Source organism: Sminthopsis crassicaudata, chromosome 6 (assembly GCF_048593235.1).
Source record: "Sminthopsis crassicaudata isolate SCR6 chromosome 6, ASM4859323v1, whole genome shotgun sequence".
NCBI lineage: Eukaryota > Metazoa > Chordata > Mammalia > Dasyuromorphia > Dasyuridae > Sminthopsis > Sminthopsis crassicaudata.
Genome location: NC_133622.1, coordinates 242,925,151 through 242,997,239, shown reverse-complemented (window position 1 = coordinate 242,997,239; position 72,089 = coordinate 242,925,151). Strand labels below are relative to the sequence as shown.

General features: G+C 35.1%; 2 protein-coding genes and 1 pseudogene across 2 annotated transcripts; all 3 read left to right on the top strand.

Moving 5' to 3' along the window:
• The first annotated feature begins 26,258 nt into the window (after nt 1-26,258).
• On the top strand, nt 26,259-27,197 carry LOC141547534 (olfactory receptor 5G9-like). Its single transcript, XM_074275926.1, has one exon. The coding sequence runs from the start codon at nt 26,259-26,261 to the stop codon at nt 27,195-27,197; it is 939 nt and encodes a 312-aa protein (XP_074132027.1).
• A 7,740-nt stretch (nt 27,198-34,937) lies between these two features.
• LOC141547162 (olfactory receptor 5AK2-like) lies at nt 34,938-35,858 on the top strand (annotated as a pseudogene).
• Nucleotides 35,859-46,856: 10,998 nt separating this feature from the next.
• On the top strand, nt 46,857-47,786 carry LOC141547212 (putative olfactory receptor 5AK3). Its single transcript, XM_074275637.1, has one exon. It carries the CDS (start codon nt 46,857-46,859, stop codon nt 47,784-47,786), a length of 930 nt encoding a protein of 309 aa, XP_074131738.1.
• The last annotated feature ends 24,303 nt before the right edge of the window (nt 47,787-72,089 follow it).

Genomic DNA, 72,089 nt, shown 5'->3' with positions numbered 1-72,089 from the left:
TACATGAATATTTAAGTCAATCTGTGATGTAATGCAATTCCCTCCACCACTGCAGATCACAGTCTATTCACACCTTTCTTTCTTAATTTTGATCCATGTTTTCCCATGGGTTTACTGCAGGGGATTCATCCAACATGTTGGCAGCCTTTCTCAAGTTCTTTTACTATTCCCGGGATAACAATGGTACATACAGGTAGTTCATCCATTATTCCTTGCCTTATTACATAATCAGCCCAGTCTATTTTTGCTATCGTGTATTTATTTAATTGATGATATCATTTATAACACTTCTTCATAAAAGCATGTTTACGGGTGCTGCAGCTCTCTCAGCTCACCACTTGCCTGCTTCTCCACTGTTCCCTGATTGATGATCAACTTTAATTTCTTGGAGATTATAGTATTCTATGATGTCCAGTCATAGAATATCAGATAAACATTGGCATTAAATTTATAAACCACTATGAATGAGCAAAAGAATGAATGACTAAATGAATGAAAAAAAACTATTTATTGAGCAATAACTATGTGCTAAGAGTTGAGGATACAAATAGAACCTGCACTTGAAAAGTTCACATTCTGACTAGGGGAAGTTAACAAAGATAAGATTTCAGTTGCAAGTTGGCCATGTGGTCTTAAGGGTCCAGCAGCAAAGCAAATGCTAATATATCTTCTTGACTTATTTCTACTGATAAAACCTTATAAGTCCCTGCTATTTAGCCACTTAATAATGCTAAGGCCTGTGCTTGTGAGGAAATTCTTTTACAAATATTCAATAAATATGGCTGTAAGAACTGCAGAAGAAATTGCCTGGTTCCTTAGAGGCTTCTTCCTTATACTCTGACTTTGAAAGTCAAGCTGGACACAAGACTGCTGTTCTTTTGAAGGGCTGTTGTTCCCTATAGTTCTTAAGCCTGCCTGCCCATCACTGGCAGTTGGGTGGCAGATGATGTTGATGGTATTTCCCCAGTGATTTCTAAAAGAGCTAAAAACTTTCTTCCTTCCCTGTGTAGCATGGCCACTTTTTTGAATACACTGAGCACTACCCTAGGATCTCTTTTTTTTTATTTAAATTTATTTTTTATTGTAGTAATTTTATTTTTAATACATATTGCTTTATGAATCATGTTGGGAGAGAAAAATCAGAGAGCAAAAGGGAAAAACCATGGAAGAGAGAAAAAAAAAACAGAAAAAAGAAGTGAACATAGCATATATTAATTTACATCCAGTCTCCTTAGATCTTTTTTTTCAATGCAGATGGCATTTCCTGCCCAAAGTCTATTGGGATTACTTCGGATCACTGAACTGTTGAGAACCAAGTCTTTTCATTCTAGCTGTTAATTATGTACAATGTATTCCTGGTTCTGCTTGTTTCACTCAGCATCAGTTCATGTAAATCTTTCCAGGTTGTTCTAAAATCCACTTGTTCATCATTTTTTTTTTATAGATCAATAACATTCCTTTACTTTCATGTACCACAGCTTGTTCAGCCATTCCCCAATCGATGGGCATCCACTTCTTTTCCAATTCTTTGCTACCACAAAAAGAGCTGTTATAAACATTTTTGCACATGTGGGATCTTTTCTCTTTCCTCTCAACACTTTCTCAGTTATGATGTGCAACACTCTGTCAATGAGCATTGATTCTCCTGGGCTCAATTATCATATTTATGATCATGATTGATAATTCTATATATTAAACCCTCCTGAGCGCTAGTCTTGCATCATAACTCCTTTTCATATGGGGATTCTATCTCAGATTCAACATAGATAAAATTTTTTGCCTTCAATCTGATCCTTTTCTAAACTTTCCTATTTTTGTGTCATATCCACCATCTTCAATAGCTCACTCTTAGGTTTATCTTTAACCTTACATATTCATTCATTCACTAAGTCTTATTGATTTTACCTCCCAAACCTTTTTTTTTCCCTTGTCTTCTCATGCCATCCCAATTTAGATCTTCATGATCTTTCACTCAGACAATTGTAATATCCTCCTATTTAAACTTCCATGCTCATCCCTCTTAAATGTATAATCCCTAGAGCTGCTAAAAACAATCTAAAGTATACTTTTGGCCATGCCATCAAAAATTCTCAAGGGTCTGGCTCCTTGAATGCTTTTAGATGAAGACTTTATGGCTACTTATTTGTTTTGTGATTGATGAGATTTTTCATCAAGGATACATAGTTCCCAAAACATGTCCCATCGATAGCATGATTATCTCAACACTCTTAAATACAAACCCGATTAAAAGGTAATTGGGAAGTATTTAATAAAATAAATGAAAGGCAATAAATCATAGGTGATATTTTAATATGTGATTTTCTAAGTCAATATACGGTCCACAGGAATCCTTTTGCATGGCTTAGTGGCCTTGTTTTTATTTGAGATCAAAAGCACTAGACTACCTTCTGACTCATAGATTATGTCCTGAGATATGTCCTGTTGTGAAGAAAGAGATTTTGTTGTAGAGATGTGAGCTATTCTTCCTGTCAGCAGAGCTGGGCTTTCTTTGTAAAGACACTTTAGCAAGAGGTTTGGTCTGCATGGGTGGGTGACATCATTGGGATCAGACAGAAATTGGAAGATAAATCCATTAGCTGAAATGTTTTATAAAAATCAGAGACTCTGGAGAAATACCACGAGATAAGGTGTGGAGACAGATGGGAGTTCTGGAATTCTTATAACTTCCTTTCTGAAAGCAACACTGTCTGTGACCATCACTGATGACCCAGGGCCAAACTAAGAAACAGACCAAAATTGTCTCCCCTCTTTGTCGCCTACAATCCTCAATCTCCCTGCTCCGCCAGCCCACTGGTATCTGGGAAGGAAAACCAATAAAGCAATTTGCACCAAGTTGTTAGGAACTGACAAAAGCAGCTCTCATTTTTATAAGGACGTAACGTTTACAAATCTCCTTCCTTATTCATTAGAGAGTAGAAGTATTATTATCTCCCCTCTCCCCCCCCCTTTTTTTTTTTTGAGATGAGCCTAAAAGAAATTAAGTTTTAAACATAGTTTTATTGAAGTCTTTGGTTTTATATGCTACAGATATTCTGGCCCCCACTGTCCCCCAATATCACCACTACCACCAAAATCTTTGTTACTTCAAGGAAAGCTGTTCAGTAAAAGTCATAAGCAAGGGTAGTGTAGGGAATAGTCTGATCCTATACTCCTCCACATTTCTACTGAGGGCAAAAAAGTATGTTTTACCACGTGTTCTCTGGAATCATGACTGGTCATTGCATTTCACCTCCAGTTAGCTCCCTTTAGGCCTTTTTCATTATTTTACTGCAGCTTTATGGCTCTCATAGTTATCATTTCTTTATTCAGCATCCATTCATACAAATGTCCTCCTGTTTATCTGGATTCCTCTTGTTCATTTTTTATGGCTCAGGAAGATCCCATTTGATCACTAGTTTGCCCGGCAGGGTTTCTCTTCTTTCTCTATATCGTTTCACTTGGCCAACTCATCAGTTCTCACAGTTTCATTTATCATCTCCGTGCTTACGATTCTCAGATCTATTTATTCAAAACTTCCTTCCCTTCTGAGTTTTGGACTTCTATCTCTATTTAGTAGATATTCTAAGCTAAATGCTATCCAACATTTTTGGATTTGGGGATGATCAATTTGAAGAAGAGAAGGTTTAGGGTGGGGGTAGATATAGTAACGCTGGTTATTATTTATCCCTAGCTATCCAAAAGTCAACATGTTCCAAAATGAACTCATTACCTTTCCCTTTAAACTTTCCCCCTTCAAAATGTCCTGATTCCTACTGTAGGCAGCACCATTCTCTGAGTCCTGGGAGCTGGCAACCTACTCCACTTGTCCATATTATCAATCCTCCCCCCCCCCCAAACTCTATTGATACCAAGATCTTGCAATAGCTCTTGAACTTAACTCCTTGTCTTTGATATTTCTGCCTCCCTGCTACAGGCCCTATCACTTCATGGTAGGACTGCTCCAACAGCCTGCTAGGGGGTGTATCTGCTTCAAAACTCTCTCCACTCTCATCCATCCTCCCATCAGCCACCCAAGGGATTTTCCTAAAGCATTGCAAGTCTGCCCCAATATGGAGGGCATGTGAGACAGACACAATAACTCCAAGATCCGTGTGTGGAAGAAACAGGTACCAGTACAGATACCAGTACATAAGAAGTACACATCATAACCACGTATTCTATAGAGAGGTACCCAGAAGTACACAAATGCTACCGCCTGTATAGCATCTGGGGGCAGGAGGCCTGAGACAAATTCACGACGTGCCTTACCTGCAAACTGGGGTGAAGGCTAGGCGGGCACATCTCCTGACCTGTCCCTGCAAACCGGGATGCGGGGCCCAGCTCTCAACCATGGCCTGCTGTCCAAACACGGGGTTCTGCAAAGGGGAACCCAAGCGAGATGGCCACGACTGCCATCCTTGACTAACATCCGGACAAGGAGTGCCTACATCTGCAAACAGGGGTGCAGGGTTGCAAACCAGGGGACAGGCAAGGTGGGCACGCCTTCTGATCCTGCCTTTGATGAGGACACAGAAGGCCTGCAAAGCTGCAAACTGGGGCGTGGGAGAGATGGCTACACCTCCAGCTATCCAGCCTGCTATTCAGACCCGGGTTGCCTTTACCTGTAAATGGCTGACCCACCTGTTGTGCAGGCTCAGGGCGCTTGTACCTGCAAATCAGGGCGCTGGCGGGCACACTTCCTGATAGGTCTGCACAGACTGATTAGGAGTAAACTTCTCCTTATGAAATTTCTCTACAGTGAGGGATCTCTCGTGGCTGCCCCTAGTTTTTCAAGCCTTTATAAAGGGCAATGCAAAATTCTGTTAGTACTTTTCTTTCATTTCCTCCCTCTTTTTATTCTTTTAATTCAATTTGATTTTTTTTTCAGGTTTGCTCTCTTTCCTTCTCATTATTTTAGTTGCTCAACCAATGATTTAAGAAGAAGCAGAAAACGTGGAGGATTCTGGGAAGATGTTGGAATCAGTTGGTACATTTCAAGCTTTCTGGATTTTCTCCACAAAAAGAACAAATGTATGCCTCAGGATGAACATGGATTGATGAAAATTCCAGAAGACATGGGACGGAACTGGGGTCCTACTGACTCTACTGGAGAAGATCTGAAGGAAGACCCCAGGCTGAGGATTAAACTATCTGAAGTGGAAACATCTCTGGGCTAGCTCCCCAAAATCACCACGTGGGGAGCCCTATGGCTAGTTGGTGTGGCTGCAGCCTCAGCAGGAATCACAAAGACTTTCACCTCCCTGACTGTTGTGGAATGGGGCTGAGTGGGGGAAACTGAGGGAAACTCAGGTAATCAGGAAGACCAGGCCCAGATGTGCTGTTCAGACGCAGCCCTGGGGGAGAAGGAACTAGCACACTGGGAGTGCAGAGGGCAGGGTGTGGTCAAGGGCACTTGCTGAAGGGTGGCACTTTTGGTTTCAGCTTCCACTTTGGAGCAGAAGGGAAGCTAGAGACACCATCCCTGCACCACACCATTACAGATGCTTATTAAAATTAAAAAAAAAAAAAAAGAAGGGGAAAAGAAGAATCCCACCTTAGAAACTTACTATGAGAATAGGGAAGACCTGGGTTCATCTTCAGGGCAGGCCACTAAAGTTTAAAAAAAAAAAAAAAAGCATCCACTTTAAAGAACATCATGAAGTGGCTTTATATTTATAGAAGATTTTTTTTAATAGACAAAATTATTCATTATTTATTTATTTATATATTTTTTATTTATAGAGAATTCAAAAAAATTTACAAGTCAAATGAAAGACTTTGAGGGAAAAACTTTTTTAAAAAATGCAAGAAAAATAAGGAGGTTATGAAAAAAAAAGTTTACTAGAAAAGCAGATACAGTCTCAAAGATGAAAATAATTCTTTTTTTAACTTTTTATTGACAGAACATATGCCTGGGTAATTTTTTTACAACATTATCGCTTGCACTCATTTCTGTTCAGATTTTTCCCTTTCCTCTCTCCACCTGCTCCCCTAGACGGCAAGCAGTCTTATACATATTAATTATGTTATAGTATATCCTAGATACAATCTATGTGTGCAGAACTGAACAGTTCTCTTGTTGCACAGGGAGATTTGGATTTAGAAGGTAAAAATAACCTGGGAAGAAAAACAAAAGTGTAAACAGTTTACACTCTTTAATTTAATTCTTTAAAAATTAGAAATAGGAAAGGGGAAGCCAGTGAAGCTATGAGAGACCAAGAAATAAGAAAACAGATTATAAAGAATGAGAAAAGAGAAGAGGATTCGAAACATCTTATAAGAAAAATGAAAGATCTGGGGAACAGATAATGAGAAAATAGAAGAATAGTTGGACTCCCTGAAATTTTGGCCAAAAAAAAAGAACCCCAACACCGAAAACATATCATGATAGTTGCTCTAAATAAAAAAAATGTAACCACCCCTATGGAGAAAATGGATTAATTCTAGTTTTAGTATATAGAGAAAAACACTCTCTATGCCTAGAGAACTTTAGTATAGTACAAACCACCATATTTATTGTAAATGATATTCAGTTGTATTATTGTCAAAAACCATACAAATATGCATATATACAGTATATTTTATATGTGTGTATATATATATACATGTATATATACATATATATGTATATATGTGTATATAAATAAATAAATAAATAAATAAATATAAAACACATACATATATATATATAAATTCTGATACATGAAATAGAGAAGTGAACTTGGCCAAGTTGTAATTTTGGATTGAGGAAGCCCTTTGTTGGAATATCTTTATTGTTTGCTAGCTCTGGGACCTTTGATAAGTGAGTTCATTTCTATGTATTTTTTGACTGAGTCCTTTGGACTCAAACAGTAGGGCATGTTAAAAAGAAAGTGTAGGTTGGAATGAGTGACCTCATTTCAAATGAATGTTCTGTCTTTGGATGTTTGTGTGATTTGATGTGAACCATGTCTGGCCCTCATTTATCTAACCTCAAATAAAGAATAACATTAAGATGTTTGACTTGATGCTTTCTAAAGAGTGCAATGAACAAATCAGTTCCGATGCTCTGACCCTTAAGAAAGAAATAAAGGATCCCTGACCTCTGAGCCAGAAAAAAACCCAAAAACCAAAACCAAAAAACAAAAACAAGGTTCAAGTTCTCTTCTGACATCTGCCAGATGTGGTCCAAGGCAAGTAATTTCAACTCTCAGAATTATAGGAAACCCTTTAAAACTGTCTTGATACCTGGGGGTAGAAGTGGATTCTTCAATAGCTTTTCTTTATGTCTGTTCCATCCTAGGTCTTACAAATTGAGAAAAAACAAATCTGATATACACAGAAAAGGACTCTTCTCAGCTTTGTGTATCTATGAGGAAGTTCTTTGGAATTCTATTATTAGAGATTCATTGCTTTGGTTAAACATACTAAAGCTCTTTTCCAGAGAAATAGCAGTGTGTGTGTGTGTGTGTGTGTGTGTGTGTGTGTGTGTGTGTGTGTGTGTGTTTGTGTATGTGCATGTGTGGAATGTGTGGATGCATCAGAGTAGAAAATAGTGAAAGGGCAATCAGTTGGACTTCAGAGATCTGAACCTCCATTTGCTTCAGCTCAGGCGCTAGCAGTATAGAACATAGGGCAAATCATTTTATCTCTACTTCTCTGACTCACAGCTTCTGTATCTGTAAAATGGTGCATATATTTAGTTCTGGGTCACACATTTTAGGAGATAAATAATCTGGAAGATGCCTGAATAGAAGATGATCAGAGTGGAGAGAATTGAAACTAAAATATATACTGATAAATTGAAGGATTTGGGGATGATCAATTTGGAGAAGGAAAGGTTTAGGCCGGAGGTAGATATGATAATGCTGGTTATGTATTTGAAGGATTGTTTTGTAGAACAGGGCCTAAATTTGTTCTGTTTGGCCTGAATGGGGACAATTAGCAAAAACATGGGAAAATACAACAAGCCAGACTTCTACTTGATGAAAGAAAAAATTGCCTTATCCGCAGCTAGACAGTGCAGTGGATAGAATCTTGGAGTCAGGAAGTCTTAAGTTCAAATATGGCCTCTGACATTGACTAGCGGTGGGGCAGTATACGAGATATTGAAATTATCTGACTTAGTTTCCACATCTGTATAAATGAAGATAATAATCGCCCTTATGGCTGTTGTGGGAATTAAATGAGGTATTTACAAAGTACCTTGCAAAATTTAAAGGACTATAAATACAAGTTCTTCTTTTTTCTTTTTATGAATCAAAGTTATCCCAAAGGAAAATGAACTATTTCCAGGAGCAAGTCTTCCCTCATTACATGACTTTATTTGAAGGCTAGATGACTATTTATTAGGTAGGAGATAGAGGGAATTCTTGCTTTAAGTGTAGATTAGAGACCTGTTGTGATTCCTTCCTTCTCTGAAGTTCTGTGTCCTAAGATTTGTATTTCTGTGAAGTAAGGTCTTTTTCTATAAAAATTTGAGCATTCTTCTTTCTATGATCCTAAAATTTTCCCGGCAAAAATAGTTTAGAGGGAGCTTCCATATATTTTGTTGGAAGGGTATCATTGGGTTACACATACATAAAGAATGAATGCATTTACGGATGTGTTTGTTAGGTGAATAGTAGGGAATCTTCAAAGATAAGTTATCAATACAGAAGTAGGGTTACAATTGTCTAAATTTCCTTACTAAATGAAAAACCCATCATGGTGGAATACTGGCCAAAATGTTTAAAAAAAAAACCCTGCCAAGGGAGCTTTTAGGGATCAGCTTCTCTTTTATGTGTCTTCCCACCCCTATTCTACTTCCAGTATAGAAACCAAGATGCCAGTAAAGCAATTTACACTGAAGTGTCCCCGGTAACTACACCTCTTTTTATAGGGCTATACTCACAAAACCTCTTCTCTTGACAACCCTGCCAAAGTAGGAATACTTTGTTATTTTTTTATAGATGAGAGAATTGAGGCTATATGAGGTTCAAAAAATTAACTTATAGACGACACCATTTGTTTTTAAGCCACAACCATTTGTTGTCTCTCCTGTACAGCATCCCATCCCATCATGCCAGAAAACTCTATCCTATACTCCTACCTATTATTATCACAACAACAGTTTTTTAGGAGATTCCTATAGTAGAGTATCTATCTATCTATCTATCTATCTATCTATCTATCTATCTATCTATCTAAATATCTGTCTATCTAAATCTCTATCTATCTATCTATCTATCTAAATCTCTATCTATCTATCTATCTATCTATCTAAATATCTGTCTATCTAAATCTCTATCTATCTATCTAAATATCTGTCTATCTAAATCTCTATCTATCTATCTAAATATCTATTTATCTAAATCTCTATCTATCTATCTATCTATCTATCTATCTATCTATCTAAATATCTGTCTATCTAAATCTCTATCTATCTATCTAAATCTCTATCTATCTATCTAAATATCTGTCTATCTAAATCTCTATCTATCTAAATATCTATCTATCTATCTATCTATCTATCTATCTATCTATCTATCTATCTATCTAAATATCTATCTATCTATCTATCTATCTATCTATCTATCTATCTATCTATCTATCTAAATATCTGTCTATCTAAATCTCTATCTATCTAAATCTCTATCTATCTATCTATCTATCTATCTAAATATCTGTCTATCTAAATCTTTATCTATCTATCTATCTAAATATCTATCTATCTATCTAAATATCTATTTATCTATCTATCTATGTAAATATCTGTCTAAATCTCTATCTATCTATCTAAATCTCTATCTATCTAAATCTCTATCTATCTATCTAAATCTCTATCTATCTATCTATCTATCTATCTATCTAAATATCTATCTATCTAAATATCTATCTATCTAAATATCTATCTATCTATCTATCTATCTATCTATCTATCTATCTATCTAGCTATCTATCTAAATCTCTATCTATCTATCTATCTATCTATCTATCTATCTATCTATCTAAATATCTATCTATCTATCTACCTATCTATCTAAATCTCTATCTATCTATCTATCTATCTATCTATCTATCTATCTATCTATCTATCTATCTAAATATCTATCTATCTATCTATCTATCTATCTATCTATCTATCTATCTATCTATCTAAATATCTATCTATCTATCTAAATCTCTATCTATCTATCTATCTAAATATCTATCTATCTATCTACCTATCTATCTAAATCTCTATCTATCTATCTATCTATCTATCTATCTATCTATCTATCTAAATATCTATCTATCTATCTATCTATCTATCTATCTATCTATCTAAATATCTATCTAAATATCTATCTATCTATCTATCTATCTATCTATCTATCTATCTATCTATCTATCTATCTATCTATCTATCTATCTATCCACCTGCCAATCTATGTGTCTGTGTCTGACTATCTATCTATCTATATGTACATGCAGAGTATATATATGTGTATATATGCATATATTCCTTTCACGTAATTATTTTTTATTTGTGTATGCATATTTTATTATTGTTGTATAAATCTAAATAAAATACAAAGTACATGTAAACATACACTACAAAATAAATATTATATAAATATAAATAAAATACATATAAATATAAAATAAATAAAAATTAAAATGTTCATGTTATTATTTCTTAAAAAATTTCCCTTTGGAATATATATTCCTTGGGGGACAGGGAAGTGTTATTTTAATGTCTTTATAGTTCCAGGATGAAAAGCAATTTCTGACACACAATAGGTGCTTGATAAAAGCTTGTTGATTCTTTGTTTGATCTGTTCTCTGTGTTTCATAAGTGCGCTGAGTTCTCTGGAATTTCATTGGTATTTTCATATATCTTATTATTGATAGTGATGATTGTTTTTCTGACTCTTCTTCTTTCTTTACTTTGTCTCAACTTAAACAAGACATCCCAGAATGATTTTGTTTCTTATGCCATGATTACGTTATTATTATTTTTTTTTCATTCCTACAGCACAGTTTGTTCAGCCAGTTTCCAAAAACTAGTGGTGTTCCCTTGTTCCTAGTGGCTCCACAGCTAGTAAGCCATACCAGAGATTCAAGGAGAGGTCTCCTGACTCTAGACACAGGGATCTTTCTATTGCCTTGTAATGCCTCTGCTGAAAATACTAGACATCTGGGGAGTATTTGCATTGTAAAAGAGACCAGTTGAGAACTCTGTTGGGTAAACATTCCCACAATTTTTACTCAGTGATTCACTGAAAGCCTCCAGTGACATTCAGAGCACAAGGCAACAGAGGAAAAATAAAGATGACTGGCTCAGGTTTGTTGCTTTATAAGAATGTCTAGTCAATTAAGGATGATAAGAGAGAACATTAAAAAAGGTTGAATGTAGAATAAGAAGAGTCCAGTTGCTAGGAGAGCAAAGGAAGAAGATAACATTTCCTCTGACTGGGGAATCTGGGGAGCCTTTCAGGAGGAGAGGCTATTTAAATTGATAATTGAAAATAGAAAATATCAGTGTACAGAAATGGGTAGAGAAGGCATTCCAGAGTGAAGAAGTGAATGAATTAAAGTTGGAGGAGGGAAATCCCATAATTTATACTGAGAATAGAAAATCATTGAATCTGTCTGGCATGGTAATGGCTTCAGGGGTAGTGGAATAATGTGAGATTAATCTGAAAAAGGAGGTCTGAGCCATACTGAGAAGGGTTTTGCATAAGGTAAAATGTTGCAATTTTATTTTGCAGGTACTTTTTGAGCATTGTAGTGATTTGATAAGACTTGTATATTAGGAAGACTTATGTGACAGTGAAGTTAACACTTTACTGCAGGAGGAAATAATTAGAACCTCCTAAGGAAATATTTTGCTTCTAAAGTTTTTATTCTAGGCATCTGAAAGGCAGAGATGGTTTGGGTAGTTGGGGACTGACATTTCTTCTCATCCTAGTGATGGATGTAGCTAAGTTGTGCAGTCAATTGACTGTAGGGCCCAAAGTAGAGAAACTCATCTTGAGTTTAAATTCAGTTGCAGACACTTCCCAGCTATGTGACATAACCCTACTTACCTCAGTTTCCTCCCCTGTAAAATGAGATGGAAAAGGAAATAGTTAAGAAAACCCCCAAAGAGGTCACAAAATATTGGAGATAACTGATGACTAAACAGGAACAGGCTCTTCCTCAAGCTGTAGTATTGAGTTATTGACTTTTCCTTTCTTGTGGATACACTAGCTTTAGAATCTGTGTTCTTTCCGCTACACTACTTTGCCCATTGTTCACCTTGTTTCATTTGTATTCCAGGAAGATCTTGCTCTGATTTTGACATGAAGTTAGGACTCTGGTGTACTCTCATTTCTGGGAACTTCCAAATACCCCATTAGAAGAAAGCACTAGCCTGGGAAAATGAGAAAAAGAAAGCATTCATGGCAGATAGTTACAGCCCTTCCCAATTTAGCCCACAATTCATTTTGTTGTCTCTTTATCTGAAAAGTCTGCCCTACAAGATAAGTGAGAAATGGAAAAACAAAAGCCTCATATTCTACTTATGAGCCAAGAGTACTTTATTGGTAACCAATTACATTCAGTCTATGTTCGAGAAAAAGAGTTAAGTACTGGTGCCTGAAACAAAATCCTCTTCAATACTGGGGGATACAACAGCAAAAATGACTTTGGAGTTGAGGACTTGACATACTGAAAGAGACTCCAGTTTCAATGGCTTTTTCTACAGACCCGAAATGTCCTCTTATAAAAGCTTTAGGATTGAACAATTCTGCCTGAACTGTTTTTCTTTGATAAGCCTGTGAAGAGACTGAGAGTTTAACTGAAATTCTGAAGACTGTGAACTGTGATACTTGTAGAAAGACTGAGAAAAAAGATGGGGGAAAGTGATAGAACTTATTTTCTGATTTAAACTTTACCTTATGAGGAAACTTGAAGAGAATTCTTGAAAATAAGAATAAGCATTTACATGGTACTTTAAAGTTGGCAAAGGGCTTTACAAATATTATTTTCCTTTATCTTCACAACTCTTTGGGGCAGATATTATTATCATGTCCATTTCCAGATGAAGAAACTGAAGCAGACAGAAGTTAAATGAGTTGCATGGCTGAGGTCACATTTAAACTCAGATCTTCCTGATTCAGGGTCTCTTTGATCACTGGTCCAGCTTCTAGCCCAACTGCCACTGTCATTAAGGAGAGAAACCATAGTGGAAAAGGAGCCCACCTTCTTCAAATTGCCCAAACTAATCTATCAGCAGATGCCTGTATTTAGTAGATTAGCTTGAGCATAGTTGATCACAGATCATTAATCTTGTTTCTACACCGGATCTTATAGTTGTTTCCCAGAAAAGCCAATCCATATAGCTTGACAACTGCTTCTGTTGGATTTTTTAGCACAGCTACCAAAGATCTCACACACATTTTTGGAGTTAAGTGACTTGCCCAGGGTCACAAGCTAGTAAGTATTAAGTATCTGAGGCTGGATTTGAATTTAGGACCTCCTGATTTCAGAGCCATGTTCTATCCTCTCTGCCATCTAGTCACCCTTCTACCAAGGTCTCAAAAAGAAGGTTCAGGAACACAATTCATTGGAAATGTTAAATGGTGTAGCACCAGAAATTGGAATGATATTTTAATGGAAATTATAAAAAAAACTATAACCATTGACTTTGCTTTTGTGTTCTAAGGCTCATGGTACCTTTCTATCTCATTGCAAAAGTAAACTTTTGCCTATCGCTTCCCTATTACAATATCAATTGAGACTAGGGACTATTATATCTCCAGCTCTTAGCAAGATTATTGTTATTGTTATTATTATTTTTTGCATGTAGTAAGAACTTAGTAAGTACTTTTTCATTGAGATAAAAGCACTGATGGTCATAAACCTGGGGGTCCAAGAACTTTTTTAAAAAATTAAAAAATACATTTTTATAACTATTTCAATATAATTAGTTTCCTTAATAAGGTTTTGTAATACTTAAAAGCAACATTATTCTGTGAATGGGTCAATAGATTTCAACAAACACCAGAAAGGGTCCATGACATTAAAAAAAATTCAGAACCCCTGGTCAAGGGAATGGTTTCAGTGATTTTTAAGCATACATATTTCTATTATTTTCCATTTTAGACTTGAGTGGAAAGGAACATAAGAAACCAATCAATTCATTCCTCTAAGCCTCTGTAATTGAAGAAGCCACAGCCTATGGAAATGATATGACTTTCTCAATATCACATCATCATGAGAGAGCCAAGATTGGAATCTAGGCCATCTGTTTTCATCTCCAATACTTTTACTTCATCGGATTATTGGGAGAACCAAATGAAACATATGTGAAATATTTTGTCAGTTAAAGTTCTCTATAAATGTCAATTATTATCAACCCAGTACATTGTTTGATGTCTTGAAAACACAGATTGTTTGGACAGAACTGATCTCTTTTAAAAGAATTTTTCATGTTGTTTTTGCTCAGATTTTAACATCCTTTTTAATGAGCATTAGGGCAATTCATGAAACGCAATGTCTTATCTAATAGCACTCTTCATCATGACTCAGGAACCTTTTCATTTTGCAAGTCCTTATCAGACCTGGAACTCACATCTTATGAATACTCTCTGCTCCTTGGGACTTTCTGAAATAAGGCGGAGGGTTCCAGTCAGAACTTCCATATAAAAGGGCACACAAGAGAGCTCTCACCATCTGCTGCCTTCCCTCCTACATGCAAACTGCTGAATGAAGGTAGCAAAAAATGATCCAACTGTTCTAACTGGGCCCACTTTAAATTTGTCAGAAAATCTCAATTTGGACTTTACTACTGTTAGATAATTTATCTACATCTCCCCTTTTAAATCACTATTTCACTTTCCACAAAAGTTCTTTCAAACCTTTTCAACTCTCTTCAGACCTCTCCTGGTTCCTACTTACATAAACAATCTCACTCCATCTTGTCTCCTTCGACAGCTTGTCCCTTCTGTAATACCCACTTTACCATTTATCTTTAATCTCTCTCTACTGACTTCTTTGAAACTGCTTTCAAAAATGCTCATGTTTCTCCCTTCCACAAAAAACCTCTCACTAGATCTTTCCATCCCAACTAACTATTGACTTAAAGATCTTCTGCCCATTGTGGATAAATTCCCCAGAAAGGTAATCTAAAATAAGTGCTTTTCCTTTTCCTCCTCTTTGCTACTTCTTACCCTCTTACAATCCACTTTCTTTCCTTAACATTTCAAGGAAATTTTTCATTCAGAGGAAAACATTTCTCTGAAGTAATCACTGATCTTTTAATCGATAAATTCAAGAGGTTTTTCTCACTTCTCATTCTCCTTTATCTCTCTGCAGTCTTTGATGCTCATTTCTCTTTAGTTTTTTGGGACACAACTTTCTTTTTTTTATTTATAATTTTTTTTTCACAGTATATATGCATGAGTAATTTTTTTATAATATTATCCTTTGTATTCATTTTTCCAAATTATCCCCTCCCTCCCTCTCCTCCCTCCCCTTGATGACAGGCAATCCCATACATTTTACATGTGTTACAATATAACCTAGATACAATATATGTGTGTAAATACCATTTTCTTGTTGCACATTAAGTATTAGATTCCGAAGGTATAAGTAACCTGGGTAGAAAGACAGTAGTGCTAACAATTTACATTTACTTCCCAGTGTTCCTTCTCTGGGTGTAGTTATTTCTGTCCATCATTGATCAACTGGAAGTGAGTTGGATCTTCTTTATGTTGAAGATGTCCACTTCCATCAGAATACATCTTCATACAGCATTGAAGGGGACACAACTTTCTTCTCATTTTCCTCATTTCTTGATTAGTCCTCTCTCTCCTTTTCTGGATCCTCATTGAGCACATACCCTCTAATCATAGATGTCCCACAAGGTTTTGTACTGGACCTTTTTCTTTTCTCCCTTTATATTATTTCAGTGGGTGATGTCATCTGCTCCCACCAGGCAACTGGCTCCCAACCAAGGAAATACCCATGTTTAAAAAATTAATTTCCCTTATATTGCCCACATGTAAGATCAGGGCAGGGAAATCAATTTTCTTTTTTCAGAGGGGTTGCAGACCCCTAGTTTTTCTTAGTAAGAGAAAAAGTCTAACTTCTTCATACAATGGATAGGAATCTATAATCCGTGGAAAGAGTCTCCTTAAGTGAAGGAGATGATCTTCCTTCCCATCTCCTAGGTTTTGAGTAGACACCTTTGAAACAATCAAAGTAAAAGTAAGGAACTGGGTTCCATACATCTTGAATATGTGATCTAGTCTAATGATCATTTAAAAAAACGTACAAAAAACAATACTTGATATTCTTTCAAGTAAGTGTCTGTTAGAACCAACTGATGGAATTGAATCTATGACACCCAATGCTAAACTTGGTAAATAATAATTTACATTTATCTTGTGATGAAAGCTTTGAAAACTGCCTTATATTTATTGCTAATGTCACCCCTATGAGCTAAGTGCTACAGGCATATTATACCAAGGAAAGTTAGACTGAGAGAGATTAAATGACTTGCTCAGGATCACATCATAATGGATGTCGAATTAGAAAGTATTCCTTCCAAATGGTAAATCCAGGTTTTTTTATGCACTATTTCAAAGCACCTCTAACAATATAATTTTTTCCAATACTTAGATTTGGAAGGATGTTAGATCTTATTTGATATAAGCGTGCTTTTTTTTAGAGGAAGAAACAGAATTGCTGAATGTTTTTAATATGATGGAAATGTTAGCACTCCTATGGAGAAAATGCTTTAATTCCAGCTTTTTGAAGCAGAGAAAAACACTTTCTGTAATGGAGAATTACACCAAGAGAATCAAAAATTGTGCAAGCCATCACTTTTTTTTTCCCCAATGGAAAGTGTGCTTAAATTGGAGCTGAGCAACCTCATTCAAATGAATGTTCTGTATCTTAGTATATTGGTGATATTCCCTAAACCTCAGTTTACTCATGTCTAAAGCAAAAAATAAAATTGAGGTGTTTGACTTGATGGTCTCTAAGGTTCTTTCCAGCTTAGAAAGATAAGAGACTACAGAGATAAAGATGTAAAGATATATAAAGATAAAAGATATAAAGATAAAGATATCTAGCAATATGTACATATACATATATTTAGTGATTGATAAATTTCCAATTCTCAAAATATGTTCCAATTCTGGAAACATATATTCCAATTCTGGAAATACATATGCACGCACACGCACACACACATATTTACATATATATACAAATTCATATATACACATACATACAGATCAGATAAATATTTATCTGTATATCTATATATATGTATGAATACATAGTGTTGAGTAACAATCACCAACTAGCTCATAACTCCATGTTCACTCTAGTGATTCTTCCTCTTTGGAATTCATTTTCTACTCCTGGAGGTTCAAATAACTATCAAGCTGCTCCATGGATCATAATCTCATGTCCTTAAACCAGAATATTCTCCTAAAGAGAACATTTTTTGTGGGTTTAAATTAGACTCAAACTCTGCCAAAATTTTTAATTTATCCTCTGCTGGTTAAAACACCCGAAGTGAGAAGTTCTTCAGGAGTTGTTGGATCAAGGAAACACTAATACCTTAAGACATGTGTTCATATGTTTAAAGTTAATGTAGGAGTACCAATTCTCTTTTTCAGAGGGGTTGCAGAAATCTAGATTTCTTTAAAGGAAAAGACAGAGTTCTGTTTCTTCATATAATGAATAGTAAGCTATGATACTTGGAGGAGGGTTCATAAAGAAGGAAAATGAGCTTCCTTCCTGCATTTAGGTTTTGAGCAGGTACTTTAGGTACCCTCTTATTTCCTTCTAAAGAGTCAAAGAGAATAATGTACCATTCCCCCAAAGAGATAGATTCCCCACAATTTGGAAAAAATGCATTATGTTAAATAATATCAATATCATCAAACAGAATAGGTAAAAACAATATCTGTTATGTTTACCTAGGATATACTATAAAATATTTAATATGTATGGGAATGCCTGACATCTAGGGGAGGGGGTGGAGGGAAGGAGGGGAAAAATTTGGAACAGAAGGGAGTACAACAGATAATGTTGTATAAAAATATTACCTATGAATATGTACTGTCAAAGAAAATGTTATAATTATAAAAATTAATAAAAAATTTAAAATTAATAAAAAAACAACAACAAAAATAAAAAAATATATATATATCTGTTATATTTTTCAACATAAGTGGTGCTATCCAATTACTGGAATTGAGTCTTTGCCTTTATGACATCTCTATCCATCTATCTATTTCCATTTTACAGATGAGAAAAGTAAGACTGAGAAAGATTAAGATACTTTACTTAGGGTCATACCATAAATGTTTGGGGCAGGATTTGAAAACAAAGATTTTCAAAGCACTTCACAGATCTTATCCCATTTTAGTATCATAACTGCATAGAGATGCAATTATTAAACCCAATTTACAGATGAGGAAATTGAGGAACAGAGAAGCTAAGTTCATACAAGTTGTAATGTCTGAGGTTGAATTCCAACCCAGTTCTTCCTGACTTCAGGTCCAATGCTCCATTTACTCTGCCACCTACCTGTAAGAAGAGCTAATGAGGAAAAAAAAAGCCTTATACAATATACTTAATAAATCAACAAATAATTTATTGAGCAGCTAAATGTATAGTGGTTAGTCTGGCCTGTAGTCAGGAAGACCTGAGTTCAAATCTGGCCTCAGACACTTGCTAGTGGGCAAGTTACTTAAGCTCATTTGCCTCAGTTTTTCATCTATAAAAAGAGCTGGAAAAAGAAATGGCAAACAAGTCCAGTATTTTGCCAAGAAAACCCCAAATGGGATCATGGAGAGTTGGATATGATTGAAAAAATTCAACAAGAATAGCACATTTCTTAATCAATGAGAGAGATTTCAAGTTTAAAAATTAATGAGGAAATACCCAAACACAGCCACAGATTGCTTTGGACCTTGGAGTGAGAATGGATAAAGGAAAATGAACTAGGAGCAATGAGAGAGCAATTATCTCTCTATAAAGGCTACATATGAGAAGATTTATTCTTTGGTCTGCAAAATATACTTTAAAATATTTTGTTCCTAAATATATTTTCCCTTTGCTCTTAAAGGGTAACATACCATTAGAAATTACATTCTTCTCACATTCAATGGAAACCTTCCATATATATTGTCTTTTCCCATAGACTGGGAACTCATTTAAAGCAGGATGTGACTTACTTAACTGTTTGAATCCCCAGTGTTTAACAACTAGCTCACACACAATAAGTGCTTAATAAATCCTTCATTCATTAAGTGATTCATTTATGAAACATTTTATCTTTTGCATATTTGACTAAGTAGGTTAGATGAGTAAAATAATTCTGATGTTCTGTTTTGTCACCGGATGGCACCATTGTTCCAAAGTAGCCAACCCACGGAGATTTTTAAAAACATTTTCAGCACACACACATTTTTGTGACTTTCATACTGATAAAAAAAATGAAGAAAACTAAAATGACTATTTCAAAGTTAGAAGATGCCAACTAGATTTAAGTGAAGAACAACTTAGAAAAAAAGAACTATTTTCTCCTTCTGCTTTCATGGTTTCTCTCCAGAAAAATTGATAATTTGGGGAATATGAGCCTTTTAATTTTCTTTTTAGAAGTATGGGTGACCTGACAAATATAAAAGGTTAAGACACTTTCTGACCGTATCCTTAATATTTTATGTGCTGAAAATCATAGTAAATTTCAATGTCAAGGCTGAGATGGTATCACGTAGGATCATAGATTTAGAGGTAAAATAATATCTAGTCTATTTTATGTCATGGATGAGGGAACTGAGAATCAACAAAGAGTAGTGACTGTTTTATTATAGAGCAAAGCAATATAATGTAGTGGAAATAATATTTTACTAACTACAAAGCCTGTAGAGTTGGCCTGTTACTTAATCTGGCTAAGCCTTCATCCCTTCACCTTGAAAGTGGGGATACTACTTAGCACTATCTACTTCCAAAAGTTGTTACAAATGAATATTTTTTTTAAAAGTCTATTGAAATGAGACCTATCATGGTTTGAGTATTAGAGTGACCCCAAGAGACTTTGATGCACAGGCATTTGAACATTCTAAGAGTGTTTTAACAATTAAATAAAAATAAGCTCTTCAGTTAAAGGAAGAAAACATTGCATACTCATATGAAACGGAATCCCTATAGACCAATTTGAATTATGAAGATGGTTAAATCTTATCTAATTAGTTTATTGCTTAATAACTTAACTCCCAAGGAAGGGGACACTTGAGAGATAATATCTCCTCTAGATAAAGGGAATACATATACACTTCTTGGGAAGAAAGCGCTCCCTCTTTTTCTCAAAAAAGTCTTACAATTCTAATGTGAAATTGGCTGCTCTGTTGATGAGATGGTACTGGGTGAGAGTTGAAAGATGAGGGAGGAGGGGTGAGATAGAGACTTCTGAGAAAAAAGAAGACTGGGCAACTCATTCTGGGTCACCCTCTTGCTCCCTTTAAAGGCAAAAATAATCAAGAACATGTAAGTTGAGACATTTTTAGTTTACCCCCCCTTTTTATATTTTCAGAAAGTCAAGTGTTCATTAGAAAATAGACTTAACAAGGCACACCTAAAATAAGGCTTTCAATAATGAAGAATAGGGACCATGTGCTGTGATAATATGTCTGTCTTATAGCTAATAATCCCCACCGTGGTGTGTTATTGACCACAGCTTGACTTGGCCATAACCTGTTTAAGGACTAAAGGACTACATGTGGTTCAATTGCTGGACTAAATTTCTAATAAGAAAATTACACACACACACACACACACACACACACACACACACATATATATATATATATATATATATATATATATATACACATATGTGTATATATATGTGTAAATATGTGTTAGTTTTGAAGGGAAATTCCTAGCATTTTCAGAAAATGAAGAAAGACTTCTTGTAGAAAGTAGGGAAAGGAGTCACAACACTTTGTTACTTTGCTTTTATTTTCTTTTTTATATAAGCAAACAAAATAGTTTTATTCAGGGAGCCACATAGTGTATATACATTTTCCTGCTTAAATAGAAAGAACACACTTTAAACCGGAATAGATGAATATCCAGTAAACATGCAATGCATTTTCTCAGAGCAGATTAGGTTTTGCTTTCATATATCTGCCTAGGAGTGAAACAGTAAAATAATTCATATTGTACTGAATTTTTACAAATATAAAAATGGAGACTTGTTCAAGTTCATCCTGCTGGGAAGTGTCAAATTAATCCCAGACCATGTCCTAAAGCCTAATTCATTGGAGCAATGCATCAGATGAAGATTAGTTGAAGAAAATGGAAATTTTAAGCCTAGAATCAGAGACATGCTCAGTATTTATGAAAAGCTCTCAAACATTAGAGGGATTAAATTTCTTTTAATCCCTCTAATGTATGAGAGCTTTTCATAAATACTTTCTTTCGTTTGATCCTAAAAGAAAGTTCTAATAGTAGAAACTACGATAAAAAAAAATCAATCTTGCTATCAGCAATTGAAAATCTGTCTGTCACTCTTTCTTACTCCATTAAAAAAACCCTCAGAAATCAACATAATTAATAAACTCATACCCTTTCTCTATGTAGAGACTTGTAGACTATCCTAATAATAATAATAATAATAATAATAATAATAATAATAATAATAATAATAATAATTCTCTCTTTCTCTATCTCTCTCTCTGTCTCTCTCTCTCTCTCTCTCTCTCTCTCCCTCTCCCTCTCTCTCTCTCTCCTCTTTCTCTGTCTCTCTCTGTCTCTCTCTCTCTCTGTATATGTGTATGTGTACATATACATATATTTATATATATATGTATATATATATATATATATATATATATATATATATATATATATATATATATATATATATATATATATATATATATATAATACTATTATTACCCCAATTTTAAAGAGGAAGAATAAGACTGAAAGTAGGCAAATAACTCCCCTAAGGTCACACAGATAATACATGTTTGAACTCAGGTCTTCCTAGTGCCAAGTTCAGTGCTCTTTCCATTATAATGTGTCATGAAGGAAAGGTAAAAAAGCACTTTCTTCCCAACAGCACCATGAAATTGACAATATAAGTCATATTATCTTCATTTTATACCTGGAGAAACTAAGCCTGAGAGAGATATTGTGATATTTTCTAGATAAGAAAACTAACAAGTGCTAGGGCCAAGACTTTAATCTAAGTCTTCTGACTCTAAGACTAATGATTTTAACTCTTTCCCATGCCATAGCTATTGAAGAATATTACTTTCTTTTTATGTGTTGTGATTTTTGGAAGCCTTTGTTCTGTCCAGAGAAAACACTAGGGTGGAATAACTGGTGTTTTATTCAAGTTCATTAGCATTTTTTCTTTTTAAAACATATATACTTATTTTTAAAGAATTATTTATTTGTTTCTAGCATTTTTTAAAATTGAGTTGCAATTTTTTTTTCTACTCTCTCACTCTCTCATCTACTGAAAAAGAAAGCAAAATAGTATCAGTTATAGATGTGGAATTATGCAAGATGTTAGCCATATTGTAAATTAGCCATAGTGTAAAAAACAAAACAAAACAAAACAAAAGAAGCAAGAAAATTATGCTTCAATTTACACTCAGAGTTAATCATTTCCCCACTCTGGATGTGAGTAGCTTTTTAAAAATCATCTTAGATCATTGTAATTATGAGCCTTACAAAGTCTTTCATAGTTGATCATAATCACAGCATTGCTATTTTTGTTCTAAATCATCTCCCAGTCCTTCTTACTTCACTTTTAATCAGTTCAAATAGGTCTTGACATGTTTTTTTGTTTTTTGAAATCATGCTCTCATCACTTATTAGATCAAAATAGCTTACCATCACAATCATGTAACACAACTTTTTCAGCACTCCCCAAATTATGAGCAGCCCCTCAATTTTCAAATATGTTTGTATATATTTTTTCTTTTTCTTTTACTTTTTCTTTGTTCTTTTTGGGTTACAGACCTAGTAGAAACTGCTAGGTCAGGGGATATGTATAGTCTGATAGTCTTTGAGCATAGTTGCATATTGTTCTTCTAAATGGTTGGATCAGTTTACAACTTACCAAGTTTTTTTTAGTGTATCCACATTCCCTTTTCCTCTACAATATTATTTATTTCTAATAGGTGTGAAGAGATACCTCAGAATTACTTTCATTTGTATACCTTTAATAAATAGAGATTTGGAGCATTTTTTAAAACATATACATAGTTTTGATTTCTTCTTTTGAACAGTTTCTTTTCACATCCACTGATCATTTGTCAACTATGGAATGACTCCTATTTTTTTCTTTTTAAAAATATGAATCATATATTGAGATATGAGGCATTTATTTAAAAAGTTTGCTGTAAAATTTTTAAATATTATTTTATCATTTATAGTTTATTTTAGCAAAATGTAGTTTCCTAATTATCTTTTATTTAGACCTAAATAATAGGTCTATTATTTAACAGAATAGATTCTGCTCCAGCCAGTTTCTTTTTTCCCTGAGGCAATTGAGGTTAAGTGATTTACCTAGGGTAACACAGATTAGAAATGTTAAGAGTCTGAGATCAGATTTGAACTCTGGTCTCCTAACTTCAGGGCTGCTCCATCTAGCCCCTTCAGCCAATGATTTTAACTCTGCCAGTCTCCTTTAAATAATACATATTGTTGGATTCTGGTTTTTAATCCATTTTGCTAATTGCTTCCATTTTATAAGTGAGTTCATCCCATTCACATTCATGGGTATGGTAACTAATTATGCATTTTCTTCCATCCTATTTTTTTCTGTTTAGCCTTCTCTTTTTCTTTTTATCCTTTTCCTCTTAAAAGGCTGTTTTGCTTCTAAACACTGCCTTCCTTAATATGCCTTCCTTTTTATCATTACCCTAACTCCACCTAAATATTAACCCTTTCCCCACCTGTTCCCATTGGGTAAGACAGATTCAATACACAAACTGTGTGTATTTATGATGCAAATTATTCCATCATATTTACCCTTTTATTCTTCTCTTGCAGATTTTGTTTGAATGTTACATTTTTTATTCAGATTTGGTCTTTTCCACAGAAACGAGGACTTTAAAATCCTCAGTTTTATGAAATATTGATCCCTCACTATGTTTCCCAACCTAAAAAGGATTATACTCAGTTTTTCTGAGTAGATTATTATTGATTGTCATCCTAGTTCCTTTGCCTTTTGGAATATCATATTTTAAGTCCTCTGCTCCTTCAAAATGCAATTTGTTAAATATTGTATGATCCTGACATTGCTTCCATGATATTTGAATCATTTCTTTCTGGATGCTTGCATAAATTAATTAATTAATTAATTTATTTACTTATCTATCTATCTATCTATTTATTTATTTGTTTGTTTGTTTGTTTGTTTGTTTTTAATTCTCAGAGATCTGGTCATAATATTCCTGGGAATTTTCAATATGAGATCTCTTTTAAGAAGTAATCAGTAGATTCTTCAACTTCTATTTTACTCTCTGTATCTAGGAGATTCAAGCAATTTTGAATGATTATTTCCAGAAATATGTTATCAAGGCTCTATTTTTTTTTTAAATCATGGCTTAAAAATAGTCCAGTAATTCTTAAACTATCTTTTCTTGAATTATATTTCAGGTTAGTTGTCTTTCTAATGACATATTTCAGATTTTTTTCTTTTTTCATTCTTTTTACTTAATTTTTTTTTGATGTCTTGTAGTCATTAGCTGTTGCTTGCTCAATTTTATTCTCTAATATAATGTAGGAATTTTTTTCTTGCAATGAACTTTTGAACTTCTTTTTTTCCATTTACCCATTTTTTCTTTTCAAAAGATTTTTTTCTTCAGTGAATTTTTGTGCTTCCTTTGCCATTTGGTCTATTCTACTTTTTAAGGAGTTCTTGCCTTTAAGAGTTTTGGTATCTCTTTTATGATTAGTCCAATTTTGCTATTTAACCTGTTGCTTTCTTTAATTTTTTGGCCTCTTGTTTTATAATGTTGTCTTTCCATAATTTTTCTTGCTTCACTCTCATTTTTGTTTCCAATTTTCCTCTTATTTCATTTTTAGTTTTTCCAGGAATTCTGAAAGGGCTTAGATCTAATTATCATTTTTCTTTGAGGCTTTTCACATTTTATGAGTTTATGTCTTTGTCTTTTTTGTCATTGTAGAGGTTTTTCATGATAATAGTTTTTTTTTATTTTGCGTTGTTTGTTCATTTTTAGCCTATTTCTTGACCTTGAACTTTATGTTAATATTGAGATAAAAATTCTCTTTACATCTCTGAACCTTACTAGGAGAAAGAAATCATTAGGAGGACAATTATGTTCCTCAGGTAAGATAACTTAGGATTCATTTCCCAGTGGGCTTGGTTGTGATTCTTTATCTGTTTGATCCACCTAATAAAGTTAGTATTTGCACTCCACCTTTTATTATAACTCCATCCCTAGGAAATAGAAGTATATAAATAGACTCCTTTAGACCTGAATTCTGAGCTAGATGAGGTAAAAAGGCAACTTGGATGATGGAAAGGAAACTAGAGATTGACATTTAATGTCAGTTTCTCATTTATCATCCATATTAGTATTTAATAATTCTTAGCAGAAAGCGCCAAAAATAAATGGCCAGTGGAAATGACACCAGAGTTACTGAGTTTGTTTTCTTGGGCTTGAAGTATTATTCAATTGTTATGAAAAATGAATCATATTCTATTATTAAAAGACCACAAATTTCTGTGATTTTCTAGCATTAAGTGTGTTCCAAATTGTTTGCCATTTATCATCCTTCTTGTTATATTTTGAAAAATTCAACATTAGTATTGAGTTAACTTGCAAAACCTGGGGCTCAAAATATACTTTTACCACATCACCACCAGCATCCCCAGCAGCAGCAGCAGCAGCAGCACCACCCCCTACCACTACCAGTCAGTACCAACAAAGCAAAACAACAAAACAAAGCAACTCTTTCTCCCCCTTCTTAGATATAGTTTCATATGCTTAAAGTTGCTTATTCAAAGGACAGGACAGTAGAGAGGATCTAAAGTTAGGGTTTCCAGACTTAAAAATTGACTCTTACATAGTAATGATGTGATATTGATTGTCTTAAGTCCCAGTTTCTTCATCTGCAAAGTGAAAGGATTGAACTAGATGACAAGGGATGTTCCAGTTCTACAACCTGATCATAAGAAGTTTTTGAATTCAAACTCCTGAAATCCTGTGGAAGTATATTTTTGTCTTTCTCTCAGCAGAAAGCACCAGGAATAAATGGCCAGTGGAAATGGCACCAGAGTTACTGAGTTTGTTTTCATGGGCCTGAAGTATCATCCAAAGCTGCAGGTCATCCTTTTCCTTCTAGTTCTATCTTTTTATCTTATTAACATGACAGGCAATCTAGGAATGATCATCCTCATACGGGTTGATGTCCGTCTTCACACCCCCATGTATTTTTTCCTCAGCCACCTGTCATTTGTGGACATGAGCTTCTCTTCCACAGTGGCTCCCAAAATGCTTAGAGACTTCTTTGAGGAGAGAAAGACCATCTCTTTTCTGGGCTGTGTCTTACAACAATGGTTCTTTGGGCTTTTTGTGACCATTGAATGCTTCCTCTTGGCATCTATGGCCTATGACCGCTATGTTGCAATCTGTAACCCATTGCTTTACTCCATTGCAATGTCCCAGAAACACTGCAACCGGCTTGTGGCTATCCCCTATGCTGCTGGATTCATAGATACCATGATTCACTCCACTGTTGCTTTTCGCCTCCCCTTCTGTGGCCCAAATGTCATCAATCACTTCTTCTGTGACATGTTTCCCCTTCTCTCTCTCATATGTGCTGACACCAGCATCAACAAGTTATTAGTTTTTGTTATTGCTGGGATTATTGGTACTTTCAGTGGTCTGATCATCCTGGTCTCCTACATCTACATCCTCACAGCCATCCTCAGGATCCAATCTGCAGAAGGCAGACAGAAAGCCTTCTCCACCTGCTCTTCTCATCTCACTGCTGTCACCATCTTATATGGTACCCTCTTTTTTGTCTATGTGCGTCCTAACTCAAGTTTCTCCATGGACACCAATAAACTTGTCTCTGTGTTTTATACATCAGTGACCCCCATGTTGAACCCTCTCATCTATAGCCTAAGGAACAAAGAGGTCAAAGATGCCATCCATAGAACCATTGCTAAATTTTGTATCAGGACATGAATTCTCTACAGTGGGAAATGGAATAACATCACATTAACATGACAGGCATATCTTAGAAAAACAAAACAAACAGAATTAGTGGGTTTCAGTGTGGGGCTAGGACATTATTAGTAAAAGTATAATTTTTTGAATTTTCATAAAGTAAAAGAATTTTCATAAGTAAGAGAATAATTTTTTTGAATTTTCATAAGATTATAACATCAGAGATCTTGGGTTGAAATACAACTCAGAAATCATTTGCACATTTGCAGATAAATATGCTAAACTCCAAAGAGAATATATGATTTGCTTAAGGTCACAAGGATAGTATATGGCAACTTGAGAACTGACATTTAGATCTTGTGATTCCATGTTTAGAACTGGAGTCACTTGTTTTGAGGTTTTGAGGATATATAGAAATTCACCTAATGATAAGGGATCAAAACACTCTGGGTATTGGCATTTTATGAGTAAAAGGGGTTCACAAGATATGCTGGTATTGGGTGAGGCAGAGAGCAGCCCTGAAACAATGAGTACTTGGAGGAGAATAATATGAGATGAGTCTAAAAGGTAGCATGTCATCAAAAGAAGAAGTTAACTACCAGATAAAAAGATGTTGCCTTTTTTTTTTTGTTTAATATACTTAAGTATCATAAGCAAAAGTAACCAGGTAGCAGAGTAGATAGAGTGCTAGGCTTGGAGTTAGGAAGTCTCATCTTCCTCAGTTCAAATCCAGCTCAGATACTTACTAGCTGTATGACCCCGGATCACTCATTTCCCCCTATTTGCCTCAGTTTCCTCATCTGTAAAACAACCAAAAAAATAACTAAGATGTAGCACAGAAGGCAGGTAAATTAAAAATAAGCTATTTTATAGAGGTCAACTCAGGTCATTATAATAAACGGAAAGACTCTACTGTATTATATACTTTTTGCCAGCTCCATTTAATGGCCACCATTAAGATATTTAATTTTTTGAAAAAAATCCAAATTCTGGTCTTCACGTAAAGTCTGACCTTTTCCTTTATAGAAGGCAAAGAGGACTTATTGAGTAAAAAAGAGAAGTTATTAATAGAGGGGTTCAAAAGATTATTCAGGAAGAGTCTTAGTAGATGGATTAGAATTTCGGAGGAGTTGAAACAAGTGTGGAAAAAGAAATACTTTTATAGATACTATAGTAAAAGTCCAACTGGGTAGTAATGATGGTAGAGGAATTGAAAAGAGAAATCAAATCCAGAAACTTTGTGGAAGTGGAATCAACTAAACTTGTTCATGGATTAGAGAGAATTTGAGGAAGACATAACTTCATGGTTCTGAATATGGGAGACTGGGTGAATTTATCAGAAAGTTAGAATTAAGATGAAACAATTGGGGCTTTATCATAGATACTGACTGAAGGGATGCACTATTCTTGTTCCCAAGGGATGAACTTCTCCTTGCCTTCCCATTCCCTACCTCAACTCCTATTACAATACCAGCCTCAGTGCAAGGATTACCCCAGGTCCAAAATTTCTCCAATTGTTTAGAGCTGTGTTTGTTTTTTGAAAAGTATTTTGTAATTGTGGTTTTTCATGGCAATTAGATTCCCAAGTATTTTATATTGCTTGCAATTATTTTAAATGGAATTTATCTTTTTTGTGTGTTGCAAGCGGTTGGTAGTATGCTATCTTCATTATAAATAGTTTCTTCTTGATCTTATATAGATAATATTTGTCATGTATAAAAAATTATTTCTTTCTATTCTTTCTATTATTTCTTTCTTTTTTTTCCCATTAGGAATGGATGTTGTTTTTGCTAATGTTTTTTCCCTCATCTATTGATATCATGTGATTTCTGTTAGGTTTGTTATTGATATGGTCAATTATGCTAATAGTTTTCCTAATACCTAACCAGCACAAATCCCATCTGGTCATAGTTTATGATCTTTGTGATATATGCTGTAATTTCCTTGATATTATTTTAATATTTTTATTCATTAAGGAACTTGGCCTATAAATTTCTATTTGCTCCCTTTGATTTAGTTATCAAAACTATATTTTTGTCATAAAAGGAATTTGGGACAATTCCTTCTTTACCTATTTTTTACATAGTTTTTAGCGAATTAATCCAAATATTTGAATAAAGTATAAATAGGTAAAGAAGAAATCCTTCCAAATTCTTTAAATGTTTGGTGAATTCAATCTTAAATCCATCTGTTTCTGAGGAATTTTTCCTTAGGGAGTCATTGATAGTTTGTTCAATTTCTTTTTCTAAGATGGTTATTTAAGTATTCTCTTCCCTCTTCTATTAATCTGGATAGCACAATTTTGTTAATATTCATCAATTTTATTGACATTTTATTGGACAAAATAACTGCTGCTAATTGCTTTAATTTCATTTTTTACTGGTGGTACATTCAACGTTTTCATCTTTAATACTAATCAATTGGTTTTCTTTTTTCTTTTTTTTTAATTAAATAAACTAGTGACAACTATTTCCTTGTTATTCTTTCAACAAAAGTAGATGCTTGTTAATTGGAGAGTGTTTGAAGAAGCTGTGTTATATAATTGTGATGGAATCCTATTGTGCTATAAGAAATGATGAGCAGGATGGTTTAAGAAAAATCTGGGAAAATTTATATGAACTTATGCAAAGTGAAGCGAGAAAGAGGAGAATATTGTACACAGTAAGAGCAACAATAGGGATGATAAACTGTGAAATACTTAGCTACTCTGAATAAGACAATAATTCAAAATGATTCCAAAGGACCCGTAATAAAAATACCATCCAATTCCAGAGAAAGAAATGATAAACTATGAATGCAGATTGAAGCATAATAAAAAAGTTTACTTTTCTTATTATAGTTTTTTTTTCTATTTCCTTTGCAACATAGCTAACATAAAAATATGTTTTCTATGACTTCAGATGCATAATTGATATCAGATTTTAATCCTTCTCAAAGAGAAGAATGAGGTGGAGGATAGGGAGAAAATTTAGATCTCAAAATTAAAAAAAAATGTTTGATAAACATTTGGAACTATGCCCAAAGGTCTACCAAACTGTGCATATCCTTTGATCCAGCAGTGTTTCTACTGAGCTTGTAGCCTAAAGAGATCTTAAAGGAGAGAAAGGAACCCATACATGCAAAAATTTTGGTAGCAGCCCTTTTTAATAATGGGAAGAAACTGGAAACTGAGTGGATGCCTACCAGTTGGAGGATAGTTGATAAGTTATGGTATATGAATATTATGGAATATTACTGTTCTATAAGAAATGATCAGCAGGATGATTTCAGAAAGGCCTGGAGAGACATATACGAACTGATGCAAAGTGAAATGAGCAGAACCAAGAGATTATTGTATACGGCAACAACAGAATTATATGATGATCAATTCTGATGGACGTGTCTCTTTTCAACAATGAGATGATTCAGACCAGTTGCAATGATCTTGTGATGAAGAGAGCCATCTGTAATCATAGAGAGACTGTGGAGACTGAGTGTGGATCACAACATAATATTTTCACTCTTTTTGTTGTTGTTTTTGTATGTTGAAAATTATCCATACATATATTTTTCAAATAAAAAGATTTAATGAATTTTTTGTTATTTTTCATATAATTGGGAAATTTGTAATGAAATATAAATATCAAAATAAAATAAAAATTAAAATGATTTTATTGACACTGCTTCAGAAGATTATAATATGGAATATGTTTAGCAAACTTTATATTAATATGATTTGCAATTAGACTTATAATTCCTGTACAGTTCTTAAATAATTTGAAAATATCACTATGGTTCCTCTGGGAAACTCAACTCTAATCCTTCAGGAAAACAACTAATGACTACTGTTTTCTTCATCCCCTAAGACCAGAGATGCTCAGGAGAACAGGTCCCAATGCCATCAGGTATCTAACATTTGGAGCACCTGAAGAGATGCCCGTTAGCCTGGATCTGATGGAAACTGGAGACCTCCAAGTACTATTACTTCTGAAATGAAACCAATTCCCCATTATTTCCAATGACTTCTATATGTTTCATGTCTTGGAAGAAAAGAAGAGCCAAGAGGAACATTGTCAGGGAAGCCAAGGGACTGGCTCTGAGGCTGGACAGAATCCTTTCACCTCCAACAAAGGCACAGTGAAAAGAGAATAGGAGCTGTTAGGATTACTAGGTGAGAACTCAGGTTGTCTGGACAGTGACAAGGTGAGAATTCAGGTTGGACAATTACAAGGTGAGAACTCAGGTTGACTTGATAGAAGGAGCAAGCTCATTGGCTGAAGTGGTTCTTCCCAGAAGCCCTTGCATTATCCCACGCCCATTCTCTGGGAGGATAAAAGAGAGGACACCCAGAGATAGAAGAAGACTCTGCATTGCATCAGGCTTGACAGGGCTCTCTGCAGGAAGGGAAGTCACTTCTCTGGACAAGAGTTAACAGCAACTGCCTGGAGACAACGGTTCGTTACAGGAAGAAGAATCTGTCGGAGAGATTTGAGTAGAAGACACTGCTGAAAGGGTGCTTGGGTAGGACTTCTGACATTCATGAGTCACCAACTTACCTGCTAGGGAATGGATGTATCACCTCTGGGATTTAAGAGTTCTAAGGGGTGCTCATAGAAGATCTAGTCCATCCTTTTCATTTCATTAGAGAGAAACTGAGGCAGCCAGGTGGCTCAGTACACAGACATGGAATTCAAATTTGATCTAATATCCTTCTTAGCAATGTGACACTCATTTAATTTCTGTTAGACTGTTTCCTCCTTTGTAAAATGGGGGAAAATGATAACACCTCTCAAGGTGGTCATGTGGATGAGATAAAGCATTTTGCAAACTTTAAAGGGGAATACAAGAGGGAAATGAAAAATAATTTATATCGCTAACTGCTATATTTCAGGTACTATGCCAAACATTTTATAAATATTTTTATTAAAATATCATACGTCAACGTATAAACACTAGCTATTAATATTGTTAATTCAAAATATACATATTCATTAAATAACCTCAAGGTTACTAGTCTAAAGAACTCTTGGGTCCCTTTCAGCAGTAAATCCGATGAATTATTGTTTAAGATGCTAGGTCAATGATTCAAAGATTAAAAAAAATAGAACCCAGTCTTCAAAGGATTTTGCATTCTGTTATTGTTTGGAGGAAGCCCAGATATAGTAGACAGTCAGTCAATAAATGCTTATTAAGCAACTCCCATCTGCCAGACACAGATTAGTACTGGGAGGTAGTAAGCAAGGGAAAGCTAATGAGAGATGCAGATAAAGTAGTCTCGAAGTCCAGGTAAGAAATAAACTCAGGTCTGTATTTTTGCAGTAGAGGATCTTGGAAAGGTATAGAGAGCAGTGAGGGGAAGAGGTGGCTTTTCCAGAGTCATTAAGCCAGGAAGTCTCAGAGATGAGACTTGAACAGATTCAGGGCTTGCCTTGGGGTGGGATGGGGGCTGTCTAAAATCTCCAGGGAGCAGTTCTCTCCTTAATCAGGCTGGAGAGTACACACTCATAATTTCAAACTCCATGGGCTCTGCAGATGTGCTCTTTCCTCACCCATGACCTTGCCTTGGTCCCAGTGGTTGGAACTATGGCCAGATCACCATGGTCAAGCTGCTAGTCACCATTTCTTTACAACTGTTGCTCCGGCCCCAGGTTAACCAACCTTTAGTGACTTTATCCATAATCTAACAGCCACCCTAGGCTGCCATACATCTGTCGTTCTAGTATTCTTTGCCCCCAACATCACCTCCAGATCCCAAATGTATTTAACCAGCTATTGTACAAAAATAGCTGGGCCTAGAGAGGTTAGTGACTTCTAGAAAGTTAGGTAAAAGTGTTTGTAGGCAGCAGAGCAGAGTGTCTACTCACCATCAGTAGGTATAACTTATTTTAGAGATTCATGACGACTTTGCCCTATGAGGAGAATCTGGACTGAGCTTTATGTCCTAATCTCAGAAAGAGAATGGTACAGGGTAAAATCTATTCAATCTTTTTCAGATCCACCTAGTTTTTCTCTGAGAAGGACCTCATCAGACTCCTCTCTAATTGACTCCAAATGGCTTTTGCTGTAAAGGGCTGAAACTCTGAATAGGTGCACTGGAATCAGACAACCTTGCCCTGAAGGCTAATTACCTATTGGACCTTTACTCTATTAGAATATGCTTGGGCAAATGACCCCTTCTCCCTATTCTGTGCTGGCTCCATCTTTTGGTGTATACAATCAATTGTAGGAGGGATGCAGTGGTCCTCAAACTTTTTAAATAGGGGCCAGTTCATTGTCCCTCAAACTGTTGGAGGGTGTGGGACTATAGTAAAAACAAAAACACACTCTGCCTCCACCTCTCAGCCCATTTGCCATAACCCACGGCAGGCCGCTATAAACGTCCTCAGCGGGCCATAGTTTGAGAACCCCTGGATTAAGGGGGTGGAGTGAGACAAGCCAGAGACACTTTGGCAGTGGATGAAGAGAAGGGAGGTTATAGAGAGCTTGTGTCCATCCCCTTTACTTCTCCCCCTAAAGACCAAGAATAAAGACCAAGGATTTTTGCTTATCCTGATTCTAAGGCATCCAGGGTGCTAACCCAGACTTCACATTTTGCATTCTAAAAGCACATGAAAAACTTTGCTAAACTTAAAGCTCTGTATAAATGCTTGTTACCCACATGAAAAATGTATGGGATTACCTGTCATCGGGGGGAGGGAGTGGAGGGAGGGAGGGGATAATTTTGAAAAATGAATACATGGGATAATATTATTAAAATAAATAAAAAAATAAAAAAATTAAATAAATAAATAAATAAATAAATATTGGCCGAGAACCTACTATGTGAAAAAAAAGAATAAAAAAAAAATAAATGCTTGTTACCGCCAGCTGTTTGAACACGGACAGTATAGTCATTTGGTTTGTCTGTGAACATTCTTTGAAAGAATCTTATATTGGCTGTTTTTTTCCCTTTGGTTTTAATTTGGAAGTAGTGTGGGATGGAAGGGAAGGGGAAAATGCTTGTTAATTGAAGAAAATATTTTTTTAAAAACTAAAAAATAACATTTGCATTGGATAGTGGGACTTAGAACTAGGAGAGGTTTTTAAGCATAATTCAGTTTGACTTCACTTAAAGGTGTGGCCCCATTCCAGCTGCAGAAGATATTGGGAAGTGTAGTTTTCCCAGCCTATAAGAGATGGTGAAGAAATAGACTTTTTGGGATCTCTGTGAGGACTCGGAAGTGAGAAGTCTTGTAGTCTGTGGGAGAGGACACAGAAGGATGAATAATGAAAAGGACTGAATTGATGACTTGATTTCCCAAGACTGACTACAATAGCTAGCAGTTGGAACCTTGGTTTTTTTTTTTTTTTTTTTTTTCCAGATCCTCTTAGGTAGGGATTGATGTGCTTGGATACAACTTCCTGCCTTTATCTCACAAAGCTGTTGGGACTTGGTGAATTTCACCACTCTCTACTTCCTCTATCTTTCTCAATGAAACGGTATGTAGCACAATGCCTGGCATACACTAGGCACTAAATAAATGTTTATTCCCTTCTTCCTTCCTTCTCCTTTCTTCCATTATTTATCTTTTTTTTTTATTGTAAAAAAGGCTCATTGGGCAAGGAAGGGAAGATGGGTATATTCATAATGAAACTGATGTAAAAATTAAATATAAAAAAATACTTAAGACTGAATTATCACAGTAGGAAACTAAAGGCCATTTTCACTCTCATTCATGGGTGCCTGTAATTTTATCTTTGTTTTTTTTGTCTCTTTCATCTACAGATCTTAAACTAGTCATGACACTAGGAAATGGTACCACAGTGAGTGAATTTATTCTACTGGGATTTTTGGTTAAGCAAGAGGTGCAATATGTTCTTTTCCTTGGGTTCCTCATCATTTTTATCATATCTCTAGTAGGCAATATGGGAACGATCCTACTTATCAACATTGATTCCCACCTTCACACCGCCATGTACTTTTTCCTTCAACATTTGACCTGTACTATACCTCTGCTATCACTCCCAAGATGCTACTGAACTTTTTGGTTTTCCACAAGTCTATCTCGTTTTCAGGTTGTGTGCTACAATTGAAGGTTTATGGAATTTTTGCCAGCACCGAATGTTACCTTCTCGCCGCCATGGCCATAGACCAATATGTGGCCATTTTTAATCCCCTGCGCTATCCAGTGGTCATGTCCCTAAGAGCCTGCATCCAGCTAGCGGCTGGATCCTATTTCATGGGTTCTGTGACTGCCTCCATTCAAATTGGCTTTCTCTTTTCCTTATCCTTCTGTAACTCCAAAATAATCAACCACTTTTTCTGTGATAGTCCCCCACTCCTTGCCCTTTCCTGTTTTAGTATTGATATGAATGTTATGATGTTAATTATCATTTCAGGCTTCAACCTGTCAAGCACTGTGATGATTGTATTCTTTTCCTACATGTACATCTTGTCTGCCATCTTGAGGATGAGCTCTACTACAGGAAGACACAAGGCTTTCTCCACTTGTGTCTCCCACTTGACAGCTGTCACCATTTTATATGGGACTCTTTTTAATATATATTTACATCCTTCTTCCAGTGAATCCCAGGAAAATGATAAAGTAGGCTCTGTAATTTTATGGCATCATCATCCTCATGTTGAACCCCCTAATCTATAGCTTAAGAAACAAGGAAGTCAAAGAGGCAGCGAAAATTCTGGGGAAATGTTGCTCATAATTAAGGCTTTGCATTTCATTGACTCAGTTCAGAAAAGTATCTAGGCAAGAATATCTGGCCTCCTCTTTTTAACTGAAGGATAACATCTCAGCTTGGGGAATGTGATGAATTAGGGCCAAAAATTGGAAAGATCTATATGAAGTTAATTCTAATTCTAATAATCTATAAAAGTATCCGAAGAATTTTCAAAATTCTTAATTATAATAATAATCATACTGGTGGACATGATAGTGATGGTAGTGGTTCTGGCTTTCTTTTTTGTCACTAAAATATTTTTACATTTTAGCACAGGTAGGAGACTCAAGACAACATTGGCAAGTGGAGAAAACTCTCATAGAAAAAAACTACCTCTAGGGACTTCTTCTAGTCACTGGTCACAACCTCAACTTGTTACATGTCTGACATTAACAGTACAGCAGGCAGTTTCTGGAGAATATTGAGACATTCATATTCATACAACTGGAATTAAGACTCTTTCATAATCCATTTAGATCTTCAGAATAATCCTAGCAGGTAGGCAGTACAATATTATTATATTTTAAATTTTATATTAAAGAAACTAAAAACAAAATATCAACTAAAAGGAAAATTTTTTCATGATTTCAAAAAATGTTAAATTTGGTAGAATTATCTTTTCATTTACAGAGAAAGAACTTATTTCCATAAAGAGGAAGTAACTAATCAAAAGCAATGCAACTACTTGCAGAAGTAGAGAGGTTATCTGTCAAGCACAATGGAAAGGAAAATGGAAAGCTGCATGATGCCAGACTACTGGCAGAATGTTCATTCTTGATTTGTACAGAGCTGCATGATGCACCCAAAGACACAAAATGTGAGGGTTAAATGAGTAATTGAATTGTCATCATCACCTGCTACTTAATTTAAAGTTAAAAGATACTAAGTCGTGATACAATTGCCAAGGGATATATTTTGTTGGTTTACTAGGTATAAAATTATTTGGATACTTCCTTGAAGTATTGAAATTAAATTTCAGTTATGAAAATGGGAAGTCCCTTCCAATTGGGTAAGAGTCTTTGGTCACTTTCCATGGATCTTGTCCAAAAAGAGTAGCTAATTTAGAGCTGAGGAAAGAATTTTTGAGATTATTCTGACAGTAAAAGTGAAAAAAAAATACAGCCATAAAGAGCTGAGAAAGAATGAGGGTATCTGGAGGAAGGAGAAAGAAAAGATTGGACTGAACCATTTTAAAAAGGGAGGGCTTGTAAAGGACCATCAAGTCTATAGGTATCTTGGAACAGAAGACTTGGTCTGATTTCTCCAGTCACTCATATCCTTAAGAACAGAACGAAGCTCCAAGAAAAACTCTGCTCTTTCTTAAATTTCTCCTCCCCAAAGCTGTCTTTTAAGAGATACTCTAATATACACTTCTGTGTTTTTGAAACATTTTCATAAATAAGAATTTTGCCTCAACCTTAAAGAGAACAGAGATAAATATAAATATCAAAACTCTACCTAACTTTTAAGGATTTTTCCTAAAGAGGGACTCAAAGTGATTAGATTGGTATTTATTTTTCACAGAACATAAAATCTGTAAGGTAACAGTGAAGGAATCTACATAGATCTGATACTACTATTATATTTAAAATAAGGTATATATAGTAATGCATGGTCCATTCAGGTCAATGTCCACAAGTCTGGTTCAGTTGTCCTACTCTCCTAAGAGATCCGGCATATTAAAGGGGATAAAAATAGGCAAGAAGTTTCTGCAAATACATCTTCAGGATAGGAACATAAACTCTAGTATCCTGGGTGTTCAAGAAATGTTTTTTTGAATGGACTTTCTCTAAACCAGAGCTTCTTAAACATCTTACACTCACAGCCTCCTTTCACCTGGGAAAATTCTTAATGATTATAATATAATAACAGATATATAGATGGATAACATAAATATATATTAATATTTACTGATAATAAATCATAATTTCATGACTCCCACATTCAGTTAAATTACAAACCTCAGTTTAAGAATCTGGGCTCCAGATAACTGAGTAGTAGCCAGAGGTTTGTATATCATAGAGAGGATTTTGGGTTGGAAAAAATCTCAGAGACCATTTGTTCTAAATACTCTCATTGTACAGATGAGGAAACTACCTTACAGAGATTAAATAACCTTCCCAATATTATGTAGGAAGGAAGGGGCAACATCAATATAAAAACCAGTCCTTCACACTCAAAATCATTGCACTAAGGGCGTTTTTCTGTTTGTCTTGGGCTGATAGATCTTGATATGATTCTATGTCACTGAAGCTGGAGAATTTTAAGTTTCAGCAAACATATCTAATGTTCCTTTCATCTACTTATCATCTAGGTTGAAAAAGAGCTTTCCTAAATATATTAAATTGCTAATAATGCCATGATTGGGGTTTCATCTAAGTAAGGTAAAAGTACTCTTTTTAGACTTCTCCAGTCCTTTAGAATAATTTCCAACTTAGAAAACAAATTATACTCTAATGAAAATATATTCATTTCTTCACCAATATGCATTAGGAGTAAGTGGGCTCTCAAATGGTCTTCTGCCAAGAGTCCAAGGATCTCCGGTTGTATCTTGGTTAAACAGAAACACATCTACAGCTGGTTGATGAAGATTGTGCCCAAACTATGCCAGGGTTGGTTATTTTCATATGGAGTTCCCTCAAGGAAGAACTACTGACTCTAGTCCAATCATAAGAATTAGTGACCAACTCTTTCTCACTCCCTTCCTCCGTCAGAAATCAAACCTGTGTGGGGAAAACCTTGAGGAGACCTTGGACCTTGAATGAGAAATCTCAGATCATTTCCCTATGATGAACAGAAAACTTAAGCCATGAACCCCTAGATCAGAGACCCAGCTAAATCTCATGGAACTTTATATTTGTTCTGTCTTTATATCTCTTCTTGTTGTCTTCTTTATTAGATTAAAAGCTTCTGATGGGTAGAGGTTGTTTGATTTTTATGCTCAAAATGTAGCATGGTATATGATACATACACTTAATATTAAAATCCTAACATTAACAATTCATTTACTTATGACATACAATAAGCACTTAATGAATGCTTGTGAATTGATTGATCATAGTGACAGGATCAGGTGTAGTTTGCTAGGGGCCTTGAAAAATATAGGGCTGGGGCAAGGAATAAAGGGCTTTACAAATATTATCTCATGTGATCCTCATAACACCCTGGAAAATAGACTTTTATTATCATTCCCATTTTAAAGATGAGGAAACTGAGGTAGAAGTTCAATTATTTGCTCAGAGTCATGCAACTTACAATGCCTGAGGCTGACTTTGCTGACAGGTTGGAAAAAAGGGATGTATGAAGAACCAAGTCTTAGGGAATAAAGAAAAGGAGAGAAAGTAGTTGCAGATGGAGAAATTTGTTAATCCCTTTGATTAAAAATTCAATACTAAAATGCAGATTAAAAAAGAAAAATCTAAAGTTTCATTTCACTCACAGAAAACTGGCAAAGTTGAAAAAGATGGACATAGTCTTTGTTGAAGAAATTGTGAGAAAACAGACATTATTTCCTATTCTTATTGGAGTTGTGAATTAGTATATCCCATTGTGGAAAGCAATTTGGAATTATTTAGATAAAATAGCAAAATATTGTTACCCTTTGACTTCCAAAATGCTATTGCTATTCATATATTCCAAAAGATCACTGATGTAAAAGTTTCCATAATGGCCAAAAATATTTTTTTAGAAAGTAAAATGCTGGAAACAAATACAATGGTCATCAATTGGGAGCTATCTAAATTGTGGAACAGGAAACAGCACCAAGATGGTGATTTTTAGGAAATGTTTATTTGTGTTCTTTAAAAACGTTCTAGGAAATGAAAAAAAAAAAACTGAATTATGATGGAGAAATATAGAAAAAAGTCCAAGTTAATCATTTTGTCAGGTGTTAGTTTTGTCATAGTAGATAAAACACATATATATAATAGCTTTTTATTAAGAGGACTTCATATCTCTTCAGAGAAGTCATCACACACACACACACACACACACACACACACACACACACACACACATATATATATATATATATATATATATATATATATATATATATATATATATATATATATATATATATATATATATATGTATGTATATATTTCAAGCTATGGTCCAGAAATACTCATTTTATTCATAATGCCATCTCACAGTTTTCTTTGCTGAATTTATAGTATTAATATTTATAGTATTAATGAAAATATATATGCTTGTATAAATTTAAGTTGTTATTTTAAAATTTATTTTCTGTCTGGATTTCATTACTTTTAGCAATTCTCTCTAGTTTCTACAGTTAATATCACACAATTCTACATAAATAATCTGGATTAGTCAAGCATTATCATGTTGGATAAGTCTTGAAATTGACATTACATTCTAGGGACATATTTCAAGAAGATAAAAACTCTCTCAATTACCCATGTCAGATCACAAAAGAGATCTTTAGATATCACCCAAAAGGACAGCAACCAAGAGTGTTGACTTTAAATGTCTGAGGTTAAATCCTGCTTCCTAGCTTTGTAACTATGGAAAAATCCCTGAAATTCTCTGAGTCTCATTTTCCTCATCTGTATAATAAAGATAAGAATATAATTTCTACCAGTAATCTTAAATTATAGGATGTTTGGACAGCCCCAAGAGATAAGGTATTTCCAACACTTTTCAAACTTTAAAACACTATAGTATAAATTCCCATTGTTAATTTGATTATTATTAATCAGTACTGTGCTTGAATTTTCCCTCCGGCAAGGAATTGAAGACTTCTCTCCTTATATTATCTACCAATTCTCTTTATTATTCCTTAGACCTGGAGGAGTTGTTTCCTCCTAAAATGTCCCAAATTCCTCATCTACAGAAAGAACCTCATAGTAAGTAGTTGCATAAATTTACTCATTCATTGGTCTTTCTTTTTTCCCTTCCTTTTTTGGGTCATAGTTTTCTACATTTTAAGCTGCTAATTTGGATTAAGTGCAGGGCTCTCTTATGCCTATTTTACATCCACTTTCTTCTTTCTTTATTCCTTGAAGTATTTTTTTTTCCATTCTTACAAGGAATATGTCATTCTTCCTAATGCATTACCAAGTAGGAATGCACTTTACTAGCCCAACCCTTTTATCTTCTCTGCTGGGATGGATACCAACTCTTGCTTTATATTGCTTAGTTTGACAGAAACATAGACATAGGAAGGTTTCTGCTAGTCACTGTAAAATTGTCCTTTGTTTCTACTATTACTTGTAGGCGATATGCTCAGTTCATTATTTTATTTTTGGTAGATCTCTGTCTAATTTCTGGAACAAATTATCTACTTACAATGAACTGTACCTTGTGACAGGAGCTCCAACATAAACTAAATATTATTTCTTCTTAGGAAATTATCTAGTCCTGGTTTTGAAAAAAAAAAACTTGATAAAATCAAATGTAAGACTGAAAATTCTACCTCGACTCATTATTAAAATAAAGATCCTTGACAGTCTCTCAATTTAGAAATTTCTCCTGCTGAGATTGCTATCTCTTTCATACCTCAGTGGATCCATGATCACTTTATTCTGGGAATTTTCTCAATTTGTTCATTTTTCTACTTGTCTATCATGGAGTTGGCAGTGAGGGTATAAAGCTAAATATAATAGAAAACTTCTTTTAAGGAATTTATATTCTACTGAGGAGGGAGTTTCCACTGAGAAGTGAAAATAAGATTCTCTGAGGATAGAGAGAACTCTATCATTTGTTGTGCAATGAAGAAGCTGTGTTTGAAAAGATAACATTTGAACTGAGACTTGAAGGGAGTTAGGATGCATATAGAGAGAGAATTGTGGGAATTAATACCAGCAAAAAAAAAATGGCTTATGGAAATGTATGGAAGGGAGAGATGGAGTGTGAGCATTAAATTGGCAGCTGAATGGAGAACGCATGGGAAAAGGAGAGATTTTATACATATATATATATATATATATATATATATATATATATGTATATGGACTCCATTTAGTAGACTGATATTAGCTTAGGTGAGAAGTGATGAGATCTTGAACCAGAAATTTGTAAATAGAAGGAAACAATTGTGCAAATGTCAAGGTAGAATTAAAAAGGTTAGCAATAGATTTGATGTGGAAATGGGAGATAGGAGTATGATTGATTTGGAAAAGTTCAAATTCATCTATATTACTCACTATGAAATCTTTTTCCCATATCTTTTCAACAATCCTCCACAATGCAACTAACAAATATGCTATAGACCTTTTTTCTAGGGAGCAGAAAATAGTAAAGGATTTTTTCTTTTCTTTTTTTTTTTTTTTTTTTCTGAGGAGAATGGCTCTAAAATGGAGGAAAACAATTGGGCGATGATGTAAAGGAAGGTTAGAGTCAGGTAAATTATAATAAACATGGGAGTTATCTCTGTATATATGCATAAGGGAAGAAATCAATGGATCACAGAGCTCAGTTGTGTTATTTAGCATTGACATAGTATAGTTTCCCTCTATCCCCAAAATACAATGCTGGAACCTTTCTCTATTTCTCAAATTTGAGGTTCTATTTTGGGTCATTAGCTAGTTCTCTCTCTTCCTGAATCCAGTAAATTTTCTTACAGATCAATTTGACATGTAAAATCACTGAGTAAAATATCCAAAACTGAAACTTACTTAGAAGGACAATCAAGGACATTGCATTAAATAACTGCTTGCTGTCTTGTTGTGTGGACTATGCCTATGACTATTGAATATTCTTTCTCTTCACCCCAGAAAAAATCCTCTAACAAATCATTCCCTGAAGGGGGTTGACTCAGGAACTTGGAACACTTTAAAGTATTGTGGTTTCCCCTCATCAAAACCCCTGATATGTTCTCTTGAGAAGATTCCAAAAGGTGTATTAGATGTTTGCTTAGTTCTGATTTAGTATAATTTTGCCTTTATTGGAATGTTTGATTTTTCTATTTTACATGAACACAAGTATTATAATTCTTGGAACTTGATCACTATTTTACAATTACAAATACCTCTATCTATATTCTATTCTTCCACTATACCATCTCATTTGGTTGAACTCAGGAGCTCCTGTTCACTCATTATCATTTAAATAATCACCTTTGATTCTATAATCAAAGCAGGTCTGTTTCCAAAGATGACTAAAGAAAAAAGAAAAGAGCCTATATGTTATAAAATGTTTATAGTAACTCTCCTTGTGGTAGTTAAGAATTGCAAATTGAGGGAATGCCCAGAATGGCTGAACAAGTTATGGTACATGATTGTAATGGAGTACTACTGTGTTATAAGAAATGAAGAGCTCAATTAGTTTACAAAAACCCAAAGTACCTTAGAAATGTAATTTTTAATCATTATTACAAAATTCCAAAGTAATTGGAAAATCATAGAACTCTTGGGAAGCCAGAAGAAGAGTAGCTAATGATTACTTTTTTCATGATCTTTCCCCATCCTCTGGGCCTAGAAAGGCCCTGGAGAGTAAGTCCCTATACTATGTAGGGCTCTATGCAGGCTTATGTGTGCTCACATTTGGAACATTTGAAGTGATGTCACCTTAGGACTCCAGTGAGCCAAGAACTGTTGGGAGCAGAAGAACTTGGAGTGAGATTACTTCCTCCAAAGCCAATAACCCATTATTTCCAAAGATCAGTATGTGATTTGAGAAGTGTCTTGGGGAAGAAGCAGTGCTTGGAGGATTAGGGTCAGAGATTCAGAAGGGCTGATTCTGAGTCTAAATATAAACATCTCACCCCCCAGCAAAGCAAGAGTGAAAAGGAAGTAAGAGGTGGGGTGAGTAGGTAGGGCATCTGACTTTCCAGAGTCCTTGACCAGCCTTCAGAAGAAGGGTGAGATTGCCATCAGGGATCAGAGCTCTTAAGAGTTAGAACTTCAGTGACTTTTAGAGATTAGATTTCTGGGAAAGAAAGATCTAGGATTCCTACCCCACTTTTTGGTCTATAAAGCACTTCTCATTTTATTTCCATAACAATTCTGGGAGGCAGATGCCATCATTCTCCCTATTTTCCAAATGAGGAAATTAAAGCTGAGGGAAGTTTAAATGATTTGTCCATTTGCACAGCTAGTAAGTATCTGAGGCAGGTTTTGAGCTTATTTAACTAAAAAAAATTAGTTTGGAGCTAGTATCTTGTGGATATTAAATCAAACATGCAATTCACTATACTGCCTTGATGTCTAAGGAAACGGATAGAATCTGATTTTACACACACACACACACACACAGCTAAGTATTTATGTGAGAAGGCTGTTCTCAATTACATTTCAAGTTCCTTCCTGCTCTTAATTGACTCTCTAGTGTACTAGTTTATGCAAACCCTGATGCTCAGGGTTTGAGATAGAAAGATAGAAAGCACATTATCCCAGTGCTGGATATTTATATTCTATTCTAATGGGGAGGGAATAGGCTATGCCATTTATAGAGAATAAAAGGAGATATAAAGAGGGAGGAAGGGAGGAAAGGGGAGACAGAGAGACTATAGTGAAAATTGGAGAGGAAAATACTTCCAACTGGGGGTATCAGAAAAGACTAGATTCCTAGAGTATGTAGGGTGCCTGATTGAGGCCTTGAAGGAACAATGATTCTGAAAGATAAAATAAAGAAGTAGGACATTTGAGAAAAGAAGGGAGGCTTATTTTGGAGGAGTGCTGGTAGTCCAGTTTGGCTGGTATGCAGAGTGCATGAAGAATAATGAAATTGAGTCTTAGAAGGTGGTTAGAGTCAGATTCTTAAACATCTAATAAAAAAGTTTGTATGTTAGATATACTATCAATAGCAATAGGGAGCTACTGGATATTCTGGAGAAGGACAGGTACCTTGTTTGTTTGAGGAAGGATATTTTGTGAAGTATAGTTAGATTTAAAAAATGGAAAGAGAAAGAATCCTTGGGAGGCAGTATCATAACCCAGACCCAGGAGGTTGAGGGCCTGAGCTCTCAGGGTGGCTATGTGACTCAAAAGGACAATTAGAGGTAAGAGCTGTTTTATAGGAAGCATCGACAGGACCTGGCAACTTATTGGATATAATTGATGAGGGAATAGGAAGAATAATACATGACTAAGATTTTGAGCCTGGGCGATGGAGGGCATTGAGATGTCACCAAAAGAAGCAGGTAAGTTGGGAGGAGGGACAGGTTTGGTGGGGGCAGAGCCAAGATGGATTCAAACTATCCTTTGGACAAGGCACTAAATATTTTTTTTACTTAGAGAAAAAACGAGTTGGGCTAAGGGGCAACAATAAAGAAATAATTAGCTGTAGCAGGATGACATTTTGACTGTAGTGGGCAGAAAAGGGGTCATACATAATGATGAGAAAGTAGGGATGAGATGATATTGAGTCACTAGTTAAGACACAGAAACCTAGTGAAGTCTATGAAATGTGACTTAGCTACATGAAGGGTCAGCAAAATATGTACAACTACTAGGAGGAAAAGGAGAATGGGAAAGATGAAAGAGTGGGATATGGGATATAGGGAGAGAGGGAGGTGGTTGTGGCCCATGTCTGTAATCCTTTATTTTATTATATATATATATATATATATATATATATATATATATATATATATATATATATATATATACTACATATATATTATGTATATGTATATGTATATATATGTATATATATGTATATGTACATATATATATGTATATGTACATATATATATATGTATATAAAATGAACCAATATATAATGAACCATGAGGAAGAAGCAGTGAGCTACTGGGTTGCTACACTGAGGTTGTGTAGAGCGACTCAAGTCATAAATGAAATTGGCAGTGAGATCAGGTGGCAGGGAAAAGAGTGGTCTCTGTACCTCCAGCCTGAGGAAGATAAGGAAATCAGTCTACAAAAGAAAAGAATAAAAACAATGGAAACTGACCTGTATATAAGGAAGCCTGTCCTCTAGTTCTAATTCTGCTAATGGGTCTGTGATGGAGATAGTTTAGTGTCACCTTAGAAAAATCATGGAAACTCCTTGTGGTTTCTGTTTACTCAACTGTTAACACAGAGACTTGGCTAAACAAGCTCTAATACGCCTATCATTTCTGAGATTCTGAAGCTCCTCACATTTCTCACATCATTCTAGGTCTAAGATTCCAGGGTCCTTTCACTCAGAACTAATGTTTTCTGTTGTGAGTACCCTCTTAGCTCTTACTTGTGGGTTTATTTTTCAGTTCAAAAAATCTATGATCCTCTGAATTTAAATATATCTACACATTTTTCCTACTCTAGGCAATAAAAAAATATCGTCAGGGCACCTTTAGCATGACCAGCACTACCATTACTAATGCTTTGTTTTAGAGTTCTCTGAGATTAAAAAAAATATATCAAACAAGAATAAGGTATCTAGGTGGTATAGTGAATACAGTGTTGAACCTGGAGTCAGACAGTTGAGTTCAAAACCTGTTTCATATATCTTGATGACTATGGGGAAGTTTAATTTAAAAATAAATAAATGTAAAGTGTCTTATAAACTTTAGAGTGTTAGATGATGCTATCTATTAATATAATGATTTACATGGCCCTTTCAGGGCTTTCTCCTTCAGAGCAACATTAAGGAGACTAGAGACTTATTCCTTGCATGCTGTCATTGCTGAGAAAAACCATGCTGGGATTCCTTGTGAAACTTTCTTTAAGAGCCAGGTTGAAAGTCATAAGGAAAGTGAGGCTTTCTCAATTGCCTTTCATGTGGTAATCTTAGAAAATAAACTCAGACTGCAGGAAAAAAAATCTTGGAGTATCATCAGACACAGTATGTCATTGGTTTTGCTGAACTCCTTTTTTATTTTCTTTTTCAGTCTTGGTTACAAAAGACTGAAGTGGGTAATGGGGAGGGTTGGATTAAAAAATAAAGGTAATGTGAAAACTGAATATTTCTACAAAATGAGATCCAACAGTAAACTAAATTCTATTTTATTCCTAATTTGAGGGCACTAAAATCTCTTGGTCTTTATCTCTGCATCCTTCATTTGCAGATGATATGAAAGTCATGACCCAAGGAAATGGCACCAGAGTGACCGAGTTCATTCTACTGGGATTCGCAGTTCGACAAGAACTGCAGTACATGCTCTTCCTGGTGTTTCTGGTCATCTACAATATATCTCTAGTGGCTAATTTTGGTATGATCCTGCTCATCAAGTGTGATGCTCGCCTTCACACTCCCATGTATTTTTTCCTCCAAAACTTGGCTTTTGTTGACCTCTGTTACACATCCGCTATCACTCCCAAGATGCTAGTCAACTTCCTGGTTTCAGATAAATCCATCTCATTCTCAGGGTGTGTGATACAATTATATGTTTATGGGATATTTGCCACGATTGAATTATACCTTCTGGCTGCCATGGCTGTAGATCGTTATGTGGCTATATGCTACCCACTCCGTTATCCAATTATCATGTCACAGAGGGCCTGTATCCAGCTGGCCACTGGATCTTATGTCATGGGCTCCCTGAATGCAACCACACAAGTTGGCCTTCTCTTTTCACTGTCCTTCTGCAATTCCAATACTATCAATCACTTCTTTTGTGATTTGCCCCCAATCTTGGCCCTTTCCTGTTCTAATATTGACATCAATGTGATGTCCTTAGTCATTTTTGTGGGTTTTAACCTGGTGAGCACATTGCTGGTTGTGTTCTTCTCTTATGTTTATATTCTGGCTGCCATTTTGAGAATGCCCTCTTCTTCAGGAAGACACAAAGCCTTCTCTACTTGTGCTTCCCACTTGACTGCTGTCACCATTTTTTATGGGACACTCTCTTATATGTATTTACAGCCTTCTTCCAGCGAGTCACAAGAGAATGATAAAGTGGCCTCTGTGTTTTATGGCATCATTATACCCATGCTGAACCCCCTGATCTACAGTCTGAGAAACAAGGAGGTGAAAGAAGCAGTGAAAGTGCTCATGAAAAGTTGTTCATGACTAGTGCCTTGTATTCCAGTGAAGTTGTTCAGAAGAGTGTCCATGCAAAGAACATCTCATTTCTTTTAACAACTAGGTATTTGATCAGTTCAGAGAGCATCCCATTTAACTGCTTCAATATAGGAGGGATTATGACAAAGTAGAGTTTCAAATTTAGAAACACATTCCCTCCTTGAATATATTTGGAAATTTTCTGCAACCTACCAGAACTCAACATGTACATCACTGCTGTCCTTTGAGTCATCCATCCCTCTGATTCTACCAATATTTTGATGTTTCAAGATTTTTTACCCCTCATTACTCTTTAAAAAATGTTTGCACTAAGAAGGCAAGTCAATGCAGTAAGGTGTAACTTGTGATCATTAAAAGCACCAGAAGGTTTCCTAAATGTAACATTCACCATATTATTCCTCCCTTCAATGTTTAGCTGATTTCTCTGTTTATGTACAGTGTTTATATCAGTGATTTGTGCTGATATGCTAATTTCATGGACTTGTCATACATTTACATGTCATTGTCTGAAATATAAATATTTATATCATCCATTTAGTTTTTCTTGTATGAATTGCTAAGGTAATTGCTTTGGAAATAATGCATTCATTTCAGTGAGTATGTTTGATGTAGTCAGCACACCATTGCATGGAAACAGGAGCTTCCAAAAGGCCTTGAAAGTAATGGAGGATCCTTTCTTTATCTATATAGTATGCAAGATATCCTCAATGACAATGATGAACACAATGGGAATCAGTTTTCTCTGTATTTTATGCCTCATTTTATTTTAATAACTAGATGATAGTACTTCCTCTGAAATGAACCAAACTTACCATTATTCTCAATGAGTTGTTCCAGTATTTCAGGAGAATAAGCCTGAGGGGGAGCCAGTGTAGGAGAGACAGAGAAACTACCGTAATGTTGGGAGGAATTTCTTCAGTAAAGTCACAATGAAAAGGAGTAGGAGATTTTGCTGATGGGATATTGGCTAGGACTTCTTATATTCTGGAGTAATTGACTGATCTTTATGGAAACAAATGGACCTAGAAGTCAAATAATCTGAAGAGAATCAGAGATAGTGTATGTAAAGTTTTTTTTTTTTTGTTGTTGTTGTTTTTTGTTTTTGGAAATTATAAAATACTTTACCAATAAGAGATAGTATATGTAAAGAGCTTTGCAAAGTCAAATTGATAATAGTCAATGACAACCATCATTAAGATTCAAAACTGCAAGGATCTTAGAAATCACTTTGTACAATATGCATATTTCAGGACACTGAAGCAAAAAGGTTAATTCAAGTCAAAAATACTTTCCCAAGATGTACAAATATTTACCAGGCAGAGAGGGGTATATTAACTGATTATGGTGGACTAGAAACTCTGATGTAAGGGCTTATGAGGGCTCTTTATCCTATCTTTGGCATTTGCCTGATTCACCCACCTCTCCACTGTGGCTTTAAGACGCTGTAGCATGTATGGTGGACACAAAAGTAACTGTCAAATAGTTAAGTTAAGGGTCTACCTTAAGCATATGAAATCTTCCCCAGTGGAAATGGTAGATGAAAACAATTTGTTTCAATGTCCATCAAAACAGATGAGGCAGGTACTGTGGAGTGCTTAGAGCTTGGTCAGATTTTGATGATGTCAGGGTCATCCACTATATCCCGGGCCCTTGCCAGTCATCCTGAATTTTGTTTTGCTACACAATTTTGATGACTCTGAAAGAGAGAGTGAGACTGATGATTTGATGTAACTCCACCTCATTTAACTAATTCATGTATAAGTTAATACATTACTTCATGATATCACTGGTCCCCTAAGAAAACTAAGGATTGTTGGAATACACAGGAGAGCTGCTGAAATACATGGGAGCCATCTAACAGTGGCTGCTTGGAGATCCAACCCAGAATGGATCTCCTCTTGTGAGAGGATGATACAAGGAGACTGAGAGGCAGTTATTCTCTGACCTCTCTGACTGAAAGGTCGTTGAATTGTTGGATCTCTCTCCTCTTCCCTCTGCCTCCAATTTATCTCATTCCTAGTCCACAACATCAGTAAAGGCTGCCTTGCAAACCCTTCCGATGTTATGATCCACAGCTGTGGAGGCTCTCGAAGAATTGACCTGTCCCTTAACAAAGGATGAACAATAACAGCTATGGTATAACAGATGCAAAGAGGAAATATACATTCATACTTTTGCCCACCCTCATAATGGCAGTCATCAAATTCTATCTGCTTCTGTGGATAGTACACTAAAGAGGTAGATCGTATTTATATGACTCCTATAACATGGTATACTTGATAGCAGTCATATAAATATTACTCACAGAAGATAGTGATTAGGAAATTGATGAAATCCAGACAAAGGGCTGTAAGCATTGAGGAGAGTTGAAAAGCCAGAAAGAAGAGGAAGAAATTCATGTAGGAGATGGCAATCAGATGAGTCTTGAAAGATAAGGATTCTGAAAGACAAGCTATAAATGAGATACTTTCCAGATACTAGGTCTTAGTAACTATGCATGGAGATGAAAGAGGAATGGTTGATTAAAGAGAAACTAGCAGTCCAGTCTTCCTGGAATATAAAATATTCAAAAGGAAGTGCCGTGAAATAAGGCTGACTTGGGATAATGGAACCAAATTGTGGAAAGCCTTTTAAATATGTCAAGCTAAGGAGTTTGTAGACAAGGCAATCAGGAGCCACTGAATGGATTTGAGAAGAAGAGCAACACAGTTGGACTTCCGAGTAAATTATTTGAGCAGTGGCATGAAAAAATGATTGAAAAAGACAACCACTGGAGGTAATGTTAATCAGTCATTTTCAATCATGTCTGATTTGTGACTCCATTTGAGATTTTCTTGATAAAGGTATTGGAGTGGTTTGCCATTTTCTATACAGATAAAGAACCTGACATACATAGGGTTAAGTTGTCCAAGTTCACACAGCTAAAAATGTCTGAAACTAGATCTGAATTTAGGGAGATGGGTCTTGCTAGCTCCAGGAATATCCACTGCATTTCCCTAGCTGCTGTGGAATATAACAAAAAATAATTAAGTATTTATCACTATATAATTTATTTTCATATTTATATTCATATGAAAAAATGTTCTAAATCACTAGTGATTAGAGAAATGGAAATTTTAAAAAACGGAGACATTACTTTATACTTATCAAATTGCTTAATATGCAGAAAATGATAAATATTGTAGATGATGTGGGAAAATTGGGACACTAATACATTGCTAGTGGAGTTGTAAACTGACCCAACTATTCTGGAGAGCAATTTGAAACTATGCTTAAAGAGCAATAATACTATGCACATCTTTAGGACTGTATCTCAAAGGGATCCTAAAAAGGGAAAAAAGATCTATATGTACAAAAAATGTTTATATCAGCTCTTTTTGTGGTGACAAAGAATTGGAAATTGAGGTAATGCCCATCAGTTGGGGAATGGCTAAACAAATAAAAATGTAAATGAATACTATCGTGCCATAAGAGATGATGAAAAATGGATTTCCAAAAAAAATTATGAATTTACATGAACTGATGCTAAAGTGAAGTGAACAGGATCAGAAAAATATTGTACACAATAACACCAGTATTGTGTGGATGATCAACTTTGGTAGACTTAGCTTTTCTAAAACAATACAATGGTCCAAGCAGTTCCAAAAGACCCATAATGAAAAACACCATCCACATTCAGAGAAAAAACTATGGAATATGAATGAAGATCAAAGCATATTATTTAACATTTCTCCCCCTTTTTCTGTTTCTTCTTTTGCAACATGATTAATGTGAAAATATGTGTAACGCTCTTGCCCATGTATAACCTATATCAGATTGCTTGACATTTTGGGAAGGGAGGAAAAGAGAGAGAAAGAATTGGAACTCAAAATCTGATAAAAAATAAATGTGAAAACTACCTTCACATATAATTGAAAAATAAAATACTATCTAGAACAACAACAACAACAAAAATTAAATTAAAAAGAACATAAAACTAAAGTTCAGGTTAGAAAGCATGAGAGCCTGAATTAAGCCACTAGGTGGCTGTATAAGTATAGAGAAGGAAATAGATGTGACTAGACTTAATATTACAAATGACAAGAATTATTGGATATGAATGGGAAGGAAGGATCAAAGATGTCTCCGTGATTTTGAACCAGATTGAGAAAGAGTATTGGGCACCATTGGGAGAAATAGGCAAATTTGAAATGAGAGACAGATTTGGTAGGTGGCAAAACAAGATTGGATGGATACAAGTCCCTAATCTCTTTGGATAGAACATTAACCAGGAAGTCTTTCACCTGTGTTTAAAAAAAAATTAGGGGTCACTGAAAAGGACAATTTAGGGAAGGGAGCAGTAGGACAGAGATCACCAAAATTATGGATACCAGCAGCAAGAGAACAGAACAATAGGTGCAGTTTTCAGGTAGTTTTGTAATATGTCTTAGAATGATATGTCCCAGTCATCAGAAGTGAACATCTCTTCAATGATTTATTTCCTTTTGTCTATTGAGAGTTTTTTATAGTTGCGTTATTATAATCTTCTTTGTGTATTGGTGGATTAATGTCCAAATAAGTGTGGATTTTACATCCCATTTTTCCTCTTCCCAACTCATTTTGCAGATACATTAAATTGAATTTTTCTTATTATTGTTTCTACCTGTTTTTTGTGAGTATTGTATTTTTGAGTTCCTGATTTTTGAGAGATAATTAAGAAATTTGTGGATTTATTTTGTTCCTGATAAACTTGCTAACACAATTAATTTTTCTTGATTAGTTTTTCACTGATTCTTTTGTATTTCCTGAGGATAACGCCTTGTCATCCTCAACTTAGATTATTTTGTCTCTTCCTTAACAATGTTTATACATGGAATTTTGTTCTCTTTAGTATTGCTAAAGATAGCATTTCATAATAGTGGGAGGATATCCCATATAATATTTATGGCTGAAGATGCTCTTGAAGATGAGAATTTGATTATGTTTTACCAAAGTACCTTCAAATACACAGTCTAACTAGATCTTCAGAAGAACCACATTTGGTAGATAGGATGAGTAGAATGAAAAAGCTCTTAGTACTGTGTGTGTGTGTGTGTGTGTGTGTGTGTGTGTGTGTGTGTGTGTTTGTGTGTTGGTATCCTTACTTTACAAAAAATTGAGCCTCAGAGAGTCACTGCATCATGGAATGTTAAATCTGGTAAAGAGATCATTTAGTTCAAAATTCTCCCCAACTATAAAAAAAAAAAGGAAACAGGACTCAGACAAGGACTTGCCCAACATCATACATATACTTAACATGAATTATTGACAGATGGAATCCAAGGAAAATGGTGGACACATTTCCACAATTAACAACTGAGTGGTAAGTAGAAAATCTTTCCGATCATTTAAAAATATGATAATATATGATATCAAGGGTTCTAAATCATTTTGTGTTATGGAATCCTTTAGCAGACTAGAGAAACCCATTAATCCCTTCTAAGAATAATATTAAAAAATTATATTCAAAGGAAATGCTATATTTCAGTTAGTAATTAATGCAAATTAAGTTTTTTTCCCATCCAAATTTATAGCTACTTTGAAAGCTATCCCTAATATAATCTTTTGACCCCCACTTGAAAACCTTTGTTCTGAAACAACTGTAAAAGTCCATAATATAATAAAATAAATGATCAGATTTGGTCAATGTTCCTCCTACAGTAAGATGAAGAGACTTAGGCCCTTATAGCAATCAGCATTTAATAGATACCTTTTAAATTGACTTAAATTGAAAAGGTAAGCAGAGGCTATAGTTCTGCCTGCCCTCTCTCTAATCAACTAAACAATGCTAACATGTGGGACTTTCCACTCCAATATAATGGCAATACTAAGCAAATATATACTAAGGATTCTTTTCAATTAGACTTCCCTGTGGAAGAAGAATATTTTTCCCTGAGTACACACTGATAACATTAATAAGCTATTGGAGAATATTTCCTAGAAATGAGAGAGGGAACTATTTTAAGGCCCCCCCCCAGTCATGTTAAATGTAATCACTGCCTTAAAAATGACACACACACATTGATTGAAATGCTTTCTGATTTGTTCGTTAAGATCAGTTGCCTAAGGATGTCTAATTCTTCCTGGGACACAGCCATAGGTTCATGGTAACAAAAAGAGGCTGGAGTCAGGCAAGGAATTAGGATGATCTTGAAGCAGTTGAGGCAAGAAATGAGGAGGGCCTGAAATAGAGTAAAAGCTGTGTGAGTGAGGGAAGAGGGTGCATGGGACAGATGTTGAGGAGGTGGAATTGACAAGACTTGGCAAAAGATCGGCTACAGGAGGGAGAGGGAGAGAAGCATCAAGGATAGCATCTTTTGAGATATCTGAGAATCCAAATCAGTTCAGTTCCATTTCTCATTCCCATTTTCCAATGCTCATAATGGATAGATCCAGAAATGATCATCTATGTTTTAAACATAAAATTCAGAAGGAAAAAAAAATTACTTCAATTAAGCATCAGCTTAAATTATACTGGACTCTCTACAGGAATACATGGATCAGAAAATTTCAAATTGCTGCAACTCTGAGTAAGCATAGCTGAAGGTTTCAGGTGAGCAAATGCTAGTCCCTGAGTAATGAGGCACACCAGCAACAGAGAAACAAGGTTATATAGTGGCAAAAATGGCTTTCATAGTAGGGCTTCATGTCTGAGCTTGATGGTGCTTATCTGAGCTCAGGGACCATCAGTTTTAGAAGGTTAACAGCAAGAATTGTTGTTATATCAGGCTCAGGGCACAGCTTGCTTGCCAGTCCTGCACTCCAGAAAAGAGCGTAATATCTTGAAACAAGCATGTATAGCAAACACCTTCAATTTATATTTAGATCTTACACACTGTAAAAGAGAGAAAAGGCATTTATATAGGGCTTAACTACATGGCAAGCACTGTGATAAGAGCTTTTGCAAAGTTCCCTCTTTAATCGTTACAACCACCTCAAAAGATAAGGGCTATTCTCATCCCCATTTTACACTTGAGGGAACTGAACCAACAGAAGCTTAATGATTTGTCCAGTGTCACACAGCTAATATGTCTGAGGTTGAATTTGAACTCAGATTTTCTCTGCATTCTCTCCCTTTTACCACCTATCTGCCTTTAATATTGCCTGTCTCTTCTTATTTGGGATCAGGATCTGCTTTTCTATCATGAGTCATATCTCCCTTATACAAAGGTCTAAACATCTCTCTAAATATATAACTGTACCAACATTAATCATACCAGACAAGAAGCCAGTGGTCCCTTTCTTGCAAGGTATTTTCTTTACTTTGAAATTCAACTTTTGGTTGATTCCTGAATCTCCTTTTTCTAACCCAGTTCTCTTTGGCTCTGGCCATCCAGTTCGGTTGACACTGATGAGACACTGTCTCTGATTCTTTCTCTCTTTAAATAAAATTTATACATTTAGGTATATTTTATATGTTATATATGTTTATAATTCAACTTACATGCATAATATGTGTCAAACATATAAATACATATGTGCAGGTATACCATTCTTATGGTAAACATTAACCAGACTCAGGAAAGTGGATCCATGTTGCCTATAAGACCCTGAACATTAACCCTCCATTTCAAAGGGGAATAGTCTTCAAATTTCTTATATTCCTTCCAAGTAGAGATTGAGGCTGCAACTTATTTTTTTTTCCTCTGAGGAAGTTGGGGTTAAGTGACTTACCCAGGGTCACACAGGTAGGAAGTATTAAGTGTCTGAGGTCAGATTTGAACTCAGATCCTCCTGACTTCAGGGCTGGTGCTCTATCCACTGTACCACCTAGATGGCCCATAGGCTGCTACTTTTTAAAGGAGAAAGTATGCCCTTATATTTTATAGGTGGGGTCCACAATAAATAAGATGTATATCCTAACCTTTATTCTTTGCAGAGAGAGAGCTGGAAAGGGCCTCAGAAGCCACTTACTCTAACTCCCTGCTTGTACAGACCCAGGTATATTAAGAATTTGCTTAGAGAGTCATATAGAATTAGAAAGGAGTTTTGACTTGAAGTCCTGTGACTCTGGAATCATTGCTCTTTTCACTGTCATAAAGAGAAGAAATTCTAAACATTCAGACTAGCAAGAGTACAATGAAGGATTTCATCTCAGATCCCCTGACAACAGAATCTTCCACTTTGGGGTCTAGTCTACTATTTAAGGGCCCTTCTATGAATCATGCAAATCAGAAATTTGAGTCTTGACCTCACCATCTGTTCTTTGAGCTAAGAACCACCATGATTTCCATAATCATTTTAAGGTTTATAATAGACTAACAGCATAATGAGGTCAGATAATGTAAACTATATCCTTTTTTACATATAAGTAAACTGAGGCACTTAAATGACTAATCCAAGATCAAAGAACTGTAAATCTAAAACTGCAACCCTAATCTGTGCCTTTGCCACTGTACCACCCATAGCCTCAGAAGCATCACCATTCATGTGCTCTACTCTCTTACACTGGGAAACCAGCAGAACTAGAAAAAAAGTAGACTTTATACAACAGTGCTTTCTTGGTTTTATTTTACACTACTCATTTATTTGCATATAAAGCTTAATCTTAATATTTGTTCATTTATTCTGGTCAATCAAATTAACTGATCTTTTAAAAAGAGAATCAATGCATCTAAAAAGAGTTGATAGAAGATTCAAGATTGCTTAGATATGTTACCTCTAATGTCCCCTTCTACTTCTCCATCTGTGGTTCTAGGTTTCTTTTTTTTTTTGAAAAATATTTCTTTTTCTTGACAGTTGAAGCATCATCATCACTCTGGGGTGACTCGGTTCTCCACACACGTTATTTCATCTTGTTAACAAGTTGGAAAGGTGTGTACAAGTCCTTGTAACAAACCTATGTGCCTGTTTTATATGAGGACTAGCCTTGCTACATTCATAGAGACTCATCACCAAGGAGCTGAATACCTGATGATGCATTTAGTTTTAAAGAAAATTCATGTAAAAACATAAAAGACTTGGGGGTGGAGGGAGCAGCCATATGGAAGAAATTTTGGCTCTTTTAAGTTGCTGCAGGAAGTACTTGATGTTTCCTGTTTAGTTTTGAGAACTCAGTTAATGATTCCAAAAAGCAAAGCTCCACCAGGAAAGCAGTCAGACTCTTACCCAAACACAAGAACACCAATGGAGAAGGATAAACTCAAGGGACACTAGAGGAGGCAGGTGCCTGTGGTTCTTCTGTGAGGTGGGCAGGAAGGATCTAAGGGAACACACAGAGAGATGAGGCAGAGGGATCGAAACTGTCAGCCTTTGAACAGACAGAGTTCTTTTACTGGCATAGCTGGAGTCTCCTAATTGGAACAACCAGAGCAAATGTCTGATGTTATTATGATTAATTTATTAAAATTTAAAAGTCCTTTTAAACTCTTGGTCAGAGCCAGCAGGGGAGGACTGATGAATGAGCAGATATGTTAATAAGGTTTCATGAGACCTAATGATAATCAGAGTACTATATGTTAGTCTGACTTATCCCAAGATTGTCTTCAAGCCTTAAGTAATTCCGCTACTTTAGACTTCATCTTTTATCAATCTAATAAGAATATTCATCATATTGATTTCTCTTTCTGTCTTAACAATTTAATGTTCCCTAATACACTCCAACTTCTTTCTCTAAAGATTGGAGCTACAATGAAGATAAGTTGCCCAATCAAGTTTGTCTTCAGCAATCCTAGAGTTATTGAATTTTAGATGTGTAAAAGGGGATAAAAGAAGAAAAAGAAAAAGAAAGAATGTAGAAGAGAGAATATCACATAGTGAGGCACCTTAATAAGATAAAATATTATATCTGTGTAAATACGGAATAGAAGTAGATAGGACCTCAGAACATAATCAGAACTGAATTATGAAAGAAAACAGACTGAGTTTCTTCAGAGCCTGACTAAAACACCACTTTCTAAACTTTTCTGAACCCTTCAACTAATAAATCTGCCCCTACTAAAATAACATTTATTTTGAATATATTTGATATATTTATACATATTTCCTATTGTCTTTTGGGATAGAATATAAAGTCCCTGAGATTATGGACTATATCTTTTTTGCCTTTGTATTTTAGCATCTTACCCAGTGCTAGGCACATACTAGCTGTTCCATGACTGATGCAGAATTCCAAGCTTCATCAATATTTAGAGCATGCACCTGTAACAATTGAGTCAAATGGCTACTTCGAGGAGAAGGTACATAAAACAAAGAACAAAAGAATACAATTGATTATAGGATTGGCAGCATCATGGCAGTGAGGACGATATGTCTGGTTACATTAAGAAGAATGGGCTAAAACGCATGTGGATCAAGCAACCATTCCTCTCTGTCTTATAAGAAAGCATGATTGATTCATGGGATCCCTCTGTATTCTGAGGTTATTAATAGTGGATCAAGGATAGTAGGGGAGGGTAGATAGTCTATTTTGTGAAAATGTACCAGGTTAACTTGTAGCCCTTCAAAAATAGCAAACAGATGTCATGAAATTTTTCATAAGTTGGTATGAGGAATGACAATTTTCCTCAGAAGGGAAGCAAAAGTTCTGTGACTAAGAAATGTTAATTGTTTGAGCCCAAATGTAAGGATAGAGATAATGGACCAGAATCCCTGGTCTCTCTGTAAGGATACCAGATTTCTTCAAGGCAAGAATAGAACAGTAATTAGAGGACAACTGGACTTCTAAACTTAGCTTATAGACAAAGAGCCAAAGAAATGTGTCTTGAGAAATCATACAAAATGGGACTGTAATACAAAACAGGATCAATTATAGAATAGACTCAACAGTGATATGATACAGAATCAGTTTAAGTTATTCAAATAAATGTACAAAGAAACAAGTTCAGATAGAAAAGAGAAATACAGTCTAAATATTAGTTGCCAAAAGTAGAATGGACTGCCATGATAGGGAATTGATTCCCCTCCTTGAAAGGCTTTAAGCTGAGTTTGGATGAATGCTTCTTAGTGATGTCATAGAGGAAATTTTGGGTGAAGTTTAAATTCAATTCTCTATTCTTTCTGACTCAGATATTCTGAGGTTTTGTGATCCCCTCTCCAGATATTCTCAGAGATGCTTCTGGTTTGAAATCCTAGGATTGCTTCTAATTCTTTCATTTCAAAAATATTTACTAATCCATGCAATTTAAATATTATTTAAGTACATAATGGTTGTATGGTTTAAGAAAAAGCAAAACTTCAATAAAGCACAAGACCCTATTCTTTTGGAATTATGTTCAATATCCTAGTATTTAATGAAATGAAACATTGGAATCTGAAGAAAGTCAAATGTCTAAACAAATACCTTAACTCTTGAATGAGCTTTTCATAGTTAAGATGAAGTCTCCATAGTCAGTGATTAAAAAGAACACAAATCCCATGTAATTCTCTCCATTTCATCTAGAAGTCAACCAGAAGCTAAGAAAGGACATAGATCTCACATAAAACTCTTCATTTCACACAGAAGCCAAGAAATAAATATATTCTCTATATTAATAAAGCAGAACTAGGAATGAGGGGGATCAAGGAAAGATGTAATCATCATGTCTTCTATAAGTAGGAATCATCAGGAACCAAGAAACACCTGAGAATGGATGGCAGCTGATATCTTTTTCATTTGACTTCCCCCACAAAGGAAAGAGGGGTAGCATAGATAAGGGGAAAAAGCCTTGACATCAGTAGGACCCAGGTTTAGGCCCATTTCTTTTTTTTGGGGGGGGGGAAACTTACATATTTATTTTCATTATGAAATTTAGTGTTTGCTTCAATAATGAACATAAAACAACAAGCATGATTTTGAGAAGGGAACCAATGCTTTCACCAGACCCATGATGCAAAAAGAATCTATGCTTTGGAGTGTTCTTTTTTTGCTATATCTATAGAAAATGTATTCATTTGATGGAGCTAATGTGAAATATTTTAGCCCCATTTCTGATGCATATTGGCTCTGTATTAAGAGGCACTACAATGTCCCCAGATGAGTTCCTATGATTTAATTAATGAAGGAGAGAGAAAGAAAGAGCAGGAGGAAGGAAAAAAGCAAAGGAGGAAAGTAAAAGAAAGAAAGAAAAGAGGAAAGAAAAAACAAAGAAAGAGCAAGAAGAAGGAAAGAAAGAAGGAAGGAAAAGAGGAAAGAAAAGAGGCAAGAAAGTAAAGAGGGAAAAAGAAAGAAAGAAGGAAAGAAACAAAAGAGGGAAAAAAGAAAAGAAGAAAGAAAGAAAAGAGAAAGGAAAGGAGGAAGGAATAAAAGGCAAAAAGAAAGAAAGAAAGAAGAAAAGAGAGAAAGAAAAGGCCATCCTCATAAAACTGTCAGTTTTAACCAATATTAAGAAGCCTTCATTTCTTTCAAAGCAGAAAGCAGAAAGGAAGGGTGCCCACAGTGACTAAATAAGCTAAGGTCACAGATATCAGAGAAAGAAAAGGTGCTGTTGTCACTTGTTTAATATTTCATTAAAACTCCATCTAGTTTCCTTCTGTGTCTGAAATCCTCTGCTCTGCTGACTTATTCTAGGCCATTGGACATTTAGGTCATTTCACAGTTGCTCCTGTTCTGTGAAATATTAATTCCCTGGGTTTTCTTGGTTAAGAACTTCCATCATTAATATCTGTCTTTGGTGTGGATAAAGATCCAGAAGAGGCCAATGTAATATTTCTTTGGCACTTGAGACTTGGAAGAAGAGCAGCAGGGCCCGTGGGACTAAGGGCAGCTTTTCAGTTAGAGAGACCCACAGAATCTCGGAACTTGGAGAGCCCATAAGCAGCCATTTAACTGAACCTAATCAGAACCAGAATCCTCTCCACAATGAAGCCAACAAATAGTCAGCCTCCTCTTACAGACCTTAAGTGAGGAGAATCATTTGCCTCTTAATGCCATTCATGCTACTTTGGAGAATTTCTCATTTCAGGGAAGACTTGGAAGTGGGGGAGTCTTCTGATGCATACTAACTCTGTGATCCTGGGCAAGTCACTAAACTTTTCAGGACTCCCAGACAACTGAGCTATGGTTATATGATTGATTTATGTCAGTGGAGAAAATATAAAACATAGGACTGTACCAAAAGGAAAAAAAAATTTTTTTCAGAGGAACAGGACTTAATGATTTCAACCCTAGAATGTCAAGGCTTAAGTTTTAGAAAATACCAGTAATTTTCATCTTTATGATGTTTGCACAGTTGACAAAATACTCCTGACATAAGAGATGCAAAGATTATTCTATCTATTTCACAGATTAAAAAAATTGAGGCTCAACATTGACTTAGCAAACCTCTTCATAGAAACAAAGGTAGACCTACATCAGACAGGATTAACACAAAATTTTAATCATGGGATCATGGATCCAGAATTGGGAAGTATCTAAGAGATCACTGAGTCCAAACAGCTCATTTTACAAATGAAAATAAAAAGACACCTGAAGACAGGCCTAAACAAATAATTCTATATGTTACATACACAATAATTATTTCTGTGTATGCTGTCTACCTGATAAAAGGCATGTTTCCTTGGGACAAAGACTCTGGCTTTTTTATGTCTTTGTATCTGTCCTAAAAGAAATTTGTAATTCAATTGCCCGAGGAAATACATCTAGTAAGTGACAGAGCCAGGATTTGAAATTAAGTTCCCAGAATTTTGAGTTCATTGAGCATTTGCCATGCACCAGGCTACCTCCTCTGAATCAATAATATTTAAATGGGTTTTTAAACTTAATATTTTTTTATTTTATTTTCCACAATTACATGTAAAAATTACTTTAATGTTTGTTGGTTTTTTCAGAATTTTCTTCTTCCCTTTTTCCCCCACATTGAGAAAGCAAGCAATTATATATATATATATATGTATATATATATATATATATACACATATATACATACATATGTGTGTACATATATATAGATATAGATATATATGCAAACACATATGCCATATATGGTTATATATGTGAAGACATGGAAAACATTTTCATATTAGTCATGTGGTGGAAGAAAACACAGATAAAAGAAACACAAGAAAATAAGTAAAGAAAAAACATAATTTGATCTACATTCAAACTCCATTAGTTCTTTCTCTAGAGGTGGAGAGAATTTTTCATCAGAAGTCCATTAGAGTTGTCTTGAATCATTGTATTGCTGAGAATAACTAAGTCATAGAGTTGATCATCATACAATATTGCTCTTACCATATATAATGTTCTCCTGCTTTTCCTCATTTCACTTTGTATCAGTTCATATAAGGCTTTTCAGGTTTTTTCTGAAATCATCCTGTTAATAGTTTCTTTTATCAAATTGTATTCCATCAAAATCATATAAAGCAACTTTAATCATTCCCCAATTGATGGGCATTGCTTCAATTTACAATTGTTTCCCACTATTAAAAAGCCATTATAAATATACTTTTTTGCACATACCCATCCTTCCCTTAAAAAAAATCATTCATGTATCTGCATCATCTACACATGATGAAGAAACTGAGGCTTGAAGAGGTCATGAATTTACTGATTTAGAAGTAATGATTTTAGAGGGCATCTAGTGCCATCTCATGTTCAAAGGAAGAAATGGAGGTAGATGGATGATGAACAATGTTGCAAGAAATGCACTTTTTCTCCACAAAATAATAGAAAGAACACTGCACTTTGAAGAACGTTGCATTCCAATCTGGCATCTACACTTACCAATTATGAACATGGGTTAGTAATTTACCCTTTATGAACATTCCGTTCCTCATCTATAAAATTCTGGTAATTTTTGTATCATGAAAGGGGAAGAAGATACCATTCTCTGCATATGCATATGCGAAAACATGCATAGTGTTATATAAGTTATCATTGAACTAGCATGGGATCTGATGGCTTCAGGGCAAGGGTTTTTATCCTGGGATCTATTAAGTTGGTTTTAAAAAATATTTTAATAATTGTATTAAAATATAATTTGTCTTTGGAATCCTTCATATTTTACATATTTAAAAACACATGAATCTGGAAAGAGACAATTAAGCTCCATTAGATTGACAAAGGAGTCAATGGCATAGAAAAGTTAATGACTCCTACTTGGAATATTTGTCATCTTGGGGGTTGAATTCAGCTCTGCCACTATCTAGATTTGTGACTGGTCCAATTTCTTCCTTGATTCCTTTCCTAGATTCTTAAAGTGGTGATCATTGTTTGCCCATGATCTATTTCACTGGAATGTTGAGAGGATCCAAAAAGAAAAATGTGGGAAAGCATTATTTTAGTATAAGGAGTAATCTGGACTAATCCCTTTGGACAGGTGCTAATATAGTGATATAATTTAAAAAAATCTTTAATTGACCATATTTTAATCTAAGAAAATAGATGATGGATACTTAGGTAATACAGCAGACCAGTCAAAAATGTAAAAATTGTTAATCCACCTTACCAGGAGCTAAAAGGAAGAAAATAAACCCCCCAAAATAGACAGTTATATTTTTATTCAACCTTATATCCCAGAATGGAGATTATCCTTTTAAATTTGGATTTTTAGACTGTGTGGGATGATATGTCTCTCAACAAGCCTTTATTCTGATCCATTTTAAAGCAAGTACTGGATTAGCATCAGAGACTTTGACACTGGTGGGAACAGCAGACTATGAGCCAACTCCTTGCTCTCTCTCCTCTACCTTTACTCCCAGCACATCACAAGGGTACAGAGATGCAGACAATTGTTAACATTGACATCTATCAAATAGAACTATCAGGGGGTATGAAGAAGGATGTCAGTGTGTTCTAAGAAACCAGTCAATCCAAAGAAGCCCAGATGATCTGGGACTCAAAAATGGAATGAGGCTTTAGAATAAACTTTTAAATTTATGAATGAGGAAACTGAGGCCCAGGATATCAAGTACCTTCTTCAAAGTCACTAAAGCATTGAGTGTCAGAGCTGGAATGGGAACCTAGGCTTATTCAATAAATTAATCAGCAATTGTTTTCTACTCACTGTGGAGACAAACACAATGAAGGAAAACAATTCCTTACAAGGATCTTATATACTACTGAGAGACAAGAAGAAGATATATTCTTTAAATTATTCAAGTTTAAAACTGCACTAAGATATTTAGTACATGGTGCGCATTTATGTGTGTATGTGTCTCTATAAATACATATATAGATATAGAAGCACATGTACAGAAATATAAACACATGTATATAAACATATATATAGATATATAGATATACAACATATATGCAGATATACATATGTAATATAGAAATAAGTGGTTAAATACAATACAATTTAAGAAGTGGGGCAAAGAAGTTGGAAGGAATTTTTAAAACTTCATGTAGAAGGTAAGACTTGTGAAAGAGAGGGATTCTTTCAGGAAGAAAGTACATTCTAAGCGTGTAAGACAGTACAAAGTCACAAGAGTGGAGATAGATTATTAATTATAAGGGGCACAGAAAAGGCTAGTTTGGCTATATCATAATGTTTAGGAGGGAGAATAATGCATAGCGACAGTGAGTTCAGAAAGGTTGAAGACCTTAAAAAATAGAAGAATTTATATTTGATTCTAAAAGTGATTAGAAACCACTGGATTTTATTGAGAATGACCAGGTCAAATCTGTCTTTAAAGAAAATCATTTTGGCAACAGTGTGGAATTGAGAAGAAAATCAAGGAAGAGAAAGCAATCATAAGGCTATTCTAGTAATATAATGGAGAGGCAATAAAGGCCTGGACTAAGTGGAAGTTATGTGAGCAAGGAGAAAGAGTCAGATGCAAAAGATATTGTGGTGGTAGAAATAGAAATTTGGCAACTGATTTGATATTTGAAGTGGAGAAGATTAAGAAATAATGATAATGCCAAAGTAATGAACTCGAGAGACTAGAATAATAGTGTTTCTAAAATAGGAATAAAAAAGTTTAAAAAGGGAGAGTGTCAGAGCAGCTTTTTGTGGTGAAAAGAAAACTTACTTTAGTTCCAGTTATTTGTCCATTATGCTATCTGGCTGCCTCTAAAAGAAAATGGAAAAGTCAGATTGTAAGCAGGTTTGTTTTCAAGGGCTTTAACTGCTCTTTTTAAAGAAGTTTGAGCTTCATTCTATAGACAATCAGGAGCCACTCAATGCTTTTTTATAGGTCAAGGGACTTGATCAGTGTTATTTGATTGATACAATCAGTTCAACTTGATGAGTATCAATTTGCTTGTGTGTTGATAAAAAAACTGATTGGGCATCTGTGTGGAATATGGATTAAAGAAGTGAGAGACTGGGGGCAGAGGCATTTATTGGGGGACCATTCCAATAGTCCACATAAGTTGGTAAGGGTCTGGACTGAGGGATTTAGGTGCCATTGTAAAAGTAAAGGTGACCCTGTAGGAGCCGCTGTAATGGTAGACTCAACAAATGATGCTATGTGGGAGGTGAGGAAGAAATAAAAGTCAAAAGAGACTGAGGTTTCCAGTGTGGGTAACTGGGAAGAAAGAGAGAAGTTTGAAGGTGAAGTTAGAAGAAGAAAAAGATAGTGAATACACAGTTAAAGATGTTGAGTTTGAGGTACCAACGAGAAATCCAATAGGTAAATAGAAATTCTGAATTATGAATAAGAGGATACATTGGGTTTAGATATGGATTTAGCAAATAAGCTCCAGAGAGGTTATAATGAGAATGGGTTAAGATCACCAAATGAGAAGAAGAGAATGTAAGTAAGATTCAGAACAACTGGGGTCTAATGAAAAGCTTACTAGATTTGAAGTCCACTAATTTTACTGCTTACTAGGGGTGTAGTCTTGAGTAAGTCCTTTTAACATCTGAGTTTCTTATCACCTGAAAAATGATGCTAATAACATAACCTCATAGGACTCTCTCAAAAAACAAATGGAAACATATATGAGGTGTTGACTCTTTGATCCTTTAGCCATGATAAACCTTGAACATCAACAATTCAGAAAGAATGCTTGGATGTCATATATTAAGTAATAATTTTAAGTAAATTATGTTAAAATTTTGCAAACATTTTGTCTTTTATCTCATTTGAACCTTATAGTTATACTGTTATATAGATTTGTTTTTATAAATGTTTTTAAGTGAATTTTGATGCATTTTTATTTTACAAATAAAGAGAAACTCAAAAAGGTTATGGCTTTCCCATGGTTACACAACAAATCAAGCATCACAAGTGGGAGATGGGGGAAGTGAAGCAGATAACTTCCATTTGTGATATCCTATGGTTAGTGGTCTTTTCCAACTTTATTATTATGTACATGTATGATTTGATAGAATCCTATCTAGCTGCTAAAAAAATTTGTTTCTAGTGCTGCCAATTTACATTCCCATAAACTAAATTGTCTGCAAATAAATACCTAAAGGATCATACTTTTATTTGTTTTCTACCAAGCTTTACTTATTTGGTTTCTCTACAAATCTTGACTACTTCATTTTCTTTTCCCTGTAAATTCAATGTTTGCTGATTATCTTTAAATTAATTTCCCATTCACTTTTTCTCATCTTTAGAGTCTCCCTGTAATAATTATTTCAATTTTTAACACAGATAATAAAGCCTACATTGGAATTAAGTCATTAGGGATGACTAATTACCCTTTCTTCTATGTTTTATTTTTAAATTACCTTCCACTCTTTCCCTTTTCTTCCATTTGTGGAAACAGGAGTTTACTGAGTATACATATTTTTAGAAATGTCTTTTCACTAAACACAGTACTTCTTGAGATCAAGCAAACTGGAATTTATTTCTTTTGTGATATTTTTATAATGATTCAGTGAGGGGCAACATGAATTAGGAAGACCAAGATTCAAGGCTTATCTGTGATTAAAACTAACTGCATGGTTCTGGACAAGACAATTAACTTCTCAGCACACTAACACTCAGTAGATATAACACTTTAAGCTGTGAAATTGGTTCTAATCTTCATTGGCAGAGGGATTTCCTCAGTAAGGATTCTCCACTGATGAAAATTAGAGGCCTGTTACACGGGGAAGTGCAATATTCTCATATTGGGTAAATTCTATATAAGTATGTGACAATAGCATTTCACATTTTTAGATTACACTGTTTATCAATTAACATTTATTTATTAAACACAATTGTCAGTGTTCTGAACACTGGAAACAGAAAGATAGAAACAACATTTTCTGCCTTAAAGAAGCTACATTCTATCAGGAGAACATGACACGTACATATTTAAATAAAATAAAATAAAATAATATGATTGTGATATAATATAATAAATATAATATAACATGGGAGCAGCTAGATGGCCCAGTAGATAGAATACTGGCCCTGAAATCAGGAGGACCTGAGTTTAAATTTGACCTCAGACACTTAATACTTCCTAGTTGTGTGACCCTAGGCAAGTCATTTAACCCCAATTGCCTAGGCAAATATGTGTGTGTGTGTGTATACATATATATATACATATATATGTATATACATACACATATACATATATATGCATATATGTATATATACATATATGTGCTTATATGTATATATATATTATGACATAATATGGGAAGAGATATGGCTAAAGAATAAAGTGATTTCTTTTGGCGAAGATAGTAGCATTTGGGGCAATTGTGTGGAATGTGGAATATGAGCCAAGTCTTAAACTAGAAAATATTTTCCTCACAAAAATTCTGTGTCATAGACGATATTATTTCCCTCCTCCCATTTTATAGATGGGGATATGGGTTTAGAGAGGTGAAACAATTCCTCCATGGGTATATAGCTAATAAATTTTGGAGCTGGGACTAGATTGAAAATCTTCTGACTCCACATCAGATATGTACTCTTTCCTATTCTTTCCACTATACCATACAATACACAATGCTAACATGCCCTTATTTGATGATGAGTGCTTATGCATATTTTTGAAATATATAAATGTAGGATTCATATGGATATTACTCTCCCAATTATACCTCTTCTTCTACCCATTTTCTTTTTCATTTCCTAGTATAGACATAGTCTGAAAGGTCACCTTAACACTATTCAGCACTATGGACAGTTCCAGAGCCACTGACTACCAGTTTTTCCAGGTTACATACAAATACAAAAGCAAAAATACAAATTGAATAAGTATAATGATATGTAAAGTACTTAAATGCTAGATGATTTGGGATGGGGAATACCTTCAACTGTTAGTATCCTACAAAAGCTGGGGTTTTAAGTTGTATCTTAAAGAAAGAAAGAGGCCCTAGAAAGTAGAAAGCCTGCTTTCAAGAGATGTGAGAACACGACTGCAAAGTACAGAGACCAGAGTACTTGATATTCTTGATAGAATTCTTGATATTGCATATTCTTTATAGAAGTAGCAGCACTAGTTTTAGAGTCCTGGCTCTGACACTTTTTAACTGTAATCTTGGGCCAATTAATCTTTCTGAGTCCTAGTTGACCTTAAAAGTAAAATGGTGGAGAAAAAATTTATACTATTAGTTTCACAAATTTATTATAAAGCCATCTGTGGCCAGGGCTGTTCTTATCATCTTTTCAATTTGATAGTTTGACCATAGCTTGAATTCCATTGAGATAGCTGCTATCTTGTGACAAAACTGGGAATTGCAATTATGTTATTTTCCCATTGTGATAGAACACTTTAAATATTTAGTAAGATGAACTATATACTCAGCACAATTTTCACAACTGTCATTTGTAGGTTGGTCTACTATTATCCCAGAGAGAGGTCTTTGGTAAGTATGCACTAGTGAGAGAATTGGTTTCTCATACAAGAAATATAAGGAAGTTAAGAGTCTAGATGCCATTCTGTGCTGGATGGAAAATGATAGGAAAAAAAGTTTAAAGACAATGAAAATTTCCTTGAAATTAGCTAGAGAGCCTCTGGTGACAATGGATCTTCCCTGAATTTATGTCTTCAAATAAAAAAGTAGTTGAACACTTATAATGGCCTCTGAGATCCTATGACAATCTAAAACTCTATGTCTTTGTGATTATCGTATTAAATGATCTCGTAAGTCCCTGATAATTCTAAGATTCTATAACTGATCCTAACAAATAATATCACAACAAATACCAAGTTAAATTAGCACCTGAACAAGGATTTCCCTTTATAATAATAAATCTGACAACTGATCCTCAAGCTTTTACTTAACGAATCTAGTGAGGAGAAATTCATTCTTTCCTAAGGCAGCCATTTTACTTTGGGATATCTCTAATTGTAAGGAAGATTTTCTAAATCTGTTGTTCTCCAACTTCCATTCATTGCTCCTATCTCTGACCTTGGGGTGGGACAATCAAAGCAGGGGTAATCCATATTCTGCAGGGTATCTCTTTAAATACTTGAAGACAGACACTGTATCCTGAGCAAATTTTCTTTTTATGTTAGGTATTCTCATTTCCTTCTACCTCTCCTGATTTAGCATTATTTCAAGGTCTTTTATCGTTATCCTAGGGATTCTTTTTACCTGTTATGAACTTTTAGTATGGACTTCAGAAATTGTCATGCCTAGAACTGACCCTGAAACTCTAAATGCATTATGACCAGCACAGGAGAGAGTAGGACTATTACTTTTCTACTCCTTTAGTCCAAAGTACTTCTCAATACATCACATAGCCCATTAGTTTAGTTCCATATTGCCTTGGTGAATCATTGATTTTCAAAACCACTAAAACACACACATACACACTATATTTATATATATATTCTCCTTTTCCATCTTTAACTTGCAAGATTTGCTATTTTTAACAGTTATTAAAAGTTAAATTATTCCAATTAAATTCCATATTATTAGACATAGCCCAATACTCTAGCCTCTCTAGATCTTTTGCATTGTGCCTTCCATAATCAATGTCTTAGCAATCTTTCTAGCTTTTTGCCCTTGAAAAGTTGCCATGCCTGCCCCTGTTTTTACTTTAAGTGCTTGATAAGCATGTTGAATTGTTCAGAAAAAAAAAAAAAACTGGCTCCAGAGTAGCATTTAACCTATAACTGCATCATTATAAGCAACATGCTTTGATCAGTTTAACTGCTTATTGGCAATTACTGTAAGGAGTGTGGTGTTTTATGTTTCACAGCCATTTCAGGTATGATGGGGAGGGTGCCTGTAAGGTTATCTGTAATGGTCCAGTCTAGCTCCTCTGAAGGGCTTAGAATAAGTCCTTGTCAGGATAAGCAAAAGTCCTCGCCCCACGTTGTGGACGCCAATTTGTAATGTGCTGTTGTCCCCAGAAGTTGCCCATTGCTCTCTGGGAGGAGATCTGCTGTGTCAACTCAAATCTCTCAGACAGATTCTTCTTCCTGTAGAGAGCCGACTTCCCTTCCTGCAGAGAGCAGCCTCAAGTCTGGTCCAGAAACAACTCCCTTTTTCCTCCAGAGCTTTATCCTCCCAGAGAATGAGCGTGGGATAACGCAAGGGCTTCTGGGAAGAATTACTTCAACAAATGAACTTGCTCCTCCTAAGCATGCAAGCTCTTCCCCAGGAAAGGCCGGAACTAGAGAATTGTCAAGTACCGACTTAGCACTTAGTAAGAACCTAATATCTCATTATCTCATTAGCACTCAGTAAGAACCTAACAGTTATCTAAGTTCAGAATTCACATTCAACAGGTACGGACTTAAATTCAAGGTTATTACTGCTCAGAACCTTGATTCAAAGAAGACATAAGAGGAAACTTGTAATCGAGAAATAATACACAACTTAAAAGGTGCTATTACTATAGTAATAACAGATAGACAGTAGCATATATGATCACCAATTTGGGAAACATCATCTCTTGAGTTTTCTGGCTGAGGAAGCCCCAAATTACTCAGTGGGTTAGAATGTACACCAACGAAGGAAACAAATCCCAGGCAAGGCATCCCTTCCTGGACAAGCTCCAAAGCTTCTTTCCATTATAGGGTATTTGTACATTGAGAACAAAGAAGGTACTGTGGCAAGTTTATTTTGTGATATGTGGCCCCATTGGACAGAATAGCTTCCCAGATATAGGGGCTTCAACCAAGGGGAGTAGTTTCATTCATTCATGAAAGCCAGCTGGATTCACTCAGGCAACTGGTCAGGTTTCTGGGGTGAAACACATGCCAAGGTTCAAAGGAAGGCCTTAAATCAAGTACAAAGAAAAGTGGCCTGGTTTTCTTGTACCTCCTTATCCTTATGATTGCAAGCACATTCTTATGTTTGCAGTACAAGGTTAAACTGTTGGCTGGCATTCATTGAGATTCCTTACAATCACCGAAAATGCTCCAAGGACATGGATAAGACTTATTAAGATTTCTTTTAGTGCTGTACTTAGCAAAAATAAGACCTTAGTCCAAATCCCATATGGACTTTGTTTCATTTCCCTATAGTTTCCTTCTCTGAATAATGGCGGTAATAGAGCACTGGACTTACAGTCAGGAAGGACTGAGGTCAAAGATGCTCTCAGATGCTTACTAGTTTAGGTAAATCACTTAATCTGCTTTAGTTCTGGAACGGAGGGGTTTGAACTGCTCTTGCCTAGCTCAAATTTATAATCTTATGATTCTGGTTTGGGGTTAAATTTGAACTTTCCTCTAGCAAATTAAAGATGTCACTAAAAATGGCTGGAAATAATATTGAGGTCACTAACAGATTCTTTCATTCCTTTTAAGTTATAGTCAATTTCTTTTTCTGTGTATTGTTAAATGCTTGCTGTGTTCAGAGCTTTCTAACCCTGTCTTTCAAGAAAGTATTAAGGAAATGTATGAATGATCTTTCTGAGTGAACTATGAAGTTTTGGTCTCTTCTTCTGAATCACATCTTTAAATCAAAATCAGGAAAAGCTGGGTTCTACACTCAAGAGATTTTAACTGTGCAACCCTAGGGAAGTAAATTTAGTCTTTCAGTGTTCTAGACAATTCTCTAAGACTTTATATTGTAGAGAAAGCATTATAGATATTATTACAGATAGCTGCTTTCCTCATCTGGGCTTGCTATGTGAATGAAATAACAGATCTAATCTTTATACTCTGTTTCCAAATACATTATTCAACAACATTGTGCTTAACTAAGTCTTGAATTAATTGACTAGACTGGTTTAAATTGATGTAGTAAGAAGGAATTTATCAATGTTGTCAAAGATGTAGATGTTATAGCGGTAGCAATTATCATTGCAACCTTCCCCTGATTAGGCTTATTTTGAGGACTTACAAAGCAGAATGACTGATGTTCCCATGACATAGTGGTTGCCCTGCTCTAAGGGTACTCAATGATAATGTTAATCAGCCATCATTTTCTGAGTATTTTCAATTTGCACTAGAATGTGAAATTTGGAATTAATTAAAATTATTTTGCATTAGACAGTACACGAACTGAGTGAATTTTGTGCAAGGTTAAAGTCTTAAAGTATTTATGCCAGAAT

What these genes read in the sequence shown, in the direction of transcription:
- LOC141547534 (XM_074275926.1), top strand. Translation starts at nt 26,259, where the DNA reads ATGGCCAGTGGAAATGGCACCAGAGTTACTGAGTTTGTTTTCATGGGC.
- LOC141547212 (XM_074275637.1), top strand. Translation starts at nt 46,857, where the DNA reads ATGACCCAAGGAAATGGCACCAGAGTGACCGAGTTCATTCTACTGGGA.